This window comes from Curcuma longa, chromosome 2 (genome assembly GCF_044706935.1).
Source record: "Curcuma longa cultivar G26 ecotype Majalengka, Jawa Barat chromosome 2, ITB_CL_G26_1.1, whole genome shotgun sequence".
In the NCBI taxonomy this organism is placed as follows: Eukaryota; Viridiplantae; Streptophyta; class Magnoliopsida; order Zingiberales; family Zingiberaceae; genus Curcuma; species Curcuma longa.
In genome coordinates this window covers 13,264,080-13,336,168 of record NC_133862.1, presented here as the reverse complement: position 1 = coordinate 13,336,168, position 72,089 = coordinate 13,264,080, and the positions used below count along the sequence as shown (strand labels likewise).

Below are 72,089 nucleotides of genomic sequence, written 5' to 3'. Positions count from 1 at the left end.
CTTAGCTATGCTTACATATTCTAGTTGATAGTCTTGTTATCAAAAATACATTTTGATAAAGAATGTCATTCACCAAAGACCAAGATCCATATAATTAACAAGCTCTCAAATTACTTTATGAACATACCTAGCATATGTTTGGTCCTGTATGTGCATGATATGATTTAGATATAAAACCACACATAGATATGAGAATCAAAATGTAAAAGAATCTTTGCAATTTGATTATTGTATGGTTCTGAAAAATAAGGATAAGTACATCAGAAATTATATTTGACCTATTAAAATTAAAGTGAACACGCTATAAAATGGGGAAAAAAGCATCTTGGAGTCAAGGATGATCTTGACTAAGAAACCTCATCTTATGGGGAATTAAAGTAAGCAACTAAAATGAAATTGGTACTGGACAATGACTCAGAAGAACCAATCGTGCTCATGTCCAAAATATTGAGATGAAAGAAATTTTTTCATGTTGAGATCATCTTCCTCTTCATCTTTTTATGTATTCTTTCTTCTGTCTTCTGAATATATACTTTTGTATCCCCAAAGAATTGTTAGGGGATCAAGCCCAAAGGTGTAGGAGGATCTATATAGTCGATCCCACTTAGTGAGATAAAGACTTGGTTATTGTTGTATTTCCAAAGAATTGTCTTATGTAACAAACACTTCAACCTATCATGCTTTTGTAACTAAATTAACTATGTTTCTCCTATGATATGTAGGTTTGACATTAACCCATGGCCTGTTCAATAGCTTTGCTGGTGTGAACCATGACATATGATACTTTAGTTGAATGTAGTATCCTATTCCTATCCATTGATATGAATTGGAGATTTCAATGTCCTAGCATGTCATAGTTATCAAAATTGAACTGGACAATGTGCCCATGGAACTTAGGGACATTGGTTAACTTCTGATTAGCAGGTTGGGCACATATCCATTTTAGAGTATTTAAATATATAAGATAAATAATATATGTAAAAAAATATAAGAGGATATCATATGCAAATACATAATGATATAAGGTTTTAGGGCAAATACATAATGATATAAGGTTTTAGGGCAAATACGTAATGATATAGGATATCATATGCAAATACACACGATATATAATGTATACAAAAAAAATACAAAATTGCAAAAAAATCTGAACGATAATTCAAAATGTATGAGTTTTAACCTGGGCCAACTCGGTTCGACTGGCTGGGTTGCCTTAATCAACTAGAGTTTCTTGCGTTTCAATCCAAGAAGTGGGGCAGCATTGGATCAGGTTTTGGTTCTTGGGTTTTCTGGTAGAATCAGCTTGTCTTCTAGTTAATGATTCATTAACTTGTAAATGTTAGAAGACACTTTGATATTGTGTTTACAATTGTCTTTTTGTTCTATCCATTAATTCTAGAATTTACTTCTTTTCGTTGTTGGAAAATTAAACTTGATATGCCTATGTTTATCAAGAGCAATCAGCCACCCCTTGGTCGCTAAATTTACAAATATTTTCGTGGCTTAGTTTCCAGTGATGATGAGATAGACTACTCAATAGAGCCAGAGTTTTATGATCCAAATCTTGATGACAAAGATGAACAATGGGTGCATAACAAAAGAAAAGGTCAGACCTCAGATGCTGTACTAAGCTGCCCTGCATGTTTTACAACTCTTTGCTTAGACTGCCAAAGGTACTCTTTCTTTTTCCATAACAAATTGTAAATGCAACCTATCTTACTTCTAGACATTGAATTTTGTTACCATGCTACATGCTTTCCAATATTCAGGAGTGCATTAAGTTACTGAACAAAATATGCAGATGGTGACTAAAGAGCAAAAAGATTCATAGTGAGAGATTTTGGTTTTGTAGACTGACGTATAAAGTTGCAGTCTCTGTAATACTTTATTGACTTTGTTCTAGAAAAAAAATGTACCTTATCTTCGAAGTTTCTCTTTATCGAGGATTTGAGGAAGATATTCACACATGTTAAAACTCAAGCAACAAATCCAATCCAACTAAAAATGTCAACACATTGAACTGGATCTCCTTGATACTTGAGCATGATCAGCCCACGTAACATGTAACACTAAAGGGATCAAACTTGAGCATCTTCGGTAAGGTAGTGGGTGAAAAGGGTTCTAACTCCTCAGTGACCCTTATTACCTCCTCTACGTAGTTGAGCTACTCTTGACCTTTCTGGGAATTTGGCTATCATAGAAATTCACCATATTTGTCTAGCAATCTCATAAATTTGAAGCGTCCCCAGGCAGATTACTCTGGGGTGACTGTTGTTGACACATGTGAAGGGTTTGAAAGATTCTTCCTTGATCTTAGACTCACCAACAACCTCCTTATGAATAATAGACTTATGCTTTCTCTTGACAGACATTATACAAGTAATAATCCTTTAGCTACGATGGACAATAACTGCTCTTGCCACTCCTTGGCTACTGCTATGGCCTCCATGAAAAGGAATAATCCCCAGCTTTGACCACCTGATAACATAACAGGAGTGAATCAAGGTCACATAAGGAAAGGTATTTATGCTAAGATGATTACTAGCATAAAGTTGGTATAACAACAATCTGACAAAAACACACACCCCAAATCTTTAAAAATTATCAAATCAAACCCACAAAAATTCAAGCTTGAATCTAGCGTTTATACCTATAAAATTGTCACATGCTAAGTGAGCCCTCTTCCTAAGGCTAGGAAATCTCACTTGAACAATGCGACATCCATTGCCATGCCCCTTTGTGTTAGTCAATGAATTGTACCACCAAGCCATCAAACAATGCTTGTAGCACATCCGAACTCAACATTCATGGTGCACAAGGGTATCACAGATATACAAATATAATAGCAAACAAAATGATTTATCAAAATGGAAATAACCAAAGCATTATCCAACAAAATTTAAGGTCTATAGCAGAAAGATAAAGTACAAGTTCCATAGATATAAGAGGAAATGTTGGTAATAAATAATAATAAATTAATGAATCTTCAAAGTAATGCAAAAATGCCAACTTTAGTGACAATGATGTCTTAAAGCAACAAAATTAGTGCACATAACAAGCTAACCCGACACTTCTACCATTGACTGTCTGATTGAATTTCAGTAAAACTGGTAGGGTAGTGTCCCAAGAAGTTGAAGAAAAATTAGAAAGGTAAATATAGATGCTCCAATATGTACACTGAGTCTAATCATCACTATAGCTGTGCAATATATATATTGAGTCTAATCATCACTATAATACAGTAAGAGCACAATTGAGATACATGGTTGGAATCATAAGATTTGCTCCACTATGTTTTAATAAGGCTTATTGCATAGTTGGAATTATAAGATTCTTGCTTCGTGAAACCATAATCGCAAGGAACATCATTAAGACTTGAGACAACCAGTTATCATGAAACCAGCAAGTCTTTCAAGCCTTTGATTTGCACAAGGTTGATGCTCAAATGAATGGTTTTGATGTTCCAGAAATGTTGCAACTGCTGTGTTACTGTACCAAAGCCTTTAATTTTTCTAACCTTTAGTACTAATAATCTCCGTCATGACTGCTCGATATGCCCTTAGGCCATAGATAATCACTTTGGAAGCAGTTAGTGACAATTACTTACAATTACATGATTTGTCCCTTTGAACCATCGTGCTAATAATTTGTGAGTAACCTATTAATGAATTGCATTTGATGCATGATTTGTCAGGATTGCTTTCCATATGATTTACTCAAATTTTTTTTGTTCTTCATAACATTCAAATTCCCATTAGCCCCGTTTAACTAGCTCATGATTATCTGAATTACAGACACGAGATGTATGTGACTCAGTACAGGGCAATGTTTGTTTTTAATTGCAAGATCATAACAGATAAGATACTATCCCAAGCAAAAACCAAACACCAGAGGAAGTCCAAACACGGAATGATTTCTACTGGCTCTGATGAAGGAACCCCAAATGCTGAAATATTGCATCCCGTCTGCTGTTCAGTTTGCTCGACTGAGGTTGGGGTCTTCGATAAGGATGAGGAGGTTTACCATTTCTTCAACGTCATTCCCAGCAATGCCTGAACTGTTATTTCATGGTTCTGCTTTAAATGATATCATCCTTGTATGGTGACGTTTTGATTACCAAAACCTAATATGTGAACTAGGTATGGTTGATCTTGCTGGTGAGTTCATCATAGAGAAATGCATACTGTAGGTTTATGAATCCAATGAGGCTCTGTTTATGTTGGAAAAGGATATGAAAACTCTTCATGCGTTTAGTCGTGACTATAAAAATAGTAATAGCAATCGCATAGATTGCTCGAATACCATTTTATATTGATTGGGATGTATTCTGGTTTTATCTATTGCAAAAGGTGTTTAAACCAGCATCATCTGAAAAGCGTGCATTCTTCGCCTCTTATTATAAATTGATTTTCATTAGTTGAATAAGAACATAGACGAATTATTCACAAGCATTATAGTAAATTATTATTATTATTTTTTGTACGAGACATTGATTTCAACATGAGTATCCACGTAGGTTAACATAAATATTTGGTTAATTTTTTTTAAGGACAAGAGCATCCATAATGGATACTCTAATCGGGTATTATAATACTTTATTAGTGTTAAATATCATTGTGAAATGGTATTATAACACTTTTTTAGTTGAACATGTTCAATTAAAAATGAGGTGGATCAATCAGGAGGTTGGTCCACTTCACATGTATTTTTTTATTTAATAAATATATTTAAAAATTTTTAATATTATTTTTTAAAAATAATAAAATTATTAGTTTAAAGATAAGATTATTATTAAAAATAATAATAATAATTTTAATATTTTAAAATATTTTTAAAATATATTTATTTAATATGATATAATTTTAAGATGATTGAGTGGATGGTGAGAATTATAAATAATAAATGTTAATATTAAAAGAAATGTAGGTAAAAGAGATATATTGTTATAATGAGTATGTGACAATGAATTTCATAATTTTTTAATGAGGTGAAGAGTATTATAATAAGAATAGATTTTAAAAAATAAGCAATCAATTGATAAATTATGCAGAGGCCCTCAACAAAAATCGAACATTGAATTTAGTTAAGAATCAATCTTAATTAAAATTTCAATCAAATAATTAATTGTAGTGTTCGGTTCTCCTTGGTCTTGCAGGAAGGCGAATAAACCTGATCTGATTGGCTGAGTCGATGGGCAACGTGGAATTTTTGATAACAAATTAACAATTGTCTTTGGGTGGCTTGACGTGCTAAAATCCCATTGGAAGCAGAAACGGCTAAGCCTGCAACTCCTCCACCAGCGAAGGCGAGTGCGAGTGAGCCACCCAAATCCAACAGATAAAGCGGGAAGCTGATAGCAGTGCGACCCAAATCTCGCCGGAGTTCACCCCAATGGCGGCCACTGTCTTTGCCCCGTCCAAGTTTATCATCTCTCCGCCGTCCTTCCTCTTCCCGTTCAGAAACAGACCCGCTTTCACCCGCAACTCCGTCTCCGGAACACCGCGCCGAGTCGTCGCCACTTCCGCTGCCGCCACGATCGACTCCAGCAATGGCGCTATCGCCACAACCATAGAGAAGCCCATCGGAGACGTGGATTATGGCAGACAGTACTTCCCCTTGGCCGGAGTAGTTGGGCAGGTAGAGGAGTGAAAACCAGCATCTTAGCACCTGAATGCTGCTCACTGTCTTGTTTCTTTATTTTCCTTTGCTTCCAATAGTCAGACAAATCTTAGATTTAAGTGGTATTACTATTTGAAACTATCCAATTGATGCTGGTAGGTTTCTGCTGCTATGCAGCAAGGACCACAGTTTGTCTGTTGGTTTCAATGACGATTTAGGTTTTGCAATCATGAATTTTGCATTAATGTGGACTATGTGGTTTTCTAGATGTTCAGTTCTTCTCGTTAATCCAACTACTTTATTCTTTCTAGCTTACAGATTGCGCTAATGCAGTGCAGCCTAGATGATTGCTGGAAATTATTATGGTCTGTGAAAAATAAGTAAATGATTATGGCATTCATGATATCATAGCAGATTCTCTTTTTAGAAAATTTTGCAAGGTAATTAATGAAAATTCCGTTTCTTTCTCATGAAGTCGAATTATTTGGTAGTTTGATCTGTTATGCCTTATGTTGAAAATTCATTCCTGGAGAAAATAAATATTGGAAATAAGTAATTTTGTTCTTTGCAAGCTATAGTCATTTGAAAAAGTTGGAAGAAACAGAATGAGCATTTTAATAGTCATCCTAAATTTGTAGCAATCTAACAATTCATATGAAGAAGCTAATCAAAAATATTAATATGGTCCCAACAGGAGTTCTTTTAGAATGTAAGTCCTGGATTTATTCAATCCAATTCAAAGTGCATTAGATGGCTATTGGATAGCAAAGAATGTCCAAACATCACTGAAATATTCTGTTCTTCAGATAATATTTTCAGTCACAAAATATAAATTATCCTTATATTATTCTGTCAAAATTATCCACCATTTGTTTGGTTGTGTTGTTATTGTTCTATTCATCATATGTGTAATACATATTACAAATATTTTGTTTGAACTACTATAGTTTGAGAATCATGTTATCATAAATTTGTACACAACATTGTTGCTTATCTCTTTCTTTTTCAATGCAATAATAGATAGTCATGTGCCTTAATTTACATGCAATTTACTATTAAGTAATGTAGCATCTTTTAATGTAAAAAATATTGTATGATAATTTAGCTATAATTTTGCAACACATCTTTCTTCATTGATGTTCACATAGATGACATGAGTTAAATCATGATAAGTGAGACACAGAAGTTAATATCCAAAATATTTATTTGGTTTTCTTTGACTCCTTCCTCTTTTGAATGTATTCATTGGAGTCTATTTGAGTTATGGTTGCCTATTAAATTTATTTCACCAGCCCCCAGTTGTAAGCATGGTTAATTTTCTCTTGGATTTGATTGCTCAATATAGTGTATATGGATGCAAGTGCCTAAAACTTATGCATGTTAAGTATGAGAAATATTTGCACAAGGGTATGCACACATTCATTTGCAAGTATTATATGCTATAATATATTTTGTTAGTCATGCTCATGAATTGTTAAACCTTAAGTATCTCTTTAGTATTATGTATTCATGTGTGGCAATTTTTTACTCTGTTCTTTTCCTTTTACTCATGGCATCTGGATCTTCATTTGTATCTTGGCAAACAACATCTTTTGTCCTCTATCTCCTTGATTTTTCTAGTGCTAAGAATGACATTTTTTACTTTTTCCTGTAAAGGATGCTATTAAAACTGCCTTGCTTCTCGGTGCTATTGATTGTGAGATAGGAGGTATTGCCATCTCAGGTAAGAGGGGAACAGCAAAGACAGTGATGGCACGTGGATTGCATGCCGTACTTCCACCGATTGAAGTAGTGTCTGGTTCAATATCTAATGCAGACCCCAACTGCCCAGGAGAGTAAGATTTTGTCCATTTGCAATGTTCCACTGATTTAGGCAAATTGCATAGACTCTTCCATCGTGAAATGGGTAGCTGCTAAGTGTACACTATAGAGTAGACATTTCAGGGTGTTTTTTACACAACTTAACGACACTTACACAAATTTAAAAAAATTGTTATTTCATTTTCACTTATAGTTTTTGAACACATGCATTTTCTTATGCAAGTCGCACTTTGTCATGAAGCTTGTCAAAGAAGATACTGATTCTAAGCCTTCTAACACTGTATTATCAATAACCATATAGCACATATTGGTAGTTCTAACCATGAACCTTCTAATAGGTGTATCTATTCATTAAGATAGGACCAAGTTAGTCCAAAGGCTCTTTGTGCTTCATTTTTTGAATACAATTACTAGTATGTTTCAACAAGGTTTATCTGTAGAGGCATCCCTTTAGAGTGCTATACATTGCTAAAATTTTGCTAACTTTTTACAAAGCAACTTATAGATGTAACGTCAAAACTTGTCAATCACTGAATCATTATTTGAACACCTGTTGGGTTGTTTCTACTAATTTTTTGCTTGATCTTTCTGTTTTTGTCACAATATCCAGTTAGTCATTAGTTTATTTTCTAAAGAAGAAATTATCTTAGATGTGGTATCCACACTTTGTTTTCTTATATCTAAATTTAGTTTCTATTTGCTAATGATTAGTTCTTGTTCAGATGGGAAGATGGATTAACTGAACGGGTGGAGTATGACTGTACTGGTAATGTTAAGACTCAAATTGTTAAGACACCTTTTGTTCAGGTGAAAACTCAAATGACACCAATGCTATTAAAAAATTGTTGATAATGATATAATGTTCTTTGTAAATGCTTTATAGATTCCACTTGGAGTTACAGAAGACAGGCTTCTTGGATCTGTTGATGTAGAGGAGTCTATAAAATCAGGAACTACTATATTTCAACCAGGTCTACTTGCACAAGCACACAGAGGAGTCCTCTATGTCGATGAGATAAATCTTTTGGATGAGGGGATCAGCAATTTGCTTCTAAATGTTCTAACTGATGGAATTAATATTGTGGAGAGAGAAGGAATAAGCTTTCAACATCCTTGCAAGCCACTTCTTATTGCTACATACAACCCAGAGGAAGGTTCAGTACGTGAACACTTGCTTGATCGTATAGCAATTAATTTAAGGTATGTATCGTGCAATAAATGATTCACATCCATTTTGTTTATAACTAACTATGCCTCTAACTTAGGACTTGGATATTATGATCATATTATGATCATAGAATTTCGACCCGTGTCGGAATTTCGGTCTTGGACCAGAACAATACAATTTCGGTACTATATCATTCTATGCCAAAACATTTTCAATATTTTTTTAATTTTAAAATATAAGTATGTATTAATTTTATTAATATTTGATTATTACATATGCTCATTATTGATGTTATATTTTGAGGTGTTGAGTTCATATTTCAATATTTTCTCATAAGATAATGCCTATTAAATTTTTTATAAAAAATATTAAAAAAAAGTTATTCTTAGAATTTAAAACTAAATCTAAAATTATAAAATTATTTGAAAGATTCTAAAGATAATTATAAAATTATTTGAAGGCCTTAAATTATTTTTTGAATGTATTTATAAATTTTTAATTTTTTAAAATTTATTCGAAATGTTTAAGAATTATATTTTGGGAAAAATTTAGATTATTTTAAATTCACATTCAATTTTCAATATATATTAAGAATTTTAAATTATTTTATAAAAAATATTTTATTAATTTTTTAAAATTTAAAATGATTCTTAATATTTTATAATAATAATTATTAATATATTATATTTATAACTATTATATATAATTAATAGTTATATAACTATTTAATTTATAATAAAAATACCTATTTAAAAAATAAAAATTAACTTAAAAAAATATCTGTAGCAACCATGAGTGTCGTGACCTCGCAGAGGCCGCTGCAGGGTCGCGACATCATCCATGCTTCGTTGAGGGCCACCGCGGGGTCGCGGCACCCTCTGCGACTTTGCTGTCAGTAAGGTACCGGTGAAAATTCAATGCTAGAACGGTAAATACCGCTTATTTTGAGCAACACTGCTCGACATTTCAAACCATGATTATGTATGCCTAATAAAAATTAGTTTACAAGTACAACTTAACTTTTATGATGTTATTTTTTTTTAAAGGAAAACGAAGCCCAAAGTGGCCCACCCATAGGAAGATGTAATTGAAGCTAACAAATAGGTAGATATGTAAATGAACTTGTAAATATCCAAAACATTTAAACATTAGCTTGTATATAGATATTCCTTCACAACTAAAAGAAATTTCCTCTCTTAGAAAATAATGTAGCCTCCCAGATAATTGATAATAAATTTGCCTAGTTTTTTAATTTCTACTATGCCTCGCACTTGATTTCTTGTTAAACTAATGTTAGCAACTTAAACCACCAAGATTAAAATCTTGGTGGTGCTATAAAGAATAACTAAGTGAACTATTTACTTGCACTTGTTACCAATATGGTCGATTGCTTCAAGAAAATCTTTGAAACCATGCAAAGGATTGTTTGAGACCATGGATTGCCTTTTAGAGGTTGCATATTTTACGTTCCCCTAAAGAATACAACTAAAAAGGTCATTCCGTACACACTTCTTACAAGAGACTATATCAGACAGTGTTTTTGATATCCATATAAAATATCTATGAACTGATTAACTACTAGAAAAAAAAGAACATAGACCAAATTGAGATGAATGATAGGAGAATGTCTCTGAGTAATCCACATGATAACTCTAAATGTATCTTTTGACAATCAATCTTGTCTTGTATCAGACAAGGTGGCGAAAGGTTCAGCGGCAACGACACTGAGTGATGGTCACAAAAAACAAAAAAAGAGAGATATGGAAAATAAGAGAAGGAAAGGGAGAAGCTGACGGAAGAGGTTACGTTGGTGGTGAAGGCTTATAGTGCATGTGGATTTGGTGTGGCGATGATCTCACATGGAAGAGAAGAGAGAAAGAGAGGTGCACAGGTGAGAAGAGGGACGCATGGTGGGGGGAGAGGTTGTATAGCCCCAAACTACTTAAAAAATTCTTCGATTTTTTCCAACATGGCTAAATTAGAATATAACCTCTACTTAGAATTTGGTTCACAATCTCCCTTGGTTCGAACCCATGCGACCCTAATCACCGTCCCAAATCGATGCGTTTCTTCTAGACCCAATTCAACTTCAACTTGATGCCCAAAATCTAATATGCTGTTTCAGTTCAACTTGCTTCATCATCTATTTTTTTTTAAAAAAAATTAATTTAAGGTGCACAAAATTAAATAGATGAAATCTCAATATCTAACATTCAACTAGGCTTGGTTGCTTTGAGAAGGAGGGGAAGGAAGAAGAGGAAGAGGGGAAAGAAAAAGAGTAGGAGGAAGCTTACTCGAAAGTTTCAAGTCGCAAAAGGAGCTCATTGCTTAGAAGCGGGTCATTAAAGATGCTCAAGCTTGGTAGAGAGTTGTAGAAGGAGCTGATAGCTCTACTAGAGCTTGCAACAAAGGGGAAAGATGCTTGTGGAAGGAGCTTGCGATTTTGCTAGAGTTTGCAACAAAGGTGCAAGACACTTATGGAAGGAGTTCGCGATTTGGCAATGCTCACGATGAAGGCTGAAGCTGCTCACAACTTGAGCAAAGCTTGCAATGAAGTCATCACAAAGGTAAAAGGCTTGTGATAAAGGAAGAATTATTGAAGGACTTGTTCACTCGCATAGGGTTTGCGAGTTTCTTGCATGTCAGTCCGTAGGTGGAATGAAAAAATTTGCCATTGCCAACCATAACATCTCAAAATCTGAAACCATGGTAGATAAGTGACCCAAGGAAGGATGAACAACTTGAATGGAGATAAAAAGCACATTTTTTCCCATTCTAATTCATTTATTAAAAATTATAAATAGCCTATATATTATTTAAACAAATGTCAAATTTTTATTATTTTTAATTGATCTAAAAAATAAAAGGCCCGTAGGCTAGGGTCGAGCACCCAGGTTCGGGTCCATAAGTAGTGACAATCGCCCTATGAAGACTCGCTTTCGCTACGGCTCCGGTGGGTTCCCTTAACCAAGACATTGCTTCCAAGCCTAGGCTCGAGCTAGGTGTGACTACCATTTAAATTGGACCACGACACATCCATGACGTGATTTGAGGTGAGCCATGCCCAAATTGATACGATTGTAATTGGGCCAATGAGGGCCTTGGCCTTGTTGAGCCTACGCACACCTTAATGTGGGTTTCAGTCATGCCAACCCGAGCATCACCTTTGACACTGTTAATATTATGTGCAAAGAGAGAACTGTCCATTAGATTTAGGACATATGAATAATAATCTCATCCAACCAACTTTTGAGTTGTATATTAATTACTTGAAGTATGCTTCTTGATGAGAGGTAGATCAATAGCATCTAGCTAGTGGATGATTTCACCACTATAGTGAAGTATCAAGATATTTTTTACCTTTCTTCTGGTTTTGACATAGAGATTGGCATGCTTGTCTATAAAGCATGCTATTGTTAGTGGAGGTGCGATTGAGGTGGAGTGCCACGCAATGGCATTCATAGGCTAATGCCTCGAGTAGTCCAAGTGGTGTTAATGGCCATAATTTGAAATCTCATACCATACCAGAATGCATGGTCGAAACATACTCGATGTTATAGCACAGGTAATCAATCCTATGTTGTTATGCCAATTATATTGATGAGTGTGTACATTCTACACCTCTTGACATGCTATAAAACGCAGCTAGATGAAAATAATAATTTATTATTTTTTTTGTAGCTCTTGTCCATGCAATATAAAGTTAAAACTGTATCATTCCAAATGAAACATAAAGTCTGAAGTTAGGTATATAATTGTATCCCTTCTTCTTCATCTCCTTTGTCCTCCCCTTCCAATGAAACACTGGCATGATACAATACGGCTTGAGATTTTAAACCTTGAGTGTTGTTATTGCTATTACATGATTTTCATTTATTCACTTGAGACTTTGAGCATTGTAGCAAGGCACACATTTTTACTAGTTTTGCTTACTCTATGTTTACATCTTTTCATCACAGTGCAGATCTTCCAATGAACCTTGATGATCGAGTTGCTGCAGTTGGTATTGCAACAAAATTTCAGGACAAAAGCAAAGAGGTTTATACAGTTGTCGAGGAAGAAACTGAATATGCTAGGACTCAGGTTTTGCTAATATATGTTTTGTTTTCTTGGTTTTGATTTTTGTTTATTGTGGTTTGAAATAACAATAGAAAAATTGGTAACGGAACCAAATCACAAATGACTCAATATATGTTCTTTTTTTTGCACCATATTTTTCCAATGATACTGGTGGTGGGTGGTACAGATCAACAACTGGAACAAAATCATAAAGTTTGAATAGTGGTATGAGGTATCATTTGGATTTGACACGTTGAAGCCAGTGTCAGATCATATATGTTTAATTTAGAAATATGACATAGTTGGATCCCATGATCAAATTTACGAAAGTAGAATGTAAGCATTCTTCATATAGTATAGGCATTTTGAAAGTATTTGCATCAACATCTCAATTAATTCACAGGACCAGACTAGTGGGGCCCATTGAATCTGAATTGAACATTAAGTTTTAGTTTATCTGTAATGATGATTTTTTTTTTTAATATAAGCTCAAAGGTTTCTATCTTGGTTTTCCATATCAGAGAATTGATGACATTCCAATTTTCGTAATATTTGTTTGATACAGCAAACAAACAATTATTATAATAATATTTCAAACTTTCAATTACCATAATATAATTGCCATTTAAATTGTGCATTTTCATCACTCTAATATGGATTCTTGGTCTCTTTATCTTCCTATTTTTGACCAGACTGTCAAAACTGAACAACTAAGACACACTTCCTTACTGTTAGCTTTCATATCGGGCATACCTGTTTAAGTTTCATTTCTATAGTGTGGATATGTGTACTGTAAACAGGAAAATCCTAATTGAGTTGCAGCTAAAAAGGTCAGTTCAATTTTTGGACTTGGTATTGTTACACTCAATTCATTTTCTTCTGCTTGCAATCTCATAGGTTTGAGAGTCTTGTGTTTTGATGCTCTCCAGGGCAGTCCCTAGTTAGACATTAGCCACTTTGAGCAAATCAGCAAATAGAAAACTATTGATGTTATTATTTATGACTTGCATGTTTCCTTTGATTTGGTGATTATTCCACTAAAAAAATGAGATGTTTTACAGTAAAGATGCATTTGAAATATTTCTCAAGTTAAAAAATGACAGATCCTGTCTGCTATGCAGATCATTTTGGCAAGAGAGTATCTGAAGGATGTCACCATCACTAGGGATCAGCTGAAATATTTGGTTATGGAATCAATACGAGGAGGCTGTCAGGTTCACATCTTGAAACTAAAAATATAGTCTTCATCTCTCTCTCTGGTCTATAAACACATCCTTGCCTGTTTCCATTCATTGTATATAATTGAGATTTTATCTATCAGGTTTGAAGACCCTAATTTCTTCATGCTTCTTGACTTTTGTTATCCACTTTCTAAATATGCTTTTTTCATGAAGTTGCATAGAAGAGGTCTTAACAGGGTTCACTTCGAGTAACATTTGAGGAATTTGTGCTCCCTTCATGTGAATATTGTATTAACCCATATTATAGATATGATGGTTGAGAGCTTTCTTATCGTTTAACAAAACAAAGCAGTAATGCATGACCAGACATTGGTACATAATCTAAATTTAATTGATAAATCGCATATGAGGATTTGGTATTTCTAGTGCTTGTTTTCCCTGACTAGTTTTGTAGTGAGTTGCACTATAAGAAAATGGACTTCTGATGGAGTTCTGCACCTAAAGTCGCAGAAGTAAAAGCTTAGGTGTTAAAAAATGACCCCACCAAAAGTTATTTTTAATGGGAAGGTTGATTCTCCCCACTAAAAGTTAATGAATAGTGTGGACTTCTATTGTTCCCCCACTAAACAAATTATTTATGAGAACCTTTTAGTTCTCACCAATGATGAAATGACCCATTTGTATATCCTTTAAGAGTAGTAGGACCATGCCTTGCACAACTAGGTCCCAATTGTTTTCATAATATTTATTTATTCTTGAAATTATTAATAAAATAATTACGAGTAAAAAATAAAATTGAATACTGTTAAAAAATAATATTGCTTGATATTAGTAGTAATAGTAGTTTTTTAAAAAAATATTACCAAAAAATTAATTTGACAAATAAAGGTGCTGGTTGGGCTTGACTTGAAGTCTGGCAATGCGCAGATTATTTGGGCACCTAACACAACTCTTATAATAAAGATCACAATAAAATACTCATGATAAAAGTGAATTAGGGAGAGTAATTTTTACTCTCATTAATGATTATAATTAGTGGAAATCTTTAGCGAGGGTTAAGCACATTTCTTACTTGAAAAAAAAGTTAATTAGTGTGAATAATTTTATTGTGTCACTAATACTTGTAGGGGTCAATTACAATTCTCACCAGTCACCATAGAAGAGAATGGTCATTGTGACAACTTTATGGAGGCTAAAAAATGATTCACACAAAATGGGAGCTTTGGCAAATGTCATTACATGGCCTCCACTAAAAGTGGCCACTATTTATTGTATTTCTTGTAGTGGTTATAGGAATGAGTAGCCTAGCCAGCTATCCTTGTTTATCTCAACTTGCAAGTTTTATTTCTTCCATCCTACCCTATATGACTTTTGAATATATGAGGACAGGGAAGGAAAGACTTTAAAATTAGATATGAAGATCAGTATGTGCATCTTTTTGTCACTTTCCCTTATCTCCCTTGTATCTCTCATCCAAGTAATCGGGCCCATAATGTGCATGGAATAGGGCGGAGTGACAATAATTGGCAGGATGGTGTTGAACACTGCCGGCGTCAAAGGTCAATGATCACTTAATGGCGCTGTACAAGGTGCTCTAACACTTGAGGACAATTAAAACTGATTTCCACCATATCTTTCTCAAAAACCTCTTCTTTCTTTCGTTTCTCATGATCTAAGTTACCTAAGGGGTGAATCATGCCCTTGTCACATACCAAAACAAATATGAAAGAAAAATCAATGGGAATAAGGAGTTGTCATGTCCTACTATTGTTGACGTTGAATGAAAGGAGTGGTTGTCCTTTTGATGGTTTCTATCAAGCATCCATGAAATTTGTATCTTCAGCAAAATACTATGAGCCTTCCCCAGAAAAAGATGTTTGGCCATTGATGTTGTGCAAATTGTTGACCTTTTGTCCAACGCAACCACTAAGGACATTATTAACAGCTTGCACTAGATGAGTTGCTTTATAGCATCCAATGTTGATCTCTGGGCTATGGAAAGAGTTAAACTTCCAAGGGCGATCATTGTTTGGCTTGGCCTTTGTGCCTCGTTTCCCTATCTGTTCCTCATTCGAATCAATTCTTGTAGTGATTGTGGAGAGGGATTTAAGCCCACTAAAAAAACAGATGCTACACTTATCATTTTCCCATCCATACCAATACTATTTGGTTGTGTTAAAACATGTTTGCAGTACTTTCCAACAATAATATTTTGTCAGAAGAAGAGAAGATAGAGCAAAGAATATTTTATCCTCAACATATGCTAATATGTTTGACAGTTTAAATCCTCTTCAACTAATCATCAACTACATAGTTCTTAAATATCTTTTTGTAACCAATGTCCAAAAACGTCTCTCTGGATTCACATGTTTCATAAATGATCCAATTTTCACAACAGAAGGATCATGCAAATGCTTATCTATCTGATACTGATAAATTACTTTAAAATATTGTTTTACTATTTCCATAAAACAATTGCACTTGGATATAATCAATTTTCACTAAAATGTTAGCAAGACTTGCTCACATGTGAAGAGATTCATATTATTACAAATTAAAAACAGTTATATAAACACTAAAAAATCATCTGGCATTTTTTTTAAAACAAAAAGGTTGGCCATTCTCTGGTTTCCGATCAAACCAATCTGGTACTTAAAATAGTATGCATGCTGTACATGACCCTACGGTTTTAATGTCACCAAAATAAAAATAATTGGATAGTACAATTCTGAATGTGACACTGTAGCACACTCAGATGTTGGTCCTTACTTAGACTGGTCAAATTATAAATTTAAGTCTTTAGGATAATTTGCCTATTGTGCAGACATTTGCTCATTTCCCTTATTTTCCCTCTTGAATAAATCATTTCTCAGAGTGCTGCTCTTTATGGAACATTGAAGATTTGTAGTTATTAATATTGACTGATGTAGCAGAGAGGATGGACAATTTGTTGATTGGTTTGCATATGCAGATAATCTACCTGTTTGCTATTTACATGCCTACTCTGTTACTTTCTATTAAACAATTAGCCTTTTGATAGGGACATAGAGCTGAATTATTTGCTGCTCGAGTAGCCAAATGTCTAGCTGCTCTGGAGGGGCGTGAAAAAGTCTACGTGGATGATCTGAAGAAAGCTGTAAGCTCCTGCCAAATACTGAGAACTCATTACTACTCAATATTTACAGAAATTTCTCATTGTTGTTTTTCATATAGGACATTCTTATAGAAAGGCAGAAGTTTCTCGTTATCTTTCATATAGGAAATTCTTACAGAAAAGTTTCCAGTTTAATTAATCATTAAGTTTTGATTGGGTTTTTTCTTTGCATGAAAGGGCATTCATGGAAGCCTATACACAGTAGTGTAATGACTAACTTTTCATATTGTTAGAAACTTAGTTTTAAATAGGTTGGTTGTTACAGAAATACATAACTGAGATGGATATATGTAATATGCCAATAAGTCAATATATATTGGAAGATGAATCTGTATAATTTTTCTCATTCAATATTCAAGATGGTATTATAGGCTACACATCTCCCCATTTAGCATTCAATATTTCTCGATTTATCTTGGTTTAACTCCATCTTACAGAGCCACACTACAGACATCAGTAAACCTACCATAATCACTTGGAAGGATCACAAACATGCTACCATGGGTAAGTCCCTGTACTCCAACTGAGATGCAATGTGCTGCTCGAGTTTGGCCCACTGAACGACAATGGCAAACTTCACTCAGTGCGTGGATGTATAGTATTGTTAGAGCAAAAAACTTAACAACATACATCAAATGAGAAATAAGAACCAGAAGTGTAGCCAACAATAAATCACTTGTAGTTGGAGGTCAAAACTAATAGAAAATGAGCACAGATGTGCAAACCAGGGTTTACGGTGGATGTGCATCAATTATCTCTTATAAAGAATCCAAATAACAATAGCAAGTAAAAGCCAACTCCACTTAGCCAAGTTTAAATTACCAATAATAAACCTACTTTATGTTATCATCATCATTAGATTTTAGTTACCTCCAATTATCAACTTTAACTTATTGCGTAGAAGGCTTGGTTAGTGACTTCGACTGACACTATTGGCGAAGTCCTAATACAAACAAAGAACACAACAAACAAATGACTTTGCCCTAGAACAAGGAGAGGGAAGAGGGTTTTGAACGATCTCATGCTCACTGGGAGAGAAGAAGAAGGCATTTGGGTTTCACACAAAATTGGGAGGAGAAGGAACATAGGAGTTGCTAAAATACCCAAAATCCTAACAGAATTGAACCATCAATTGAGCCAATCCAGTTCATTTTTATTTGGTCCAAATCGATTCAATCCTAAAACCTATGATTTAAGTCTGATTCAAGTCCACTTTAAGATAAAAGGAAAAGTAAATCAATCCTCATCTGACCACAGTCTCATTCAGTTAATCTAACCCCCAAAACTGAGTCAAAACCACTAGATCAGCTTTTAAAAGATTTGGTTCGGCTGTAAGGTCCTAATTTGGTTCCTCTAAATATAAATTTAAATTACATTTATTAACTCAAATAATATTCAGAATATAACACTTGGTTCATCCTTGGTTCAGTCCCAACACAATCAAGACTCCACCCAGTCCAAGTTAAACCACATCTGAAACCCTAAATGAGACCCCAATTGAGCCCAAATACAAACCTACTTCAAAACAAAATGATTCAACATTAAATAAAATAAATCACAGATCCAACCAATAGACCTTAATTAACACCTCTAACCTTTGATAAATCAAAATTAAATTCCAGGATATACATCCAGTTTGTCGTGGCACCATTAACTAAATGGCCCACATGACTAATCAAGATGTGTCTCCGCATTACATTACTCCTAGCTTATTTTGATAAACTATTCATTTAATGCATTTATGCTTGTATAACAGATGACTTCAAGTGATCAAATCATAATTCTGCAAATCACAGAATAAAATAAATGCAGATACTCAGAATGTAAAAATGTTAATAAATGATAATTAGATATTCGTAGGCCAAATCTAATTAATGTAAACACATTACGACAACTCATCTATAAAACATCATGTATGTGCAAAGGAAGGTACTCAACATCCAAAAGAAAAGATGAATGAATGCAATCACTAGCAAGCAAAAGGCATGACTATTACGAAGAAAAGACCCTTTTTTACCTCTCTTTCTCCCGTTGATCAGAAATGTCCCTTAGCCTGACACAAATTTCTCCAAAATGGGATACTTGCAAGCATTAATAACTCTACAATCCCTATGGATCAACTCACAGAGGCTCCTACACAATCTTCTTTTTTTTCCTGTTCATTTCTTTCTTTTTCTCCTCACTATAGCTCTTAGTGCTAGTCCAATGACCGTCTACCCCTTCCTCGCTATGATGAATGCTAGCACCTTTGTGCTATGTCAAGAAGATTGTGCTACATTAACAAAGTAGAAGAGGTGTTGCTCAACACATCTCCACAAGGTAAGATTAATTATATCAGTTGTTGCCTTTATATTTTATTTAGTTTGGAATCACAACAAAGTTAGCTCAAAATTTTCAAATGGTAAATTACACTATGCTAGTATGCTACCACCTTCTGTAAATTCCCAATAGTAGTATTAAAGTGCGGTTTGATGATCAAACAAAGAGGCGCACACCCTTTGAAAGAGATTAATTTAGACCTTGGAGATTTGCTGGATTCTGATGAGAGAAAAGGTTTAAAATACTGAGTTGTGCTAAGGTTTTGGTCCTGGACCAGAACGATACAGTTTCGTTACCGTAACCGTATTATGCCGGTATAGTTTTGGTATTTTTAAAATATAAAATATATTAATTAAAAATAAAAAATTTAATCTAAATATTTAAAAATTACAAAAATAAAAAATAAAATATTTTTTTTAAAAAATAATAGGATAATTTTATGAGGTTTTAATTAAGTCTATTTAAATTATCCCAATTATAGTTAGGAGTTGATTAAAATTATTAACCTAAGTTATTATTAAAATCTAATTTTAAAAACCTGATCCATTCACTGTTCCGCGTGACTGGGGCCCACGTAATGCCTTCGGACAACGTCCTGACCCGAACCGTTAGTGTCGGTGCCGATCCGCTAGCAGAACGAGAAATTTTGTCGATATCGAGCGAAACGGTTTGAGATTTCAATCCTTGGTTAGGTCTATCAGTGTCTTGGTCAATAGATACTATTTATTTATGTGATTCTCTCTTGTTCCTCAATGAAGGGGAACTTTGGTGCAACGATAAAGTTGCTGCTGTGTGACCTGGAGGTCATGAGTTCGAGTCTTGGAAATAACCTTTTGCAAAACAAGGTAAGGTTATGTACAATAAACTCTTCTCCAGGACCCCGTAGTTCGTGACAGAGGAAAACATCTAACTCTTCTTCACCATTCTCTCTCTTCCATCTCCTTCTCTCTCTCTTCCTCTCACCCTCTCAACACAATAAACCCTCTGGAATCCCTAATTTTCTATTTATTTTAAATTTTTGATAGTCTAATGGGGCAAATTAAAATTGGGCTCAACCAAGTTCTACTCAGTTTCTCTCAAAGAGGTTTCTGTTCTTTACAATTATGCCCATATACTTTGCAAATACACCCTTGGTACTTAATTTAAGCCCTAAAAATTAAATTAAATCCAAATAAAATCTAAAAATTAAGAAAAAAGTTATTATGATCAATTAATTAGCGAAGATGCTGGACACGAAAGTAGGCAATCTAAAATGTGAATTTATTCAATTCCTCATTTTGTCGGTTATGGAAAGCATTTATTTATTGGTATCATTTTTATTAACGTGATTCCACTTCTATGATTTCATGTTAATATAGAGAGAACTTAAACATGAATAGTGTTATATTGCAGGTAGAGTTAGTTATCATACCTAGGTCCATTATCACTGATAACCAACAAGAGCAGCAGAATCAGCCTCCTCCTCCACCTCCTCCTCCACAAAATCAAGATTCTTCAGAGGATCAAAATCAGGAAGAAGATACAGAGGTTACTAATAGAACTCTTTGAAATATGTATCAATTGCTTAGAACCTTCTCTTCAATCTCTTCAGTTTCTCTAATTATTATCTATATCTGTTGTTTGGCATGAAAACAAAAGGAAATCCTATCAGAGAATGATAAATATTGTCTGAACAGGAAGACAACGAGCAGGAGAATGAACAACAGGAACAACAAATACCGGATGAGTTTATCTTTGATGCTGAAGGTGGGATTATCGATGATAAACTTCTGTTCTTTGCTCAACAAGCACAAAGACGTCGAGGTAAAGCGGGGCGTGCAAAGAATGTTATCTTTTCAGAAGATAGGGGCAGATATATTAAGCCTATGCTTCCAAAGGTTACCTGTCCATTTCTATGTTCTTTTATAATTTATTTATTTTAGGCATAATCTTCTAGTTGATGTATTGTATTAATTCAATCTTTTTTTCCATTTCAAAAGGATTTGCTACTTTGATTTTGTTCCCTGTAGCTTCAACAAAACCAGTGGCCTAAAACTCAAACTTGGTTACCCTCAATGCACAATTATATTCTAGTAATCAAATTCGAGCATAATCTACACCTACTTAGTTTTTGCTAAATCAAATGCATCCATGTCATAATTGAGGTTCCAAAGTATAAAATCTACCGCTTGCAGGGTCCTGTTAAGCGATTGGCTGTTGATGCAACACTGAGAGCTGCTGCACCATATCAAAAGCTTCGTCGGGAGAAAGACACCTGCAAGTCTAGAAAAGTTTATGTAGAAAAAACAGACATGAGAGCAAAAAGAATGGCACGAAAAGCGGGTGCTCTGGTATGGTTTTATTGTTATATCTTACTGTTCCACACAGACACCCATTATGAAACTAACTGCAGAGACCATAGTTTATGCCAGTAAGATATTTTAGGTAATGTTAAGACTAAATTAGGTATCCTTGATTGAGTGTACAGATTTTACCATTTCGTCCAGATTATTTTCTACATAAAATCATATTCAGAACCTCATACAATTTTATATCTGGAACTCTTAGAGAACACTTCTGGATGTGTATTTGCAGGTAATCTTTGTGGTTGATGCTAGTGGAAGCATGGCGTTAAACCGTATGCAAAATGCAAAAGGTGCAGCACTGCAATTACTAGCAGAAAGTTATACATGTAGGGATCAGGTATTGCAGTTTCCTTCTTGATAACAATAAATATCCTCAGAAGAATGAGCTTAAATACTATGCAATTGACTGTTAATAGACATCATAGATTAGGTTTCCATTACTAGGATTCAAACCACTGGTTTGACACTCAATTGGAAAATTAATGCAAATGAGTGATATGTTATAACAGGCGGCAGTTAGCTTAGTTGTATAGAAGTTGTGTGGTCTTCACCTACACAGTTCACCCATTCATCTAAATACTTCATCGATCACTTCTAAATTCTGTTTCTAGGAAAATCATATGAAAATCAAGTGCAACTATTGTTTCAATGAAATAGAAACCACCGATCCATCTAATTGTTGCAATATTAAGTTATATAATTTGATCCACTTAAGTATTCTCTGTGCTTCATGGCTAATCTTATTACAATTGTGTATTTGATTTTCCCCTATACTGAAGTTACATGGCCTGACAAACTCAGAGCATTTTCTTTAGTTTATGTAAATAAGTTTTTTTTTCTCTCCAAATTCTTTCTGAATCTGTTAAGTATTCAAAGGTGTTTGTGTGCTTTAAGGAATCAACAAATCATAGTCAAAGTACACGTCTTGATCCTAGCTAATGCTTACTGAAATTTTCACATTATACATGGTTCACATACACAGTTTTCTAAAGCTCATGCAGTTGATCGATTCTGTAACATATTGTATGTGTGCCTTCCATAATAAAAATTATTTATGCTGATAAATGCTTGACATATATAACAGATCATATCAATCAACACATCTAATCCATAATCACACAAAGTTTTGTATAGAAACCTAACAATCCATTTTGTGTAAAAGACTATTGTTAGGAAAGAGACTAATTTGTGCATTTGTATCTTCAAGTATGATTCCTCTTTCATGTGGGTGGGTATACTTATTTGATTAGTTAAGCACTTATCTCAAAAGTTTGAACTCCTAGGAAATGGACTAATTTATATATCTACATCATTTAATATTACTGTCAATGCAAAAAGTTCCTTAGTTATCACCGCACATTGTTTTCAGAATAGATGACTCCAAACTTTCAAAAAGAGAGTCAAGTGACATTAATCCCAGAGCAACTTATGCCATGGCTCCGTAGTTAAATTCTACACTTGAATGCACAACATATTTTTCTCTTCCATTTCTAATTTTAGGTGTTACTGCAGTACTTAAGATAGATCTACCATGTATCCTAGGATAGTCAACTTAAAAAGGACACAAAAAATAGTACATAATACTGGCTAGAAAGAAAAGGAAAGGAGAGTTCTTTTTTCTAGTTCAGCTAGCTGGGTAGAAGTGCATCATCATAATCAACATAGATAGTCTCATTAGAACAATCTGAATTATAAATTGGTTCTCTTAGTTTAAATTCTGTTGGAAATTGATTTTTGTAATCAATGATTGTTTAAAGACATGGACGATTTCGCAAGTAGATTTTGTATAACTAATTTCTCATTTGAATGAATAATTAATGCCCAAAAGTGAGCTAATCAAGCGATGTAGAGAATTGTGAGTAATATCAGTTGGTCTGTGATTGGACGAGTACACAAGCTTGTAACAAGTGTAGTCTATGTACGTGAATACATGAGTGCTAACTTAAGCATGTATAAACAATAATTTGTGAGGGACTAGTTGATAAGGGAAAAACTAATTGTGCAAATTGATTGGATTGACACCCAATTAATTCAATCCTTTTTGGGCAAACAACCAGCCCAAATTATGGCCCAGTAACTAGCTCAAAATTAGTCCTGGCAGACCAATTTGTCATCACCAAAGAACTACAGCAAACCACAATTTGTCTAGTTAAGTACTTATGAAATAAATGAAGAAAATCGTTCATGAATCAAGAGTCTTTGAATTTTTATGAATCTCCAAGTTCACTCAACTTGCTACTAATTATTGCTTCCCTGTTTCCTTAAACCAATTGTGGCATGCCTCAATGCTATGGTTGTTACCTGGGTCTGACCTGTTGAACACAGTTCAGAGTCATGTGCTGTGGCTGCAGAGTCAAAATAGCATGTATTTTCCTTAGGGAGATTACACAGATCATCACATTACTCTCACAATCATGTTTCTTTTTGTTTTTTCTATTGGTTAGGTTTCAATCATTCCTTTCCGTGGAGATTGTGCAGAAGTTTTGTTGCCTCCATCAAGGTCAATAGCAATGGCTAGGAAACGACTTGAGAGACTTCCATGTGGTGGCGGTTCTCCCTTAGCGCATGGTCTAAGCACGGTATCTTTGTAGTTAACTTAATCATCCATTTTGTTTCTTTTATTTTCAAGGCTAATTGAAATTGCCTATCATTTTTAGGCAGTTAGGGTGGGATTAAATGCTGAAAAAAGTGGTGATGTTGGACGTATTATGATTGTTGCAATTACTGATGGAAGGGCTAACATATCTTTGAAAAGATCCACTGATCCAGAAGCTGCTTCTGCAGATGCTACAACTAGGCCTTCCACACAGGACCTCAAGGTAAGAGTAGGTTGCATTTACTTTGGAGGGATGGATCCTAAATAAGCTGGTGAAGAAAGGGATAAGTAGATGTTTATTTGGGTAAATGGAAAATATTTTTTTGATTTTTTTGAAATATTTTGTGCAATGGAAAATCATAATTAATTGAAAATTTTCTTGTAGTTAAAGAAAATATAATTTTTTTTAGAAAAATGATACCTTTAAATAGAACAAAAATCATTTGAAAATATAGACATTCAAAAATCTAAAAAATATAAAAAATAATTTTTAGGAAACAAATTGAGGAAATTAATCCATTCAAATCGGACAGATTGGAGGAAGAGGGAAAAAAAAAGTGTTAAAAGATCATTTTTACCCAAGACTGCTGGTCGTTTACCATTACTGGCTGCCAATCAAGGACCACAAATTGTTGGTGGTAACTGTAGAATGTAGGTCATTATCGTCTGCCATTGTCCATCAACAGTTGTTGTCACCATAAACTTGGGATAGAGGGGTTGGAAAAGGGTATAGTTAAAAATCTGCATTCCCTATATGCCCCCTTTCTCCTTATCCACGTAAACAACTTTTGATCCATCCCCTTTTTTTGCCCCTTCTCTCTCCTTGTCTTTGTTTTTACCTTTCTTTTTGATCTTATTCCTCCAACTAAACATAGACTTTGGAACACTAGAAAGTCCAAGTTGAATGGATAGCTCTTACACTACGTTTCTTCAAGTTGATCTACCTGCGCTTCTGTGAAACCTTAAAAATTGTTGATCTGCAGTAAAGCCTTGTATTGTTGATCTCAAGGACTTTATGTTAAGCCACAACCACATAAATATCAACAGAAAAATCATATTTCTTTACCAAAAAAGAGAAATATCATATTCATGTTTTGATGTTTGAAACCTGAATTTGATGTTGTTTTAAAGTTCTCTTAATGCTAATTTCTTTGGTCTATTCGATATCATTACCTTCGTGAAACTATACTCAATATTAAATTATAAATGCACTGCTTTGCTGTGTTTTATCAGATTCATCTTTAATTTTTTTCTAGATTTTTTTTTTCAAAAGATCTAGACTACCTTGAAAACCTTTTGCAACTGCCTACTCTTGAAGGATGAGATTCTAGATGTAGCTGGAAAAATATACAAGGCAGGGATGTCGCTTCTAGTCATTGACACAGAAAACAAATTTGTTTCTACGGGATTTGCCAAGGAGATTGCAAGAGTTGCCCAAGGTAAATTTTTGGTATCTATATTTCTTTCTGATGGCTTCATCTAATAAACCTCGTAATCTAACAGGAAAATATTACTACTTACCAAATGCTTCTGATGCTGTCATCTCTGCCACGACAAGGGAGGCATTATCAGTCTTGAAGAGTTCATGACAAATAGGCACACTACTTCTTTCCATATTGACCTTCAGCTTCCTCCTATCTTCAAATTTATGATGCGGTTAGTGAACAAACTGTGATGAATATAGGTGATGGAAACGCACTCTCGTCTTTTATTAGGAAATGATGTGTATATGAGAATAAGTTTCTATGCAAGTAACGTGTTCATTTAAGGGCCATGGTTGACCTGCTGTATTGAGCTTCAGTTTGTCTGCTGAATTTATCTCATCTGGCTTTGTACTGCTTTTTTGTTTGTTTGTTTATGTTTTTGCAAGGTAATGGAAGATAGATCCCCGAGAATTGATGAAGGTGAGATGTTATATGAGAAATTTTTGCAATATCTTGATGGTGGCAAGGTTCACATTAACCTTCTCATCTCCCATGTCTTATGAGAAATTAATGTTAGCGTTCATGTTCTCCCTAGGTTTCATGTTCTCAAGAGTTATAAATGGATTCCTAATCATTACAAATAGATCCTCAATATTGTAACATTTATTTTAGTCCCTAACATTTTCATTTTGGTCTCATAGGCTTTACCCTCAAGTTGCGCGTATAAAATGGTCGAAGTCCTTCGATAACATGTAAGATCTTCACAAAGTGCCCGTTTCACATGTGTATAGATTGGAAACTTTTAAATGTGTATAAATTGTACTCGCGAATTTAAGAGAAGATTACCTACCATCAAAATTAATCGGTGAAGTTAGATGACCTGATTTTTTATTTTTATTTTTTGTAAAATAAAGTGGATCCATGCATGAATTTAATAACTCCTAAAATGAAATATAATAATACCTATAATATAATTTTGTAGAATAATACAAGATCATGTGCATCGTCATTTTCTCTGCTCGCTTGTTCCTTCAATGCAAAATGGAAAATCTGCACCCTCGTAAAGAAAACAAACAAAGGAAAGCTTTCAGTTTCGGTCCCGTAACTAATTATTAATTATTATAAATAAAATAAATTGATTTTGTAGATAATTCAGCCTAAACACGATTTAGCTCATGCCTAAGGTCACAAGATGTGGCTGGTGCATCCCATGGCAACCACGCACACCAACAAATATGCCATGTAGGCTTGACCGATGCCTAGCCCAATTGATCGAATTTGAATGGCACTTTTAATATTTAAAATATATTATATTTGTTAAACAAATAAAATAATCTTTATTTTTTTTAAATAAATTTTATATATCTTAACATTATTTATCCTACTTTTATCCTTTATTAAACTTGTAAAAAATTATTCAATTTATATTGATAATGTCCTTTTTGTTTGCTCGGGCTCCTCTCCTAAACGCTTTTCGGGCCAAGATTATGGTGAGTTGTTGGTTGGCTAAACTTCGATGGTCTACGAAGAATGTGTGTCAGGGTTAGGTGGCTCCAATGCTCAAATCAGAAATGAGGTGTAGTGAAGACAAGCTCGCACAAGTGTGCAAGAGAGAATACAATTATAGTTTCTCGATTTACCTCTCAACAGATGGTTGTGAGACTCATTGTGTGAGACTGCTGGGGTGGCAGATTTCATCTTTTACTAAAGAAGTAAGAGAGAACACAAAGAGAGAGCATAACAAAGAAAAGTTACATCTGCACGCGAGAATAAAATCATACCTTTTGCTTACCTTCGCGGTCTATTATGTAGCCGCTAAAAGAAACCTCCACGTGGATATCCTGGGAGAGATGGTTAGGGAACAAAGGAACGACAACCTCTGAGCCGCACCTTCGAGGATGCCCCTGTGGATAATGCACGTTCGTCCGTCGACTCTTCTTCCAAAAGGCGATTGAGGGATAATTATTAGGGGGAATATCCACGTCGACTGCCACACACTCGATCACTATCCCTTTATAAGGAGTTAAGGGATTAGGAGTGACAACTGTTGAAGATAATCTCCATGTAGACGATGCCTGTCTGCTTGATCACCTAAAGCAGAAACCGAGTACTAATTTGACCAACCACTTAAAATGCATTCCCAAGCCCATATTGGTTGTTCTTGCAAGAGCACTAAGTATTCGGAGAACAGATTCAAATGACTTCCTCGAGCCCGAGAGGGCCGTAGCTGCGTACACGTTAGCGTTCAAAGGTGTTGTTCCATTTAGTGCTCGACCATGTTAATACATTTAGTACTTAGGGATATTCGGAGCTTAGCCTAACCGATACTCTTCTGCAAAAAAGGTAGATCCGCCACCTTAGGCCCCACACGACCTAACCGATACTCGGGAATATTCCAAACTAAGCCTGGCCGAAGATAATCTGAGTACCATCACATATAAAAAGTATAAATCATTTACTTAATTAATGGTTCAACTAATCAAGCCGTTAACCTATCTTCAGAAGGTTGCCTAGCTTAAACATTTAGGTACTTATAAAATCAGTTCATCATGCAAGACAAGCCTGGCTGCTTTGTGCAATACCATAGATTTCTAATTATCATATATTAATGCACATGTTGTTAATCTCTTCCTTTAATCACTTGAGTGGTAAGATCAATTGTTCGTTCCGTCAAACAATTTAAAATTAAATTATAATTTTATCAATCTATTTAAAAATAGATCTAAACATACCAATTCATGATGGGTTTGGATTGATCCACAGTTTGAGAAGAAAAATATAATTTAAAACTCAAAACTAAATAGGAAAATTTAATGTGTTTATGGGTTGATCTGTCTAATCCGTAATCTAAATTTTAAAATTTCAACCTTATATATTTTTTAATTTTTGATAGATTCGTGAGCTAGCCGTCTAATCTACAATCCATTTTAGATTAAATTGGATTGAGAATTTTTTAACTTATCAACATGATGGATTAATCCACTCTGTTATGTTAGATAATAAATTTTTGACGAATCAACACCGTTTTATTTATCACTAAATCTTGAACAACAACCTTATTATCCATTGTCGCATGATGATAATTTTTATTATACATATAATTTTATTATTAAATTAAATTAAATTTTATTTAAAATTTAAAAAATAAAAATAATTCCACATTAAAAAATTCAATATAAATAGATAAAATATGAGAATAATTTTATATTAAAGAATTCAGGATAAATAGATTCACTTTAATAAAAAAATAATTCCTCATTGCAAAAATTTAAAACAAAAACAATAATTTATATTGAACAGCTCTGATGATAATATTAAAATATTACAAATATTATTAAATAAAAAGTTTTAATTAAAAAAATTAAAAAGTTATTATTATTTAAATAAATAAGTGTGAAACAGTTGTTGGCCCGTGGGGAAGATCAGGCTCTATTATTGGAGCGGGGTAAGGGTGACAATGGGGCGGGGCGGGGCGGGTTTGTCATTCTCATCCCCACCCCCGAATTACATCTCCGCCCCCATCCCCGACCCCATCCCCGAACCCGTGGGTTCGGGGAATCCCATCCCCGAACTCGCGGGGATTAAATCCCCATCCCCGCCCCCATCCCCGACCAGTCAACGGAATAGTCCAGATCTATTTTTGATGCTCATTCTCTCTCATTCACACAGCTACAGCCTACAGTCCCTTCTCTCTTGTGAATTGGGGATCGGCTTCGTGAAACAAAGGTTCTGTTCTTCTTTCTTCTCAAAAATATTTCCAATGGAGAGTGCAGCATTAACAGTCGGAGGATGGCTAGCGCAGCCTGTGATCAGGATGCTTATCGACAGGGTGTGCACAAGCACATCGTCGCTGAGAGGAAAGCTGCACGGCCTTCAGGACGATGACTTGCAGAAGCTACATAGATCTCTGCTTAACATCCACACGATCGTCGACAAAGCAGGGATGAGATGGAGCAGGGACGCAAGGCTAGTCGAGATGATGAAGCAACTCCAAGATGCCGCTTACGACGCCGAAGACTTCCTCGATGAGCTGACGTTCCATGGCATGAAGCAAAAGATTAAAGAAGAGGCAAGTCACTGGGCTGGTAACCCCTTTTCTAGAGCTATTAGGAAAGCCAAAACTAAATTGTTCAGTGATTCTGTCAAAAGACTGAACGAGATTCAGAAAAAGTTGGATGATATTTATGCTGATATGGAGAAAATGTGCCGATCATTACAAGTGGATGCATCTGATGGGCAGTATCAATCTGATTTGGCGTCGGCCACACGAGAAACAAGCTCTTTCTTGATCAGCAAAGTGCTTGGCAGAGAGGAAGAACAAAAGAGAATAATAGAGCTATTACTAAGATCAACAGACGAGTCAGCATCAGCAAGTGACAACGGCAGTAGCTTCTCGGTCATACCTCTTGTCGGAATAGGAGGTGTTGGGAAGACTACGCTGGCTCAGCTTGTTTACAAAGATGAAGATATTCAGAACCATTTCGCCCTCAAGATTTGGATTTGTGTGTCCGATAATTTTAATGTGCAAACACTCACCAAGAAGATGATCGAGTCTGTAACCAAGACTGCACATTCTTCGCAAATGACGTTAGATGTTCTCCAAAACAAGCTAAAAGAGGAAATTGCATCTAAGAAGATTCTGTTAGTCCTCGACGATGTATGGAATGAAGACGAGGAGGAGTGGAGAAAGTTGTGTGCGCCATTCATGCATGCTGCTGCAGGAAGCAAGGTCATAGTGACAACTCGGAGCAGGAGCATTGCCATCAAAATTGGTACAGTGGAGGCGATTGCTCTTGACGGTTTAGATGAAATTTCTTTTTGGGAGCTGTTCAAGCAATGCGCATTTGGCTCTTCCAAACCTGAGGAGCACCCAGAGCTTGCGGGCATCGCGAGAAGTATAGCTTGCAAGTTGAAGGGCTTGCCACTAGCAGCAAGAACAGTGGGAAACCTGTTAGGATCCAACATGAACCCACACCACTGGAGAAGTATAATGAAGAGCGAGGTATGGGAATTGCAACAGAATAAGAATGATATTATTCCAGTCCTACAACTGAGCTATCAATATCTTAGTGCACCTCTCAAGCGGTGTTTTGCTTTTTGTTCTCTCTTTGAAAAGGATCACATGTTTTCTGAAATTGAGTTAATAAGAATGTGGATGGCCGAAGGGTTCGTCGTAGCTCAAGGAAATCAGAGGATGGAAGATGTAGCAAGTAAGTACTTGCATCAGTTGGTCAACATGTCTTTGTTTCAACAAGAAACATCATCATTCTCGGAGGATTATTATGTGATGCATGACCTCATACATGATCTAACACAGTCGGTTTCTGGGGACGAAACAAGCAGGATGGATTGCAGGTCCAATAAGATATCAACCACCCTTCGTCATCTAGCAGTTGAAACAGATCAGTTGGTAGAGACAAAAGAATTGAGGTCTAGATTCAAGAAATTGCATTCTCTATTCTGCCGAGATCTAGAGTCAGCACCCCTTGGCTTGATTGAAAAATTAAGAAGCATTCGTGTATTGGTTTTGTCTGATTGTGGTTTGCAGACGCTGCCGACGAGTGTTGGTGAATTGGTACATCTCCGGTACCTTGACATTTCTGACAATGAAATAAAAAAATTGCCTGAATCACTTTGTGAACTCTACAATTTGCAAATACTGAAAGCAGACTTCAACCCACTAATCTCTCTTCCAGAAGATATAAGTCAGCTGGTTAACTTGAGGCATCTTGACGTTGATGATGAAATAGTTGGAACGATAAAAATGATAGGGAGGCTAATCTCTCTTCAAGAATTGTCTGGATTCCAAGTGCGAAAGAAAGTTGGATTCAAGATCACAGAGCTAAGTGGTTTGAAGCAGCTTCATGGAAAACTCAAAATTACTAATCTGGAGAATGTTGAAAGTAAAGAAGAGGCTGAAAAGGCTCAAATGAAGAACAAAGAGTACCTTGATGCTCTAGAGTTGGAATGGGGATCTGATCCCAAGTTGGAGAACAAGTTAGTTTCCGCGGAGGAGGTACTTGAAGGACTCCAACCACATGAGTCACTAAAACGATTAGAGATCAGGAGGTATTGTGGTGCCAGATCACCCAGCTGGATGAAAAAGGAGGAGTTATCCAACTTGGAAAGACTTGAGTTGAGTTACTTTGAGGTACGTGGTTCTAGAGAGAGCAAATTATTTCCTATGCTTGAAGAGCTACAGCTGAGGGACATGAATGCATTAGAAGAATTGCCCAATCTTGGGCGATTTCCTTGTCTGAGGGTTGTTCGTTTGACAAGAATGGAGTCATTGAAACACATTGATTTTGCAGCATCCGGTGCCATAGAAAATTCCTTGTTTCCTATGCTAGAAGAGTTGGAGTTGAGAGACATGCATGCCTTGGAGGAGTTCTCCAATCTAGGACATTTTCCACGTCTCAGGGTTCTTCGCATGATAGGAATGAGGTTATTGAAACACATTGATTTTGCAGCATCCAGTGCCATAGAAAATTCCTTGTTTCCTATGCTAGAAGAGTTGGAGTTGAGGGGCATGCATGCCTTGGAGGAGTTCTCCAATCTAGGACATTTTCCATGTCTCAGGGTTCTTCGCATGATAGGAATGAGGTTATTGAAACACATTGATTTTGCAACATCCGGTGCCATAGAAAATTCCTTGTTTCCTATGCTTGGAGAGCTAGAGCTGAGGGACATGAATGCATTAGAAGAATTGCCCAATCTTGGACGATTTCCTTGTCTGAGGGTTGTTCGTTTGACAGGAATGGAGTCATTGAAACACATTGATTTTGTAGCATCCGGTGCCATAGAAAATTCCTTGTTTCCTATGCTAGAAGAGTTGGGGTTGAGGGACATGCATGCCTTGGAGGAGTTCTCCAATCTAGGACATTTTCCACGTCTCAGGATTCTTCGCATGAAAGGAATGCGGTTATTGAAACACATTGATTTTGTAGCATCTGGTGCCATAGAAAATTCCTTGTTTCCTATGCTAAAAAAGCTACTGTTGATGGACTTGCCAGTTTTAGAGGAGCTCTCTGATCTTGGTTCACTTCCATGTCTCCAGTATCTTGAGGTGCAAAGGATGTCTATGTTAAAAAAAGTTGATTTTGCTTTCTATGGTGTTACAGAATTAGTACTACTTCCAAGGGTAGAGAGGCTAGTATTGCGTGACCTTAAGGCACTCGAGGAGATTCCTAGTAATCTTGGACGACTTCCATGTCTTCAGTTTCTTGAAATTGCAGATATATCAGCAGTGAAGCAGATAGGCCATGGGTTCTTTAGCACTAAAGTTATATCCAAGTGTTTTCTTAGCTTGAAATGTATCTGGATCAGCAACATGCCGGCATGTGAAGGGTGGTGTTGGATTGACGGCAGCGAGCTATTTCCAAGCTTACGAAGGCTTTGTATCAATGGATGCCCTAAGCTCGAGAGGTTACCTCCTCTCCCTCCTTCGCTTGAAGCTTTATCACTACATAAAGTTGGGTTAACAGAGCTACCAAGCCTACAGGAACCAGAAACAAATGGAAGCGGAGTCAATCAAACGATATCATCTCTCTCAGACTTACACATCAGTGAGTGCAACAATTTGACAAGCTTAGAAGAAGGGTTGCTGTCGCAGAATCTATCAAATATTAAAGACATTCATGTAGAACGATGCAATGAACTCATCCGGATGCCTCTCGAGAGATTTGAAACTTTCACTTCGCTCAAGGAATTACGGATAAGAGCTTGTCCCAAGCTTAGCCTGACACAAGAAGAGGAAGCCACTCTCCTTCCTCTCTCTCAATCGAAACTTCCGTGAGACTGGGTCGGTCACCTCCAGAAATAGTCAATAGGACTAATTGGGATTTATCATTTTTTAAAATTGGACGACTGTAGTGATCTCGACAAATTGTTGCCTGGCAACTCTACAACTTGAGCTCACTCACTAAATAAAAATTTGTCAACTGCCCCCACATACAATCTCTTCCAAGAGAATTTTTTCTCCACTTGAGCCGGCTTGAGCGTTTGACCATTACCAATTGCCATGGGTTGAGACTAGTAGAGGGGTTGGAGGCTTCAAGGTCCCTCAGGGTGTTGAAGATCAGAGGATGTCCCAATCTTTCATCTAATCCAGTTGCGCAAGGAGGGAAAGCCTTTTTGCACCAACTAGATTATTATCTTATTGATTGATTACAATTTTATTTCCATGAGTTATACTTCTAGCATTTTTTTTTGGCATTTTCTTGATCCTATAATGTAAGGTAATGTAATGTAAGATACCAGGATTTATTTATTTATTTTTATTATTTTGTGAATTTATTTTGAACTAAATAGAACTAAATTGGTTTGGTTCACGATGGAAGAGAATTGTGATAAAACGGAATATATTAAAAATTTCATTTTGAGAAGACGAAACGAACAAAATAAATTTGGATCAAATCAAAGATCGTTTGGTTAATAAATCAAACAAAATCAATTATTATAAAAAATCTTAAATTTGAACCGGTTTTGTCCAAATCCAACAACACTCCACTTTAAAGGTTACTGTTATTACCAATCTTAGTAACAATACCATGTACCTTCAAAATCTTGTTTAACTGGAAGTATGAAGAGTTTTATCAAGATATTTTAATTGTAATTCATGTCATGTAATCATTGCCTCAATTTATCTTCAACCCACATATAAATAAATGCCTGCATGCTTAACTCACAATGGAGGACTTGCTTAACTCACAATGTATCTCAATTTTTTTTAAGTCCTGAAAAAGCAGAGAGTATTAAGGTTTGTTTATGATTATTGGAATGCGGCTCATGGTGATCGGGTGTTATGGATTCAGTTAGGTTTAATTGATTTCGGTTGGGTCTGGTTGCGAGTAAATAGGGCATGAGTTCCAATGGGTTTAATTAGGTTAAGTAGGCTGAGTTGTATTAATTAGATTTGGTTAGGTTAAATTCGATTGAGATGTGAAATTCAGTTGGGGGTTTACGTTGGCGTAAAATTTAATATAATATTGTATTAAGAAGGTGTTGCATTTTATGTAAATTGCATGATCTTGATTTATAGATCCTGCTATACGGAGAGGTTCTGAATTTGACGTACGTCACACCAGGTGGGTAATCCCTGTATTTGATCAATACAGATTCAATTCTTTTTTAGTGCATGTTATTTTTCTGTTATTATTAGTTTGATACCTTGATCGTATTCCTATTTTTTATTGATACCTTAATTATACTCGTTGTTTCTTGCTTGTCCTTAATTCGGTTGACTTGATGAACATCTATACCTTAATTATACCGTTGCTCACATGAACCTTTGGTCATCTAGCAAATTTGTCTATGCATTGTGATATTGGTTATTGTTACTAGATCATAACATTATGACGATTGTTATCTAGCAATTAAGACCTATTATTTTGTAACCAGACTACTTTGTTGTAGGGCTGGAATTATGGCAGTGTGATGTCAGACACTCCCAGCGTCATTTATACGTGACTGGGACGAGTGTGACAGTTGCATCATGCATAACTACCTATTATTTTGTCACCAGACTACTTTGTTGTAGGGCTGGAATTATGGTAGTGTGATGTCGGACACCCCCAGCGTCATATATACATGACTGGGACGAGTGTGGCAGTTGCATTCATGCATACGCTTGCATTATGTGCATTATAAAGGTAATGAATCGTATATAGATGCTGTATTTGGATGTATAATTGGTTGATCCTTGGTTGATGCATTTGTGTGCTATTATTACTCATGTCATGCATGTGGACTATGATGATTATTTACTATTCGTGCTGATCACTAACTGATTTTTGTTATTCACTTGTTTATCTTGAATATCTTATATGTTGATCATGTACTGTCTATTCTGCTTATCCACTGAGTATTTTGTACTCACTACCCGGACCCTGGGGTTTGTCTTGTTTTTTTCCCAAGTAGCAGATAGGTTTTTCTTGGAGTTTGGAGATTGACCGGTTGCTTCCATCTCACACCAGAAGATTTAGTATGTTGTGGTTTATTCGTTTTCAGTACTAGTTCGATATGGTTGTCATAAAATTTGGTCATATTCGATATGGTTGTATATATATTTATACACTTGTCGTGTTTTTCCGCTACGTGGATTTTACCTTTCGTACGGAATTTCATATACATGATTTTGGTTTTCTCGTGGTAAATTAATATAGCAGGCATATGTTAATTGGTGAGTTTTTGGCCGTGTAGGCCATTATAGGTTATCTTTGGTGTGTATGTGTGTGTTTAAAGGACGTGTAGTCCTTATTCCGGCCACATGTGGCCGTGTATCTCTGTTTGTATTCAGGAAATTGTCATGGTTACTGGGAAGATACTGTCAAAATTTTTCGGATGGCCTCCCGGGTTGTGACACAATGACCTTTCTTGAATACACACAGAAATACACGGCCACATGCGGTCGGAATAAGGACTATACGTCCTTTAAACACAAACATACACACCACAGATAACCTATAATGGCCTACATGGCCAAAAACTAACCAATTAACATATGTCTGCTATATTACTTTACCATGAGAAAATCAAAATCAGGTATATGAAATTCTGTACGAAAGGTAAAATCCACGCAGCGAAAAAACACGACAAGTGTATAAAATATGTATACAACCATATCGAATATAACCAAATTTTATTACAACCATATCGAACTACTACTGAAAACGAATAAACCACAACATACTAAATCTTCTGAGATGGAAGCACCAATCTCCAAGTTCCAAGAAAACTTATCTGCTACCTGGGGAGAAAACAAAGTAACCCCAAGGTTTGGGTAGTGAGCAACAAATACTCAGTGGGTACGAGAAAGAAGTGCATGTAAAACTTAAACAGCAGGAATAACAGAAGTGTAAGGTCTTGAACTAATAGGTAGATGTAGAACAAGTAATAATACTCCACAGGTATCAGCAATTAGCCTAAATCATAGTAACAAGGGTCATGTAAATGTGATTATGTATGTCATGACACGCAAGACAACAATCATAGCAAACAAATGCAACAATCATGGCAGATAAGTGCAACAATCGCAAACATATGAATAAAGTAAACTATATAATAACCTACCAACAAATGCATGTAAAACGCAGCAAACAACGCAATCAAATGTAAGTCACTGTCCGCACTCTACACTCCCCAGTCGCTCCTCGGAAATGAACTGAGGGGCCAAACAGGACATAATCAAATGCAAGTCACTGTCCGCACTCTACACTCCCCAGTCACCCCCCCCCCCCTCGAGGCAGTGAATTGAGGGGTCAAACAGGACATACTGCACAAACTCCAACAACTGATCACTAATAATAAGTGGGGAGTGACAATGTAGCAGGAGGGCAATATAGTCAGTCCTGGTCGCACCCAACTATAATGCAACTTCTTACCCATGTGTCACCTCAACACTGTGTCAGGTAAGAGCCAACAACAACAACATCTACAACTAGTGAATGGATGTATGATGATCATCCCAACATATAATAGCTACAAGCCACCTTGATTGCATGATTAGATGAAGCTAATTGAGCCATAATATCTCAAGGAAACCACTCAAGTAAACACCCAAATCCAGTGGGTGCTAGATCAAGCAATATAATAATTAATCAAAGCACCTACCTGTCAGAATGAAATATAAAACTATGCCTCGGGACATAGCTGAGTTGATTACAATGGAACAGAGTTGTAGAAGAGGACAAGGGTTTGAATCTTGGCGAGGTCAAGACAATATCCTCCTTCGTCGTGGTCAATTGCAATTTTTCGATTTACCTTCTCACAGATGGTCATGGGATCGATCACGTAACATCATTGGATGATGATGAATTTCATTTTTTGCCGAATAAGAAATATAAAATTATAAACTTACTTTTCAAACCATAGAACAGTAAGAGCAGTACAGTCTGTACTGACAGGAAACCCTCTCCTTCTCCCATGTACTGCACAAAGTAACCCTAGTAACTGACTGAACGCATGCATAAATGATAAGGATAGAGAAACTTTCTCACCGATGCTTGGTCCCTTTGCTATGTCATATGTTCTCTTTTCTTTCTTTTTCATTCAAGGGGAAGTTTGTTGTTGATTTGTTCATCTCCTTGTATTGGTCTTTTGCTTGAAGGGGGCATTTTGGTGTTGTTTATTTTATTTTATTTTATTTTGATTTTAAAAAAAAAAGTTTTTGGTGACGTTGAGTTTATAATGGGAAGAGTCAATAGTAGGGAATGAATGAGAAAGTGAGAAAGATTTTTCTTTTCTTTTCTTTTCTTTTAGTTGTTTTGTAATAGTTATGTACTGAAATTATTAGATGAGAAAGTATATCAATTAAGAGAGACTTTCTAAGAGTTCTTTTTTTGAAAAAAAAATAATTAGACGAGGTAAATTAAGAATGCATAGGCACACTTAAAATTAGATTGTTAGTTTGCTAATGATAATTTAAAATTTATTTTGTTGTATTCAGTTTAGTTTGTTGATTGAGAGAATTTGAATCATGATAATTTTTTTTAAAAAAAAAAACTGAATTTTCTTTGGGGTGTTCCACGTTTTATATTTATTTGAAAGAATTAAAGGACTATGTTGAATCCAGGAACCAAATTAAGTACCCTTTTGACGGGCGACGGAGGGAGGACCGGAAATCGAAGAGCTCCTTCTGGACAACGTCAAGCAACGTACCAACAGAAAAGAGCTCCTTCTGGAAGAGCAAGCTTAATCTGATAGAAAAGATGCATGAAAATCTGGAAGAAATTATTACAAACATGAATGTATAAGAAGAATATGGTCAAGACTATTTGAGTTCATAAATAAACCTGATTGAAATCTGGTCGAGGCTTCCCTCTACAAAAATTAGAAAGAGTCCATGTGGCTGGCATTTTTTAACATGGAGAGTTTTGCATGTTCGTTCAGCTATTGCAACAGTGGAAATAATGCTGCATTGGCGAGGATCAGATCTGTGTATCTAGGAGAATCACCAGCTACATTCCCCAAGGCTCATACTACTAAGAAAAGATGCAATGCGTTAACGAAAAGTATTCGCAACAAGAGCACCAATGAAAACTCCAATCCGCAAATATACATACTTGCTCACGGACTCTCGGGGAACTGAGAACTTTAACGAATCTCGGAACTGCCCTGCGATCGATCACAACCTTTGTGAAACACCGAAGTTCCAGAGGCAATATTGGTCAGAGCCCAAGCAGCTTCAAACTACAGAACAAGAACAACAAAACCAATCATACAAGTTAGTTTAATATGACAGTGACAGGGAAACCCACTGCATGACCTGAAGTTGAGGATAGTCTTCCCTTACAAGGAACTCAACAAATCGAGGAACTACCCTAGATCTAGATTGCACCACCTCTTCGATCGGAGGGCGGGCTTCTTTCTGATGAAACAAAAACCAGGTGAAAACAAAAATTCAACTATTCAGAATTATCAATTTCTCGAATTGAAGAGGAAAGCAATACGAGAGAATTCGGTGACTCGGGAATCACAATGTAAAAGAAGCCCAACGCGCTGAGCCTTCGAGGTAGCCTACACTCCCTTAAAAAGTGTCCAAGGAAAGGACACTGCAGATCTGTGAGGAGAATTTGAGTCCTCCGACGTTAATGGGTTGTCCAGTCTCTATTGCTCTTTCCATCAAGACTACAACCACTCTACTCTACTAGAGACTGCCAAAAGCTTGACATGAAACTCGAGTGTAGTATCAGCGCTAACTTCTGATTAGGCCAGGGGCCAAATTGATAGGAACCTGTGTCCATCTCGTGGAAAATAAAAGAAAAAAAAAATAGAAAGGGGATAAATGATCATTTCGAGGGGATCGACCTCCAATAATCAATAGAATTGATTAATCAAAATAATTTGCATTATTACTTTATTGCTTATTCCCAAAAGATTACATAATGACTCTATATATAATCCTACGACAATACCAAGTTAATATAAAAATATTAATAAATCTAATAAAAGATAATTAATAAATCTGACCTTATCTAAATTAATAATAAAAAGCATATTTTAAAAGATAATATTTTGAAGGGGTTATTTGAATAAATCGGGAAGTGCACGGCGGCCAGCCCAGACGTTCAGCATCATTTGATTGTGCTCCCCATTTGAAGAAAAATTCTTGCAAATACGCCGTAGCTGGGGGATCAAACCGCAGGTGCTTGGTAACAACCTGGATGTCCTACCGCGGCACCATTGCCCCGGGGACAGGTAAGGCCTTCCTAGCCTCTGAAGGAGGCATGCCAAGGATAAGACGGGGCTGCACGGCCCAAGGCCCTCGTTCAAAATAAAAATGTACCTAATATGATAAGATGATGAAGTACTAGAATATTCAATTGACTAAAATATATAAAAAATTTTATAATAATATTAGTTATAATAATTTAGAATAAATATATTTTTATTTAGATGTATTTTTATAGTATTCTCATTATGAAAAATTATACTATTATATTTGTAATGATTACACAGATAATATAACTTGTTACTCTATATATATAGTTTGGATGATGCTTAACAAAATTTATAAATGTCAACTTTATCAAAATATTTATCAATGATAAATTAATTTTTTAAGATATTATAGATTCAAATTTTATTCATAGACCACAATGTAACCTAAAGATAATTATAATATTATTAAAAATGTAAAAATAAACATGCATATAATTATATTAAATCATTACAATTTAATATTATCAATAAATAATTATTATTGTAGATATATCTAAAATCGGTGAAAAAAAGACGAATGTCTTCAAATATTTTAAGAGCAGCATGCAACGCAGCTGGCGTTAATCGTAGCGTTAATGTGCATGGTCGGGTCCACTGCCACGTGGTTGGCAGTGGTGGTCGACCAGTGGTCGACCACTATATGGTGATCGACCACCACTCAGGTTTGACGTTTGACGATTGGCGTTAACATTAAAAAAATAAAAAAAAATTATGGCCCACCGATTAACGCGTTCAAACTCTGAACGCGTTAAATACACTCCTCCCTCGCTCTTATTCCCTCACTCCTCCACGTGTTTTCCTCTCTCCTCCACGTTCGCTGTTAACGCGCGATTAACAGTGTGTTGCGGATGCTCTAAGAACACAACATTTTGAAAAGATATTTGCACGAACGATGCACAAACAAATGTTTTTGATAAACTAAATAAATATCAGAAAAAATAAAGGTTTCAAAGAGTGTTCGCCACCCGACCAAGACTGCATATGGCCCAACCACCCGAATAGGGTTGAGCTCGCAGTCGATCAAGCTCATGGCCAGCCCGAGCTCGCAACTAGTCTAGCTGGTGGCCAAGGATGAGCGAGCTAGCGACCGAGGAGATTGAGGTCATGTCTAGAGTTGAGGCCGATTGTGCCCAGCCTCACGACCAAGCTGAGGTGACGACCGAGGTCGCACTTGTGCTTGCAGCCATGGTTGATCAGGTGGTGATTGCGCTAGGTCGTCGCACCTCACTGCGACTAGATCAGGCCGGAGAAGGGAGCGGAAAGGAGAGGGGAGAGGAGAGGATCTTACGATTGAGAGTTGTGTGCCAAAGAGAAGATCGAAGATCAACTGGGGTTGGAGATCAGAAGGGATCAGGATCTTAAGAATTGGGCACGTGGGAAGAAAAAATTAGAGATAAGAAAATCTATATTTAATATTTTTAGCAACTGAAATATATTTCGATCATAAACTACCAATGGAAAATGATCTGTCGTTATTTTAGTAATAGGATATTATTCATGTCAGTAAATTTCGATCGGTATTTTACCGATAAAAAATAAATTCTATCACTAATTAAATAGAATAAATATAAATTCTGATTATTTTTATCATTAATTAGCAATGAAATTAAATTCTATTATTAATTTTGTCACTATTTCAGTTGTCTTGTAGTGGTATATCTTACCGATACGAACGGATAGAAATATATGAGTCCCATTTTCTATAGCGTTCCAATTTTTACATATTTTTGGACGATCAGAAAAATATCTTCTAGATTACACAACTTTGTCGCAACTAATTAAATTGAGTAAAACATTTGAAAATTTGAGCATGATAATTATGACATTGTCGACCAATTATTATAACGTGGATGTGTTGGTAGGATAAGGTTTCCGTACGAATTAGTGAATATATATCGATAAAGTGCGTGCCTCAATATATAATTTAAACGATGAACACTATGTCTTAAGATAATAAAAAAAAAATCCTCATCGGCCCCATTTCATTTTAAATGGGTTTTCTTTTTGTTTTTCCATGACCTCGACCTATTCAACAACAACAAATAATTGAATTAAATAGTGAAAATAGTAGTGCTAGTAATATAGTTCATGCTTAAACTAAACGATGAAATGACCATTAATTATTAATTATTTTTTAAAAGTTTAGAATTTAAAATTTATGATCAATTTTTTTTTAAAAAATATTGAATTAATTATCACATCAATATGTATTAAATTTTTATTTAAAATTTAAAATTTAAGATCTAATTTTTTAAAAAATATTAAATGAATTTACCATATCAATAAGAGTTCATGGGTTGCCCATAGATAAGGAGTTAGACTGCCAAATGACTATGATAAAGCTAGCTAACCTTGATTGGAGTAATATGTTTTGTCGTATGATTAATTCGAGTGAAATTGAATTTTGATTATTGACGGCACAAATAACCACTCCCACTCAATATGAATTTTATTTAATGAAGGAGACTTTTCCAATAATTAATTTCAAATCAAGTCTCATTTAGAATGCTTTAATTTTAATTAATAAATTAAAGGAAATAAGTCTGATACTTATACGATGATTGAATCAAGACGATATATATATATAGTGACTTTTAAACACTGTTTTTGAGTTTTAGGTCCCATAAATTTACCTTCTCCTCATTTTTTAAAAAAATATTTAGTATCTCTCACATAACTTTAATAAAACCATTTTAACTATACCATACATTATTTTATATAAATCATCTTTAATTTAACTATAATCTTAAAATACTCTGAACGTCCAATTTAACAAATAATTAAACCTTTCAACCGTATTGGGAGCAAATCTTATAGGTAAATCTTCTAGGATAAGGAAAGTATTGGAGAATGATGTGAGTGTAAATTATTTTAATTAAGTTCGTTCGGTGTGGTGCTTAGTAAGAGCATAAATCCAAAATTTTATGTGGTGGTCCAACTCTTTAATTAAAAAATGAACGATAAATTTAACTTTTTTATTTGCTTCCGATCTTTTAATTATCGATCTACTGTCGTTGGAGTTTATTGTAATCTTGAATTGATTAAAATATTGTTCAATTTAAATGAACTACAATAAATTGTCAGCCCCTATTAAAATTTAATAAAAAATCTAGAAATTAAATTTTGAATATATATATATATAGAGAGAGAGAGATCAAAGAATACTCTTCTAACTCCTATGAGAACAGCAGTGGTGGCATAGAAAATGTTATAGATTATGATAAAATAAAGAAATTAAGCTATAAATTAATATTTTGCTAGAGTGTTTAGGAGGTTGTTAGAGTGATTGGGGGTTTGCTACAATAATGATTGGGGGTTGTTATAGTATTTAGAGTTTCTGCTAGAGTACATAAGAACAGTGACAATCGAATATTATTGTAACAAATAGAAAGTTTAAATCTTGATTCATCAACTCAATTGATGTGGTATTCTACTACAGTAATAGTCGATTGATGAATAATAATAGTTAATTATTATTGTAGCAAACAAAAAGTTAGGGAATCGATCGAGTAATCGATTAAGCAAACAAAAAATTTAGAACTCGACTAGGAACTCAATAAATTATATATTCATTAGTCAATTGATAAGTTTGAGCAATTGATTGATGATACTATGTAAGTAGTGAATAAAAGATTTTTTAACTCGACTATTTAGACATCTATCGATTGATGAAATAATAAAAAGCAATTAAAATAAGTTTCTTATAAAGTAATTTACTTTTATTATATTTATCTTAATTTATATATTTGTATGCTTGTTGTATTATTTGTAAGAACAAAGGATTATAAGAGATTTCTTCTCTATGCTGCAAAGGTTGGAATCCGTCAACCTAGCGGCCCCACACGATCGGCCTCCCGACCATCTGTGGAAGAGATTTCTTCTCTAGAAAATATTCGAGAAGGAGTAGATTTAATTATCAACGGTAGAGTGTTATGACTAGGTGTCAGAATAGTAGCTTTGGGATGCTATGACCAAGTAAAATCTTAATGTTATGTTTGTGCATGCTGTGATTTTATTTCAAATATCCACTGTACAATCTAATTAAAAACAAATCAAAATTGTTCACCGCTCTAGCATCGCATTGGTCCCAACAAATTGTAAATTAACATATATAAGACTAGCTTCGACATAGAAATAGACTCAGACTTGCTTAGTTGTAAATCATCCATACTTGATAAATGGTACAAGTTAGAGATATTCTCGAACTTTACTTGGTTTTGCAATCAGGATCCTCTTTTTTTATGCATGCATCCATTTATTTGATATTCTTTAGTGTCAATATATATAGCACGATTGATTTTCATCCACCGTTAATATTAGATATGTTCTCCTCCAATTCATTAATTAATTACTACATAAATCACAATCATCAATTTTGAATTATTTTTTTTGTCTTTTGTTAATCATTAAGCTAGATTTTTGTATATATCTTAATTATCGATATGAACGGTTAGAAATACATGAGTCCCATTTCCAATAGAACCTAGCTACCTAGCTAGCTAAACTATGGAGGGGCATTTAATTTATTGGCTAGTTTTGTCATATATACTCTACAAATCAATGATAAATTATTTATTTATTTATTTACTTTGCTTATCGACGTACAGTTGATAAAATTTACCTTCTCGATCGGCATCTATAAATAGATAGGTCTTGCACGATCAATACTAATCAAGCAATAATCACTTAGCTTGAGTGATATCCGTAGTACTACGTAGCTTAACCATGGCTGCCCCTGTCATGCATGTGCTCTCTGCTGCTGTCCTCCTCGGCCTCTTCTTCCTGCCTTCCTCCATGGCTGCTCACAACATTCTCTACGGCGGCGAAAAGCTGTACGCCGACGGATACCTCGTCAATGGGGACTATTACTTCGGCATGCAATTCGACTGCGCCTTGGTGTTGTACCACCATGTTGAGGAGGAGGACCAAGTACTGTGGTCCTCCCCAACCAACGGCGTGGCCAAAGACTGCTTCGCCCAGTTCCAGGACAACGGCAACCTCGTCATCATCAACAGCGAGAACCAGGACGTTATTTGGGCGAGCAACACCAACGCCCTCGAGGGCCAGAGCATCCTCGTCCTGCAGCGCGACGGCAAGGTCGTCATCTACGGCGACCGTCTATGGACCCGCCCCCAGCTTAAGACCGCCGATTCCAAAGGCGCCGTCGTGATCGCCGACAAGGGCCACAACGATGCGCCGACGAACAGGAAGATCGCCATGGCAGTGACTAATAATTAGTCGATCGGCTTCACCACGAACGTACCATGCATGAATCAATAAAATGAAGCGAGCGAGGCATAAATAACTAGCTATATATACATGCATGGTACTACGTACGTAGCCTCGTTTGTTATGTTGTACCTACTGTTAAGCGTGAGTCTATCACCTTAATTATCTACTTGCGATCTGCTCTTTTCCTTTTTTTTTTTTTAAGTTGAATTGCATGCGTTGAAAAAAAGAAAAACAATTCATTAAAGAAATCTAATTAATAGCACATATAAATTGGGAAAAATAAAATCAATACAATGTTAATTTGAGATTTTGGAGGAGAAGGTTTTTAAAACTTTTAGAGCTAGAGCATCTTATTACTAGCATATATCCGAGTTCCATATTGGAATAAGATTGATACATCTAACTCCAAATAATCAGCAATCATCCTTGAATTAATGCTGTGTTTTTTAGATTCTGTATTTCAATTACTGAAACTTGCTCTTTTTATTTCTTTTTTTTATTTTTGATAATCAAGTATTTAATTCTTGAAGTTGATTAATCTCGAGATGGATTTTATATTTCGTCTATCAAATAATTCAAGAAGTGTTCTTGATTATTTGTCTGGCCGGCCGCTGCAGAGTCTCAGGTTGATGTTGTGGTTGTTTCTGATTCTTTCTTGGCGTGCGTCCCATCCCAAGCATCCATACCAACATCCACCACCGAAACCACGAGACGTGGCGTTTTACTGTTGGCTAATCCCGATACGGACCCATTACGTATTGCATGATAAGTTGTTTCGTGTTTGAAGAGAAGCAGCCGAACGGGAAGATAATATCAAGACGGTTAGTGCTGAAACGAGCACTCCCGGTTCCGGGGCATCCCTGAAACCGTACTGAGCTGGCGACTCGAGAGAGGGATAAAGCGGGGAAGCGTCCACTTCAAAATGAGGCCGAGGACCACCGCCCGATCGGAGCTCCTGGCAATGCTGGCGTTTTTGCTGAGAGGGGCGGCAATGAACCGCTCCCTCCACTTCGCCTTCCTCCTCCTCGCCGTCGTCGCTGCCGTGTTCAGCTATCGCTCGATCGCCCGCCGCGGCCTCACGCTCGATCCCATCCAGCGCCTTTACGACGAGGAGAATGAAGCGCTTGACGCCGAGGCGATGAATGAGACCCTGTTCCTCCTCGCCGCTCAAGAACCTGGCGCAAAGGAGCTGCAACGGGATGTGGCGGACCTTCTCTCGGCGGACCTCGAGTCGATTGATTTGCCTGATGGGCGGCACCGGCAAATCTCTATCTGGCGGCGCGCAGTGAAGCCGAGATATCGATCTATCTGGCGGCGCGGAGTGAAGCCGAGAAATCGATTTATGTTTTTGGCCCGCATCACGTTCCTGGCCCGGCCGGAGCACCCCCAGCACGACCAGGTTTTACCGGATTTCCAGCGGCTGCTCAGCGATTGGTTCCACAACCGCCGCGAGTTCCGACCAGAGGTGATGTCGGATCTGGTCGACCAGATCAAGCGCCCCATCGATCTCAACAACCACTACACCGACTCGGGTCAGCGGTACCCTACCTGTGCCGTCGTGGGCAACAGCGGCATCCTCCTCAAAGCAGACCACGGTGACCTAATCGACTCACACCACCTCGTCATCCGTCTCAACAACGCCCGCATATCCGGCTACCGGAGGCACGTCGGCGCCAAGACCTCCCTCTCCTTTATCAACAGCAACGTGCTCCACGATTGCGCTCTGCTCGACGGCTGTTTCTGCCACCCCTACGGCGACTTCGTCCCCGTTGTGTTCTACATCTGCCAGCCGGCGCATTTCATCGAATACATGATATGCAATTCCACGCACAAGTCGCCGCTTCTGGTGACGGACGGACGGTTCGACGCCCTCTGCGCCCGCATCGTGAAGTACTACTCTCTGAAGTTGTTCGTGGAGGAGACCGGGGAGTCGCCGTCGACGTGGGGAATGTACCGTGACGAGCGGTGGTTCCACTACTCGTCGGGGATGCAGGCCGTAGTGCTCGCGGTCGGCATCTGCGACAAGGTGAGCATCTTCGGTTTCGGTAAGTCGCCCCAAGTGAGTCACCATTACCACACGAACCAGACGAAGGAACTGAGCCTCCACGATTACCCGGCTGAGTACGAATTCTATCGGGACCTCATAGAGCGGCCGCAGTCCATACCCTTCCTCAAAGACGCCGGAGTTAAGGTACCCACTGTTGTCCTCTACCATTGAATGGCTCATACATAAACACAAAACATCTTTTTCCAAACATTTTCCCCCACAGAATCTGGATACTTGTTTTTGCTATTGGCTAGTGAAATTTTGGGCACTTAGTCTATGAATTTTAAATAATCAATGGAGATAGTATTCTGAGAGAGTTGGAGGATTCTTCTATGGTTGAAACATGGAAAATAGTTCGCATTGTGTCAGACATTTCGCCATGAATTTTTCTGGAACTCAGTTCCCTTTTCTAAAACACAGTTTCAGGCAAGATAGCTTCAGTCCATATAGTATAATTAATGTTTTGAAAATCAGATATTCCAAACATCATTATCACTCTAGCCTAACCTTCAATCTTAATCTGTTGGTGTACGTCGAACCTGACAAAGCTACATGGAAATTCCTCTTCCTCTCCATGGCATGAGTATTTAAGCTGCTAAGTACATTGTGTAAAAGTATGTCTCATAATTAAATATATCACTGGCACTTGATCCACTGTCTTTTTCCTCTATCCTTTCACAACTTAACTGTCTTCATTTCATAATCTTCTTCATTGCTACTTTTCTCTAATTGGCTAATCATATCCTCTAAACCTCCAAAAACACTGTTAACTGCCATCTGTGTGGAATCATCAAATCCAGGTTAAGACACTGATAGAAGGGAACTTAGAATTAATTAGATTGTTGTGCAGTTTCACTTGGTCCTGCAGTGCCACTTGAAGTTTGAAGCAAATCTGGAGAACCTTCCTCCTCATGGTTCTTTTGGACCTCACTGACTTCTTACAATTCAAATTTGGTTTAATTAAAAAAATATGTGGAAATCTAGGCAAATAATTATTTTACCATCTCTACTAACCATCCATGAGATAAGTAAATAAATTAGATGTGGATGCGAGTGTGGCATCTTCCTTAATTTACAGTCGTCCACATGGACGGTTGGTTTTCTAAGCATGCAATAGACAAGGACAAGGGCTTTGGAGTTTTGTGGAGTCACTCTTGATGACACACCGTCCTTCTCGTCGAAGAGCACGGGTAGGTTACAAACGAATTAAATTTTCTTAAGCAAGGTTTAGCTGACTTAACTTGATTATTTTATCCAGCACAAACTGTACAAACCTTGAAAAGAGGAGAGCAAGAGAATTGAAGCGTTGCATATTGAGTACGCAAGTCACTCAGCGGTATAAAATAAACAAACACCAGACTTGCCTATTCATTCTCACTAACCATCACAATAACACTCACTTGATGCTTCATCTCCCTGATCAGAACAATCTCAAACTTGTTACATGGAGTAATTCACCATAGCAGCAGCAGCTGCTGCTGCAAGAACCACGAGAAGAGAAAAGTAATTGCAAAATGTCGATGGAAATGGTTGGCACAGCCTGCATTAACACGACGAGCACGTCGTGCTGCAGCAACACTACCGGCGCCCCTCGCAGATGACTGACCCAAACCCCCACCTTGGCCTCGTGCTGGAGACGATCGTCCAGCAGGAATACTCCGACCGCCACTGCCGCTGCCTCTTCGCACCAGCTTCCTTTCAGCTACCACCGTTCGACGCCTTCCCTCATTAATGTGGCCCGACGAGACAGACGACAACGCCGCTGCCGCGAAGCAATGCATCAGACACAACGACTGGTCACCAGAGTAAATTGACGAGGCACGCGAGAAGGAGACGATCGATCGATCGTGTATACCTGAGGCAGTGGCGTTGGAGTCTGAGTCAGCTATGCAAGAGAAGAGAAGAAACAGTAGCAGCAGGAGAAGACCTCGCGCTGCTCTACTTGCCATCATCTCCGACAATCAAAAAGCCCACTCTGCTACCTTCTGCATATATAAATTAAGTGTGAATTTTGCTGATTTTTGTAGATCATGTGATCGAGTGGCCAGAGGAAGAGACGAGAGGCATGAGATTGAGTGGCCAGCGGTGGCAAAAAAGGACTTGACGAATCCCTTTTTTTAATAAAAAATTATGATGGCCACATATTTAAACAACTAAACATGCCAAACATGCAGTGGGTTTTTTTTTGTGTGTAAATTCTTATGAATAACGTGTCTTCTATTTGGTGAAAACATTAAGAAGGATTATCCCAAATTAAGCTTAATTAGGTAACCGTGCCCGTGATCCCAAATAAATGCCATACTTTTATGTGAAGAATGTAAGAGGCCTGGTGGTTCTTTATTGCGAACTTGTTAGAAAAAGATCACTAGTGGAGGATGTATTTGTACATACATTTGAAATACATTAAGTTCATTGGCTAAGAAACTAAATAAATGACTTCACATTCAATTTTACTCTTGTGCAAGACACTTTTCAAGCTTCATAATGTTCCATATTATAATTGAACTTCCCGATTTACCTCCTCATAGATGGTCGTAGAGCCAACCATGTGCGACCATTGGAATAGTGAATTTTACTTACTTTTTACTGAAGTATTCACTAGCATTATATTGTGGCAATGAAAACTTTTGATAGACTTAGAAATTACATTTTGATCATTGTTGAAAATTCATTTCATATCAAGTTATCTCAATTCATTTTCATATTTGCCAAGTCAACAATTCACTTGCAAAAAGGGTTCAAAATTCATGGAATCATTTGCCAAGTTAACAAGGAATATGAATCAAAAGTTTCTCCAAATTTGCACTAGATTTTTAATTCTTTAAATTTAAAATTTAGACTTTTGATTGTGAAATCGATCTACATTAATATTTAAAATTTTCAAAAATTTTAATTTATATATTTTAAATATTTTTTAATTAATTAAATTTGTCCTTCCTAATTTAAAATCCTGACTACCCACTGCATCTCTCCAAGGCAGCTTAAACATTCTTGGTCCTAAAAGGCCCAAACTTTAATGTGCCAACCTTCAAATGTTGACCATTCATCCCTGTGATTATTTTGCAGCAAGTCAAATAAAGCATTCAAGTGACATCAAACAAGCCACTGTTTACTGCATTAATAGCGCAGCAGAGGAATTAGAAGCTCTCACAAGCTCTTCCTTCCTAGGCAATATAGTACCAGCCATCTCATCATCTGTAATGTCAAATAAATAAATATATATATATATATATATGCTCTTCATATTCCTTTTTAACTTTATTGAAATGGTAAATAAAAATAAAAATAGAATCACTGTTTCAAATATCTAACTCTCTGGGAGGCCAATTCTGAAGAACACTTGTTTGTTGCCCAATTAATTCATGAGAAAAGAAGTGTATATATATGCACACATATCTTATCTGCAATCAATTAATGTGCTTCAACATATAATTTTAGTCTCCTACAATTAATTCTACCACATCTACAATTAAGTCCTTGCGTCTTCCAATGAACTTGAAATAAAGGATCTTCACATGGACCTCGCCCCTAATTGTTCAAGATGAATAAGTTCTTGCATCCACAATTAAAGCCAGAAGATAGATCAATCTGCTGCTTGATCTTCTAATCTCAAAGTTAGTTTATATAAATTAAGGTGCTAAAAATCATCACAATTCATTGAATCTCACGAAACAGAGGCAAATGCATGATCGTTGCATTAGATTGGCAGTAAAGGCGCATTAGCTGCATTCCATATTTTAAGACGCATTAATGGCCGATGCCATTTAATTATCTCTCTCATTTACTTTTTCCTTTTTGTCATTCCTTCAGAAGAACTAAGCTAAAAACTTTTAACTTTTCCTTGGTTTTCCTGTTCGAATTCTTGTGTGTGTGTGTGTGTGTTTGTTTAATGTTTTCTTTACATGTGCTCGCTCAGGCTCAATGCGTAGGAAAGTCAAGAAGAAGATGAAGAGAGGTAGAGAGAATTAAATAGCAGTTTGTCCCTTTGTAATGAAGGAAATTCATTGTCGACTGCCTATTTTTTCTCTTATATAACTGCATCGCAGAGCCCCTTCTGTTTCCCCACCAGCATAGTGAAGCCAAGCCAAGCCAAGCCCTACCATTGCTAAAGGTAAGTGTCTCTCCATGCACAGCACAGACGCAGCAGCCTCAACCTTCCTTTAATTTGGGTTGTTAATTTCAGTACTGCATACAGATTAAGATGAAGCATCACGTCCGGAGGAGCCAGAAGGTGGACCTGAACTTGAAGCTCGCGCTGCCGGCGAGAGGGGACGCGCCGGGGATCGCCGTGGATGACTACGGATCGCCGGAGCAGTTGTCGTCGCCGAGCTCGTGCCTGTCTTTGGAGGCTGAGCGTGACAGCCCGAAGGAAGCGGCGCCGATGGTGCTCGCGGCCTGCCCCCAGTGCTTCATGTACGTGATGCTCTGCAGCGCGGATAGCAAGTGCCCCAGGTGCAAGAGCGATGTCCTCCTGGACTTCCTCCACGGCAACAACGCCGCCGAGATGAGCAGGAAAATGTAAACTGCTCGATCGATCGATCGAGTCTCCTCCTTCACCCTTTAGTTTCGTTTCAGTGTGATGATGCATGGCGATACATGATATACGAGTGCCTTAGTTTCCATGGTTAACCAAAACTACACTCGGATTGGATGTCAAAGTGAATTAAAGAAATTAAAAATAAGCGAACGAAGAAGAAGAAGAAGTAGCCAATACAACAAATTGATTGATTGATTGATTGAGGCAGTTGAGAAGAACGGGGAGAGTTACGTCAGATTATAAATAACAAATTTATTTCCACCACCACTCGATCGTCCACCACTTTCTCTTTAATTCCCTCTTGGATCTTCACTTCCATACCTCGGAATACATACAGTAAGAAATAATTGCATCACTAAATGCAAGGTCATGCTGTAGCTGGCCATATTCAAGTGCAGTTACACCGCAACGCTCGTTAATTGTTCTCACCGTCGACAGATACAAGGGAAGGGAGGGGGCCAAGGCAGGCAGCCCTCCAGCAGTACAAAATAACAAATGAGAAATGATCTACTTCATAAAATTAAGAAATAATATATTACATGAAAATGTAATATGAAAATACAACATTATACACTACACTACATGGATGTGGAACCCAGATCTATAATATATTATGCTATATATTTATACTACATTTTCATATAGTGTATCATTTTTCATAACAAATAGTTGTTCTTAATCTACACGAACACTGCGTGATTGATCACCTGTTTGCGCTGGTAAAGTAGTAGAAATGTCTGTCATCATCTTCTCTCTCACTCAGTATCTATCCGTGTGTGTTGACTGATCAGAGCTTGAATTCCCTCTTGGTGTATGGTGAATTTTCATGATCGAAGAGGCCATCAGACCTACCTGGTATGCTCATAAATTAGTGTACAATCTACATGTGAGAATGGTGGACAGTAGTCCTGAAACATGATTAAGTTGGTTATTACATGACAGATTTATTGCAATAGATAAGGATTGAATCTTGATAAAATCGAAATAAATAAAGTCAAGATAATGCCCTCTCTATAACTTTTCGATTTACCTTCTCACAATTGATTATGCAGCCGACTATGTAGAACTGTTGGGATGAGAGATTCCATCTTTTATGGTGAATAGAAAAATGGATGATGATGTTTAGAACAGGGACCAAAAATCAGAGTTGAAAGTTGTTTACCATTATTAATGACCTATTTGGGAGACCTCAGAATCACCTCTATCCCTTGGAATGGTTTGGGCTAAAATAACAAACAAACTTAATTAAACAAACAAAATGAGATTTTATTATGGCTAAAATAAGTAAATAACAAACAATAATTTATGAATACATTTATTAATTAATTTATTTATTTAAATTTTAATTAAAAATCTATTTCATTATTTTTATTTTAATATATAAAATTATAATAATGTATAAAATTTTATAGTCTTAAATTGTCTATAATAAATTAAAAGTAAAATAATGTTAATTTCATATATTAGATGAAAGTTTTACTTAAATTTTAATTTATAAAAATAATAATGTCATTAGTTGAGTTTGATAAAACTAAAGTTTTTAACAAAGAAGTTTGAATAAGGTCAATTATAAAATAAACAAACTTAAATGCAACTGTTTTATACTGATAAATTTTCATGATATTTACATTAAATTTTCCAAATAGCTCCCTTATAATACCATTGTGCATAGAAAATGCATTTTTTTTTACTTTGAAATTATGAGTTCCAGAATCCTTTATTATAATCATCCACGTCTTAAATATATTTTGATGCCTAAAAGTTGGATAGGTTGACCCCTACGTAAGGACTACATTATCCTCAATTCCTATGAAATACAAGATGCTCATTAAATGATAAGAATAATTAAGAAATTAATATTTAGTTATATGACTATGATACGATTTCATATTTCATTTAAGCAAAGGAAGATTTTTATGCCTCGTTCTAGATGAAAGAAAGTAATTGGTCTTTAATTCATATTATAAATAACCTAAAAAAAACTTTATTTATATTCAAAAGTTAGGAAAAGTTATATTCATTTCATATGAACAGAAACAATATAGAATAAATCAAAAGAGTTCTGCACTATGAACTTTGTACCGCGCACATAACTTAATTACTTAGATGGACCTCAAAAAGTCAAAGTAACGTAAGCAAGAGTAAAGAAATGGAATAAATGTAAAAAAAAATATGAAATTAAGAAATGAAAAAAAATACTGTATGATGAAACAAGAAAGAAAAAGGATACGACACTATAATCTCACTTTGCTTTACCATAACCATACATATATTTTTTACTAATCCCCTCCAAGAGGAAATATATGGAGGGAAATATATATATATATATATATATATATATATATATATCTATATTAGTAACTATATGCTTTATACTATTAATGAAAATGTATCCCGATCTATCTTGATTACGATGAATTTGTATGAATATCTATCTGATACATTATTTACATGTCAAGAACCAGATTTGAACTGGTGACACAAGGATTTTCAGTCCGCTCTACCAACTAAGCTATCTCGATCATTTCTCATGCATTATCCTGGTGCAGTGTTTGTGTTTATGTCAATTAAAGGGACTAACAAAAATTTAACTAGTAAGCATAAGGATAATGATATGGACTGTGAATGATTTAATAATAGAGACTATTTGTCCATATATGTTTATTTGTAGAGGTATTGAATCTATCAAAATTGGGATAAAATCCAAGGATTTTAGCTCAGATATATTTGTGTTGTGAAAGAGTATTGGATTGAATAAGAAAGATAGTGAATTTTGTTTGAACTAAATTGTTGATGAAAAATAAGAGGATAAATATTTAGGAAGTAAAATTACCTTTATATTGGGGATAGAGGGACTTTGACTATCTTATACATTACAATAACTCTTTCCCTTCTTTGGATAATTCCTTTTGAAGTCTTGCAATTATAGGATTAAGGGGGTGTTTGGTTGAGAGTTACCGTTGATAACTTTAGTTATCTGTCCAAGGTTATCGTTAACTTTGTTTGATTTAGATTATGATCGATTCTCAAGTAAAGCAGTATCACCGCCATATCAACAAATAGGCTATAATTCGAGAATGTGACTACCTTGGCAGCCTAAGGTTTTCTATGATTTCGAAAGTTAATGAAATTTTTTTTGTGATTATCCTCTGATTTTAAAATTAAGTTAATTGAAATATATCGTAAAACCTAATTGAAATCAAGTTAATCAATTCAATAAATTTTAATTTAAATACTTATAAATTTAAAAGAGATAATTTATTTTAAATTTAAAAAATAAAATTAATGAATTATATTTATTAATTTAATAAATTATTTTATTAAAATTATTATTTTAATGAATTATTTTATTAAAAAATATAAATTCATTTTAAATTTTAAAAAATGATAAATAAATTATATTTATTTTTTTATATATTATCAATTTATTATCATCATTAATATTATTAATATTAATATTATTAATTTATTCTAAAAATAAATTAAATCAAGGGTAATATAGTAAATGTTAAATTGATTATGATTTATTCTCTCTAAATAAATAAATTAAATTAACAATATTAGATTATATTTTATACTTCATAATCTTAGTTATGTGATTAATTAGTAATCATATAATCAAAATTATGTATGATAACTTAAATCAAACGCACCCTAAAAGTCATTTGAAGATCTAGGTTTGGATGTACTCTTACATTGTCATGCACACTCAAATATGAAATAACTTTAGCTAACTTAAGGCTCTATCAAGTTTCCATCATCTTTCATACAAAGCTTAATTATGAAATAACTTTAGCTAAGTCAAGGCTCCATCAAACACTAATTTTGAGCGGTTAAAAATATATATACATAGAGCATTTTTATCTAAGAAATTCTTTATTAATTTAATTAAAATTATTTAAATTTAATTAAAATTACTTCATACTCTCAAAACAATTATAATATTATTGTTAAAACATCGTGTAAATGTTAATTAAATGGCTTCTACACATTGTAGTAATTATTAAACGACTGCTATAATAATATTACGATAATTTAAACTATGTTGAAATGATTTTAGAGTCCATGACAAAAGAGGGACTAAAGTTGCACAAGGGCAAGGATGGGAAGAAGAAAAATGAAGCGTTGAATGCGATTTTCAAAGGGCTTTGCAAGGTCATAATGAAGTGCTTATAATGAGGTCAAAAAAAAAACATAGCCGTCCTTATCACTTTATCGGCTCTACTTTTTGTGCACAGACGGGCAAGTAACTTGAGAGAATAATGAAAGTCGATCACGATTCGAAATTAATTATTCTATGGTTTGAAATCGATTCGATAATTTTTGACATGTTCGATCTTTAATTCATCCAAGACAATTATGATTCACAATTCAATATCTTAATATCTTCTATTCATGATTCAATTCCCAATTCACCATAGTTTAAGATTATTAATATTTTAAAATTATAAATTTATAAAAATATATAAAAAGGATTCGTACTTATTTAACTTAGCCTACAAATCTCTTATAATTTTGAAAGAGTAACTTGAACTTTAGAAATATTGTCATCAGTATTTCTTTGTATTTTGGATGTTGAAACTTAATTAAAATTATCATCGATAAATTAAATATCATGATCTTATTGGAATTGATTATTTCCTTGTCCATTTGATCTTTTCATTATAATTGAAAAATTAAAATAAAAAATGATCGAGATTTTAAAATTAAAAATTAATATAAATTCATTCTCTTCTAATAATCAAAATTATTTTTTACTTCTTCCTCCGTCTGACATCAATAAATTATTACAAAATTGAAAAAATTTATTTACTCTCTTATTTTTCTATTCTTCTAACTATTAAAATAATAATATAATAAAAATAAATTATTAATTAATTATTAAATAATTAATTAATACATAAGGATGTCAATAGTTTAATATATTTGGTTAGGCTACGAAGCTCTCATCAAGGAGATCAAGTTTCAGGTTCGGCAATGAAATTATTTTAACAAATTTTCACTATAAACAAAAACAAAAAAATCTTTGACAGTTAATTAAGCCCATGACCCGTCCATAACCAACCCGACAAGGGACGAATCGATTATGGGTCAGGTCAAACAACTCGAGTCAATGAGTAACCAACCTATTGACCCTGTTACGGACCCTAACCGGGTCCGATTAGGATCCGACCAATGGGCAATATACTTTGACCTGTCTCCGTGTAAGTGGTGATTGTATAATATTGCCGTCATAATAATTAATTAGTTTGATTTAAATGGTGGCATGACAATTGGCTTTTTTTTTTTATAATAGATGGATCGATCTTCTCTTTTAATTTATCTATTAGATAAAATTAGAATATACTTTATATACATTCAAAAGTCGACTTTTAATAGTTTATCATTATACCTTGAATAGATAAAATTACTCCAATATGACTATGATATTGCATTGTGGCTCAATAATTTGTTAATAAAAAAAAATATATTTTTCATTCTTCTATCTGCCCCCATTGAAGAGTTATCATTGTCGTGTACAACTATATAACGCTTCGTACTAAAGATCGAACAATCTAAAAAAAACTCAAATAAATAAATAAATAATTTCAAACCATATCCCTTAATTGATACACACACGTTTTCAAACTGATCGATCTCAACTGGCAGATAAGAAGGCCAGTCCTACTCAGAGAGTAAAATTAATAGACAAATGAGAAAAACATGCGCATCGAATCATGGGGGGCCTTCTATCCTTTCCTGTTCACACAAACCATTCGAAGCCCTGTATCTTCACAGCCACGACAAAGCCCACATGAGCATTCTGTCACTGTTGGCCCAATTCCAGTGCTTCGCTTATTCGCTCTCCCACCATTTGTGCAATTATTATTGTCAGTCAGTCTTCCTAATGCTGAATTTGATCGACTGATTCGATCGAAAAAACTATACAAAGGCTTTTGAAGACTTGTTTATACTGAAAAAATTGGTTGTAAACTCGAATGGAATCAAATTGTCTCGCCTCTCTTTTGATTTCCAAAAAGAACAAAATCGGTTTTAAGAAAAAATTGCTGTTTATTTACAAAAATGTTTTTTTATAAAAAAAATGGGGGAAAAAAAGTTAAGAAAACCTGATCGCATCCGAACTTTCTGATGGCGGCGCCGGTGAGGAGAGCCGTGGCTACCGCGAGCGGCGGAACAGGCGGCGGAGGAAAGTGATGCAGGCATCGAGTGGCTCCACGGCGAGGCCGCAGGTTAGGATGGCCAGCGCCCGCCGCAGCGTGCCGCCGCTGCGCCTCCGGCAATGGTATTCAGCTCCCGACGGCGTCGGATGAAGGTACGCGTGCGCCGCCTGCTTCACGAGGCGGTTCCTGATCCGGATCTCGCCTCCGGAGCCGGCGCCTGGGGTGGAGGCCGAGCGGGCCCCGGCGGGCGATCCCGGCGGCAAGCGGATGAGGTCGCGGAGGCTGATGTACCCCGAGTCGCCATCCTCCCGAAGGGGGCGATCCGAACCGGCGCCGGGGTCGCCGTTGGGGGAGGAGAGACCGACATCGAGCGCCGCGGGGCGGGCCGGCGCACGGAAGCGCCTGCGCGAGTGGTCCACAGCGGCGGGGGCGCTCGATCGCCAGTGGCGGATGACGAAATCGCCTCCCGCCGAAGCCCCCGCCGCTGTCTGGGCGGCGGATTCCCCCACCATCGCGGGGCGAGAGACGAAGAGATACCGAGCGGCGAGCGAGAAAGAGAGAGAGAGAGAGAGAGAACAAAAAGAGGCGATTTCTAACAATTCGATTTTAACATTAAATTAGCATTCCCCACCTAATAATTTGCCTTAATCCATTCCCCACACTTTCTTTTACGTCAATCACAAATCAAATTTCTCCAAATATGTCATTTTTAAAAATAAATAAATAAATAAATAATATATAAATAATTATGTAAATGTGACTTGGTCAGTTGGTGGAGGGCATAAAACATGGAAAATGAATAATTTAATTTTATGCGTGATGTCTAGTGTGGGTACCCAAAGACTTTGACTCATAACTTAATGATATGGTGGTGGGCGATGATTAATTAATTTTCACTTTTGCACTTATGTAGAAACATTTATTTGTTATTGTCCAGCAATCGCATGTGGCTCTACGTTTGACAGTGTTGTCTAATTTAACGATCAAAATTTAGAAGCGATCTGGAGCGCTCAATTAATTTCGCTCCGAAGAAGTGGACGTCTCGCCTTCGAGATGCAAGTTGCAGTATCTCAATTATTGGATCCGGGTCGCAGTCCGTTGACTAAGACTCCGTCCGAGGGTCACTGTACTGGTTAATTTGTTATTTATTTATTATTATTATTATTTGAGATTTAAAAAACTATTTTAAATTAATTTATTTACCATTGAATTAAATTGACACAGTCCGAGTAAATCCAGCCGGATCATCGTCCTATCTAAGTCCGGTATATCTAAGTCCGGTATGTCGATCTAAGTCCGGTATGTCGATCGATGTCCTCCATAACAATAGGACCCTATTGGGTAACAATCTCTCTTGTCTTTGGTACCGACCTCTCTTGTCTGCACAGCAACAAGCAACAGTGGTTTCTAGACGATGAGGAATCCTAGCTAAGTGGACTCTCTCTAACTTTAATCTCTGATAGTCTCTGACATGAAATCGACCCCAGTGAAGTTGTCTATCTCGAAAGCGACATCGGACTAATGATCAGACAATGTTAGAAGTATGGCTTAATGGTTGTCACCCTTAATGCAAAGTCCTACTCGTGCAGCTAGGCAGCAGGCGGCACTTCGCTTGCGCGATCCTTCATGAGGCCCGCCTAGGATTTATGTGGACCTTTTACCTTCACGACTATATAAGATTCCGCGTAGATAAGTGAAGATATGATTATTTTTTACTCTCACATAAAGACTAATCTTCATCGCCTTCTTATAGCTCTTTTGCTCTCCCATGCACACACGTGAGCTTCACACACGTGAGCTTCACACTTCAACCCATCACTGACTTAACCGTCAGAGAGGTCACATCGACAACGTCGACCGCCGATTGATGAGCTTTGATCCATAGGACACTAGGTGCAGACGCACCGACAAATCGACATCCACCATAGTTCCACATGAAGAAGGAGATGAGGATCTTGAGCAAGTGAAGAAGGATATTATCAAGAACTACAGCTACATTCTTACTTTAGCTAACTTACAAGTACATGGCTTTGGTTCTCTATTATGATTACTATCAAGAACTTAGTACAATCTTCACTAATAGTCGGGGTGGGAATTGATTGGGAGGGAGTCTTATTTTTGGTACTTCACGGAAACCGTTTCGTTGATTTCCCTTGTACAAAAATTTTTCGTACAAAGGACGAAACTTTCAATGTTGACAAGAAAACCGTTTCGTTGATTTCCCTTGTAAAAAAATTTTTCGCGGATCGTTGGCTTCTTGTGTTTGTTTTCAGGTTCCATGCAAAGGTAAAAATAACTAAATTATAGCGGAAATAAAACTTAGTTATACCTTTCACCTTTGGATTCTTTAGAGGTTGGTTTTTAGGAAAAACCTCTTGGTCTTCTGCCGTATCCCTCTAGCCTTCTTGGACGTCGTGTGGGCGACGATCTTCCAAGAACAAATCCACCCAATGATTCTCTTCTTTTCCTCTTCCTCTTCCTTTTCTTCCTTCTCTTCTTCTTCCTTTCTTCTTGGCCGCCGGCCCTAGGAAGGGGATCCAAAGGTGGCGCCGGCCCTAGCTCAAGGAGGAGAAGAAGTGGTGGCCGGCCCTAATCCAAGGAGGATGGGGATGGTGGCCGGCCCTAGCAAGGAGGAGAAAGAAAGGAGGAGGCCGGCCCTATAAAACCAAGGAGGAGAGGCTAAGATCAATAATAATAAATCCTCTTGTAAACCCCTTCTTTTATAGCCAAGCCGTCTCAGAAATTTTAAAAATTTTCCAACAAATTCCTTAAATAGATTTTGATAGAATCAAATCTAATCAAATCTTTTAAGAATATTTGTTAAAAAAAATATCTGACAAACTTATCTTTATCCAGATTTAAAATTAAAATCTCTAGATAAGATTTTGTCAGTTTTTAATAAAATTTCTTTTCCTTATTTGCGGAAGAAAAAACCGAACCAAGTTCTTATTCTTTGTGGCCGGCCCCTTAAGAATAAAACCGAACCAAATCTTTTTATTCTTAAGTTGTAGTGGGCCCTAGCAAGAGAATAAAACCGAACCATAGTTCCAAGTTCTAATTAAACCAAGTTCTAATTAAACCAAGTTCTTATTAAACCAAGTGGGTGGATATTATGGCTTCATTTAGAGGCTACAACAGGGACCACGAGGAGGAATTGGTTTTGGCCTTCCGATGAGCTAAGGCTTCCCATGTTCGTCCTGAACACACAACCTTAGTCCATCAATAATAACTCATACCACTAAAGAGTTATTATCGAACTACCGCACCAATCCCATATTACAATATGGGCTCCTTCTTACCATGAGTGCATTAGTCTCCCTGTGTTTAAGATATCGAATGTCCGTTAATTAATCGAATTACTGACAATTCAATTAATTAACTTCTGAGTCCGAGAGTAGTACCACTCAACCTTATTATCATGCGGAACTAAGTCCACCTGCAGGGTTTACATGATAATCTTTATGAGCTCCTCAAGGGGACATCATCAACCTATTTAATAGGACACAGTTTCCTTCTATAATTAACAACACACCATATACATAACATTATATCCTAACTCATCGGGCCTTTTGATCTAACGAGATAAATCTCACCCTTTGATGAATCAAAGAAATATATGCTAAGTATATGTGCTTGTTATTATATCCGGATTAAGAGTATGCACTTCCATGATAACTGAGGTTTAGTTCGATTATATAGTCAGTATAAATCGAACGCCCTCAATCGGTCCTGCTCAATACACACAAAGTGTACTAGTGTAATTTTATAGTTAAGATAAACTAATACCAAATTACACTACAATCGTTTCAATGGTTTGTCCCTATCCATCACGATTGTGAGCACCTTTATAACTTATAAGGAACTGATAACATGATCTTCTGTGTGACACCACACACCATGTTATCTACAGTATAAATTAAATGGACAACTGTACACAGACATTTGACTACAATATGATTCTCATTTCAGAATGTTTATTTACATAGCTAGGATTTTGGTATATATCCCAACACTTATAGGGTAAAGCAAATGAAGATCAAGAAGGTCGACGACCAAATACTTGATCAAGCGAGGAAAGAACTCGGTCAGATCTCATTTCAGCCACTATATTCTGAAGACAGTCGACTGATTTGGTAAGATCAGTCGACTGGCACGCCTGGTACACTGTGTTAGCCGACTAAAACACATGACAGTCGAGTCGGATTCCTTGATCAGTCGACTGACGTTAGAGATCAGTCGACTGAGGTTGTCTCAGAAGCAGGCAGAAGAGAATCGACTCGATTGAGGTTTTGCTTGAGTCGACTGTCAGTGAACAGAAGCTTAAACGACTCGACTGATCATCCACATCAGTCGACTGAGATTAGATCAGTCGACTAATAGGAAAAGTTAGCCGATTGAAGTTTAAATTCCGACAAAAATTAGACGTGACTTCAGCAGTTCAGTAGCCGTTTTCTAGGTTTGACTAAATCAGTCGACTGACATGGTAAAATCAGTCGACTGATGACATAAAAACTGAACCTGTTTAAATGGTGAAGAGCTACTCGTGGAGGAAAAAAAATACTATTTATGCTCCAAGTGCTTGTGCTCTAGTGATCAAGAAACTTGCTGGTGTTCATCTACAAAGCTTGGAGGAACCTCTTGAAGAAGAAGAAGCATTCTCATCACTTTTATGTAATATCTTTACTCTTCTTCTTCTTTGTATTAATTGTTTGGTTGTTTGTATACAACTTGTAACCTGTTGTAAGAAGGTTTCTCCACTTTCGGGGTTTGTCTGAGAAGGAGAAGATATAGTGGAAGAGTGAACTGAGTGAAGATCCTTGGATTAGTCGCCTCAAGGAGGCGGATACCAAGTAAATCCTTCGCGTTAGTATTGTTGAGTTGAGAAGGTGTGTAGCGAGGATTCTTCATCGACGAAAGTTCAAGCTCAAGTTTCGATCTAGATGAGATTTGTTCTATCTTTGGTACAATCCTCACGACTAAGGGATCGAACTTCTCTCCCCGATCGAGGATAGGATTTGCTCTATACTGGTGCAATCTTCACAACCTAAAGATCGAGCTTCTCTCCCTAGTCGAGACGAGATTCACCCTATTAAAACTTGGCATTATTATTATTATCTTCATGGTCGTGGGATTGAGCTCCTCTCCTCGATCAAAACGGAATAAATATTCTGGTATTCTGGACATTTTTATCATTGTTCTCGCAATTGAGGCATTGAGCTCCTCTCCCTGCATGACCACAATGGTTCTCGAATGACGAGGAAATCGAACCGAACGAGCTCTCTCTAACCTCAACTTCTGATAGTCTCTGACTTGAAATCGACCCGAACGAGGTTGCCTATCTTGAAAGTGACATTGAGCTAACCATTAGACAACGTTAGGAGTACGATCCAATGGTTGCCACCACCATTAACAACTTGCTCATGCAACTAGCCAGCCGGCAACGCTTTGCTTGTGCGATCGTCCATGTGGCCCACCTAGGGCTCACGTGATAACTTATGTGGATCTTCCAGCTCCGTGGTTATATAAAGTTTCACGAAGGTAAGTGAATGTGTGTTTTTTTTTCCTCTCACACAATGACTAATCTTCTCCGTTTTCTTCGAACTTTTTCGCTCTCTTGCGTATGCACGTGAGCTTCACACCTCAGTCCATCGCTATCTTGACTATAAGAGGGGTCATGCCGGCAATATTGACTCCCAATTGATGAACTTTGATCCACAAGACACCGAGAATGAGACCAATTATCCATTGTAGTTTTGGAAAAAAAAAAGGAGAGGAGGATCCCAAGTGGTGAAGAAAGACACTATCATATATCTTTTATAGGTAGAAAATTGATGTTATTTTTCTTGTTGGGTTTCTAATCGAAATTAGACTTTCATCTTCATCTTCATCTCCATAAACATGATGTTAGAGTAACGAGTAAAGATTAGATAATAAATAAATAAATAATTTTAGTAAAAAACATGACCTACTTACACTTTGTACTATGCTCGACACCAAAAGTTAAATCGTGTCAAGTCAAATCCAGGATTAAAATGGGTCATCTTTCTGACTTACAGATTGTTCTTGGTACAAAGTCAAATTGAAATCCATAAAAGTCAGCTTGCTTTTTCAGAAAGTCAAAAATAAGTCAACGAAAGTACCATCATCGACTTAGATCTTTTGGGATTCTAGAGAGCCTCAAACATGGGAATCAAATAAAAGACCAAACATTCATGACACAACCTTCGCAGATAATTACATCGATTATTATTTTGATTTAGTTTAATTTTTAAATTATATTGATATGGTTTGATTTGAATTGATAACATGGGGAATAATAGTTCTTTTAATGTTTAATGTGAATCATTCAATATTTATAAATTTTTTATCAAAAAGTTAAAATATGACAATTTAATTTACACGCTATATTTTATAAGATAAACCTTAATTAATAATTAATAAACCTAGAAAAAAAATATAATGCTAAGTGTGCAAAATCAATTTAACATTCAGTTTTGATTTTAATTTCAATTTACTTGGTTATTCAGTGAGCAATGACATACAAACGCCCCTGCCTCGGTCCAAATGAGACATATATGAGTTTAGAATGAAGTTTCAATTTTCTTATGCGGGCAAGACACAACTCATCGTCTCGGTGCTTCATATCATAGAATGGAATGCTTCTGCCCTATTTTGCCTCTACTCCAAAGAATCATTGATCGCTCGTTTTTATAGTATCTATAGGTTTTTTATGTGGATGTCTAAGCAGCCCCGGTGTCTTGAATTGATATGCGCAAGTCAAAAAATGAAGGAGCCTTGGGATTTCTAAATTTGAAAATTTTGAATCTTGTCTTACTAGCTAAGGTACTTTGAAAGATACAATAAAAGGAGCATGTTCTTTAGATCAAGGGGGTACATCACACCTACTTAAGATGTGCTAATGTATGAATATACGAGGTGGTGCACTAAGATGCACTGCTAATGAAGCGGTTACTTTATATCTGAGATCTTATAAGTTCGACATTTGGATGGTTGATGGATGTTATACAGAGGATGACGGAGTGGGTTGAGCAAGATGGAGAGGGTGGCTAGGGTGTATGTCCTTTTTTTAGAATTCTAGCTTCAAGGAACCTTGAGTGTGGACAGTGTGAAATATCCAACCGATGCATGCAGTGACATTCTAGATGCTAGCATAGAGATATATATCTCATGAAGGACATGCAAGACTTCTATGGCAGACATGGAGACACAGGAGCACATATTCTTTAGATGCCCTCGGTTGCGGTTTTATAAAGGAGGATCAGACATTGACTATATATGGAATATGAGATATCTAACTATATAAGCTCAATTAGCCCTGGTTGACCAAATTATCTTCTAACTCATTTTCTTGCACTTGTATCATTTCCTCCCTCCTTCCTATCGTCTTCTCGGTAATGAGACGCCTAAAATTTATTCCAAATAGTTGAAATGTAATAATCATTAATGCCATTTTATCTTCATGTATAGTTTTTTTCCTCTTTTAGGAAATTATTAAATTACTCCTTGAAATTTTAAGATTCATTAAGATTAAAATTACTCTAACATTCGTTTTATTATCCAAATCAAAAGAGAAATAATATTGAGGTCATTTTGACGACAAGGGTATGTTTTAAGTGAATTAAATCTCAGGGGGTAGGTTACAAAATTACCTATTTCTTTTCGTTATATTTATATTTTTCTTTTGCTTTAAAAAAATTGGTTGTCAAGGATAAAATAAATAAATAAATCAATAAATTAAAAAGGGTTCATTGACTTGCCCGCCCCTTAAAGAAATTTTGGTTTGGAAAATATTTTCCATTTTCTGTTTTCCATTTTCTATTTCCAGTTTTCCATTTTCTGATCCAGTTTTTAGAAAACAGAAAATGCGTTTGGTATGATATGTTGTTTTCTATTTTCTGGAAAAGAAAACTGGAAAATGCGTTTGGTTTGATAACTATTTTCTATATTTTTTATTTTTTTATTAAAATAAAAATCTAGAATTTTAATTAATTATCTTAATTAATCCAACGGCCTTTTGTCTCATCCCACGAGTTTTAATTAATTAACTAACCTTAATCCAATTCATCAATTAATTTTTTATTAAATTACCTAATTAAACATATTAATCCTCAATTAATTAACAATCCTCAATTAATTACCTAATAGTTATTAAACTAATTAACTAACTAATGATTTAATTAACTAATTAATCTAATAATTAATTAACTCAATTAATTAAAACTAATCGGTAAAGTTTCCTTTACCGATTTCATCGGCAACTTCTCGCGACCGACGGCAGAGGCGGCGTCGACAGGCGGCGGCGACTCCGGCGTTGGTGGGCGGCGTCTTGAGCGCAGGCAGGCGGCAGGCGACAGGCGGCAGGCGGCTGAAGGGCGGATCGAAGTCGCGAGGGCCGTGCGCGGAAGGCTTCGCCGGGCCTGCGTCTGCTCTTCTGCGCGGACGATACTTGGCGCTTCGTCTCCGACCATGGAAGCAGGCTTTTGGGGAAGGCGCCGCCCTCGTCCCCATCTTCCTCGTCCTCGTCTTCTCCTGGTTTCCTTTGCGGCGTCTTCCGCGGCGGGGGTTGTGGCGGAGGGGCGTCCTCGGCGACGGTTTCCTCTGCGGCCTCTCGTCTTCTCGCGCAGCCGCCGCTCCCATCCCTTCCGACTCGCGCAGCCGCCGCTCGGATCTCAACGCCGATGATAGAAAAGCGATAGGAAGAGGAGAGGAGGAGGTTATGTCGGGAGAGGAAAAATCGGGAGGAGGAGGGGGCGGACAAACGCGGAGGATGGGAGTGGTACTGTAGCCGCGTTTTCCAATTTTCCAATTTTCATTCTCAAACCAGAAAACACCAAAATATCATTCTCCAGTTTTCCAGAAAATGAGAGTTCATTTTCTAAAAAATGAAAATGAAAACAGCAACCATTCAGCGTTTTCCATTTTCCTTGGAAAAGGAAAATGGAAAACGCTGGAAAACAGCCCAACCAAACGCTGCCTAAATATTTCCTGAACTCTCACATTTTCGACAATATTTCCTTTCCGCGTCCCTTCTTAAGGCCTCTTTGTCATCTCCGCCTCAAATCCATGGATCCCTCCGACTTGCAGCCCTCTCCCCGGCGGGAGTTGCAGATACAAGGCCGCCGCCCGTCGCCTCTCAGTGTCAGCAAGGACTCCTACAGGATCAGGAAGCCCCCCATCGCACCGCCGCCCCGCCATCCCACGGCGGAGCACCAGCCGCCGCCGCAGCCGCTGCCGCCTCCCGTCGCGATCCCGTCATCATCTACTCCGTCTCCCCCAAAATCATCCACGCCACGCCGAGCGAGTTCATGACGCTGGTCCAGAGACTGACCGGCCCGGAATCCGCCGACCCTGACCCTCCTTCTCTGCCCTCGCCCGGCGGCGCGCTCTCCCCCGCCGCCCGCATCGCCTCCTTCGAGAGGCCGTCGCCGCGCGCGTCCGCGGCCAGGTCCAGCGCATCGGATCTGGAGATGGACGGCTTGCCAGCGCCGGACCGACAGAGTCTGTTCCCCGGGATCCTGACGCCGATGCCGGCGGCGCTTCCCCGATCTCGCCCAACCTCTTCTCGCCGTCGTTCGACCTCAGCTTCCTGTTTGAATTGAGCCCGGCTTTCGCCAACAAAAACCCTAACAGTTTGAGCAACAGCTTCTTGGCCAGCCCTAGCAACAACCTGCTATCGACGCCCAGTGTTCCATCGCCTGGAGCCTTTTGGGATCTCATGAACCAATTCCCAGACTCGTTGTAGGTCAAGAGAAATCAAATCTCTGTAACTCGCCTCCCTAATTGGATTCCTTCAATGGAAAAGAAGAGATGAAACGCAGAAGGGAGAAGATTGGAAAAGGAATGGCCAGTAATGGATGGAGGAACCATTCAATGGACTTGTCTGTGGGCCATTTGAGAGCTACATCTCTTCCATTTCCAGCTGAATTGTGAGATCTTCATAGTTTCCACGCAGGTAGATCTTCTCAGCCATTTGATTTTCTCTTCCAAGCAGCTTTGGATTTTGACAATTTTTTATTCTTTTTTGTATTGACAAACATATGCTTGAGATTAGAAAGTTATACGTGACAATAAAAAAATTATTGCAAGAGGAAGAACTTGCTTTGTTTCTTCGCTTGTCCTCGTCATTATCTTAGCATCTGTCTTCTCTTCCAATTTCACTTCTTGACTTTTCAACCATCATCTCATTTCTATTTTTTTAAGAAACTAAATGAAATTTAAAAAAAATTGTATTTTTGTTCCCATCTTGTTAAGAAATGCAATTTGAAGAAATGCTTATTTTTCTCATTATTACCTTTTTTTTTTGTATATCTTTATTATACTCTAATTATTAAAAGTATCTTGAAATTTACAAGTTTGACTTAATGATGAAACCGCATGTTTAAATTAATTATTATAAGACAGATTTATTAAAATATATAAGAATCAAATCTCGATAAAAATTAAGATAATATTCTCTTCTATAGTAGTTAATTACAATTTTTTAATTTACTTTTTCATAAATGATCATGGAGCTTAGGCCGACTACGTGAAATTGTTAGGATGATAAATTTCATCTTTACTAAAATTGAAAAATACTTAAAACATGTATCTAATTTGTATTTAACTATTATATTTATGGTGTATTTATTTTTGAAGATACACTTTTTTTTATCAGTAAAAGAATGGAAAAAGTTATAAAAAAAAAGAATTCAAAATTTTTAGACCTGGGGCATTCACGGCGGCCAGCTCACCATGAATCTTGTGGCTGCTGTGAAATCACGGCCTTCAAAGCCAAGCCAAGGCGGTAAACGAGACCAGCCGAATTAAGTTGTATATGGTTCAAGTTTGTTAACCATTCAAATTTGATTTATTTTTTTATAACTTTGAACTTATTTAAATTGATTTTTTTATATGATTAAAATTAATAAAATCAATATATTTTCATAATAAATTATTAATAATTGATTCGAGACTTTGAACTCTCATGATTTTATTTTTAATTTTTATTTAAAAAGTCTAATTTGAAATATTTTTCATCTTATGAATTTATCATTCAATTGAGGTCAATTTGACATTCGATTTTTTGATCCACCAAGCCCTCTTTGTCTCGTTGTCCAATTGATTTATTAAGATTTATCTGACTCAAGAGTTTATCATGAATTTTACTAGCTCCACGAACTATGGCTCATACCAATTAAAAATTAATATCTCTTTGTAATGATATGATATTATCTACTTTGGATCTAAATTTTCATGATTTTATTTATGGACTCTACTTTGGACTCATTCCAATACAGATATCATGATATTCCTTATGTATTATAATATAAAATTTTGATTATATGATGTTATCAAACTCTCAATTTAAATTTATTTAATTATTTAAAATTTTTATATTTTTAAACTTATTCCATTAGTTAGTAAATTTAATTTTAAAATTAAGAAATTATTTATTTATTTACTATATTGATAAAAAATTATTGATAAATATAATTTATAAAATCATTTTATTTATGAATATTTTAAATTGAATGTGTGTATATATATATAGAAAAATGATATACTGCGCGCTGTGCCTACGCGATCCCATCCGCGACTTCTCCCACCCACGTCCACTGCCATCGCGATTTCATCGTGTCCGACCATCTCCGGCCGTCGGACTTGGCCTGATCGACACGCCACTCACCGGCGTGTCGATTGGCATCGATCCTGCGGCCGGAGATGGCCGGACGGCGACGAATTTGGCCGGAATCCGAGACCATAGTGACTAGCCGGTGAGAGTGAGTGAGACATGTGGCTATGGCTGCCCTAGTACATCACATATGGAGGGCCAGGAATACCTTGGTACATGAGGGGAGGCAGCTGGATGAGGAGTGGTTATTTCAGAGCGTTCAGACACATGTGTACAGGACCTTGGGCATATATACGGATAGTGAGCTTCGACAAGGATAGTGGCTTTCATCTGCATATGTCATTTTTATTCCTGTGTATTTGTTCTAGATATAGATGAGATAGGGAGTCATGCATGCATTTACACATCGGTACGTGTATAAATAAGTTCTCATGCATGCATTACATTACAAATGTATATACACATTTCATACATATTCATTCATCATGCAAACCATACATTCCAATCTGTATAAAAAAAAAGTCCACAGCAAACGGTTAGTAGTAAAGATGTTTCAAATCTGTTGATGGCTGAGGTTTTATCCAAAAGCCTATGAGAGTGAGTGAGCCCACTGACTTGACTCACCTAGTCCACAGCAAACGGCTCGTGGTAAAGACGTTTCAAATCCGTTGATGGCTGAGGTTTTGCCCAAAAGCCTATGAGAGTGAGTGAGCTCACTGACTTGGCTCACCTAGTCCACAGCAAACGGCTCGTGATAAAAACAACTTAAATCCGTTGATGGCTGAGGCTTTGCCAAAAAGCCTAAGAGGGTGAATGAGTCCACCGGTTGGCTCATCTAGTCCATAGTGATGACTATGGTAAAGACATGTCAAATCCGTTTATAGCTGGTCACTTGTTAAAAGTGTATAAGGTCTGGTGGAGATGCTTGAGCAGGAATCACTGAGAGGATGCGGATGGAGCCATAGAGAGTTTGAAGGATGATGAAGTGTCTGATGCGGTGATGTGCTTCTGATGTGGACTGATGGCGGTGCGCTACAGAGCTCTTGCTGGGCGTCGAGGCTGTTGGTGGATGTTGAGACACGACTTCTGGTGGATACTGAGACACGGTTTCTGGTGGATGCTAAGCCACCAGGTGGATAGTCTGATGGATGATGAGATGTGGTGCGCAGTTTGATACTGATATGGCTCTTGATGCATAATGGAGCTACCCTCACTGATGGAGCGCATAGTGAGAGATTTTGATAGTGTTGGTATTCATGTAGCACTCCTATGATGCACCATTAACTCTTATTCAGATCTGACACTTCGTCAGACATGATATGAGATGGGGTCAATGGTCATCTTTGTATGTTAGTGCATTTCCCATTGATGATATATATATTTACCATTCATCAAAAAAAAAAGAAGAGAGAAAGATTGGGGTTGGGAATTTTTAGGGAAAGAATAGCGACCGAACCAAGGCTCGATCGCTATTTTAGCGACTGAAACAAGGTTTGATCGCTAAAAATTAGCGATCGAACTTGGTTCGATCGCTATTTTAGTGACCGAACCTCATTTGGTCCTTAAAGGTCGCAAAAATTCCATCTTAGCTCATTTTCAACTCTAAAATTAGCGACCCAATATAAATTCGGTTGCTAATTTAGCGATCGATTTTTAAGTTCCATCGTTAAATAATGATCGATTATAATTACGCTGCTAATTTAGCGATCGATTATAATTCGCTCACTAGTTATCCACGGAACTTAAAAATCAATCGCTAAATTAGCAACTGATTATAATTCGATCGCTAAATCCGTCACTATTTATGGTTATTTTTGTAGTGTTCAATTTCTGGGATCACATTTTATAGATTCATCAATGAAGTCTTTAGTTTGACTACTGGAAATGTCTTCGACGAGAAAGCTGTATATTCGCTATTGGGAGAACTCGGTTTGGCAGGAAGGATGGTGTCTATTATTAGACCAGGTGATGATCCCCCTTCTGTGTTATCATAATATGCTTCTTTATGATAAATCTCAATCAGTCTCATGGACTCAATCCCTAGTGGTGGCCGATCCGGTCCTACGGAAGTTTCCCACCGACCACCAGCGTAAATCAGGAAGCGCATACGGCGGCCAATCCAGATGCCCAACATCCTTTGATTGTGTTCCCCATTTGGAAGAAAATTCTTGCAAATACACCGTAGTTGGGGATCGAACCGTGGGTCCCTAGATCACAACCCGGATGTCCTACCGTTGCACCATTGCCCCGGGGACATAAATCCCAGTCAATCTCATGGACTCAATCTCTGGGGGTGGTCGGCCCGGTCCCACGGAAGTTTTCCACCGACCACCAGGGTAATCAGGAAGCGCATACGGCGGCTAATCGAGATGCCCAACATCCTTTGATTGTGTTCACCATTTGGAAGAAAATTCTTATAAATACGTCGTAGTTGGGGATCGAACCGCAAGTCCCTAGGTCACAATCCGGATGTTCTACCGTTGCACCATTGCCCCGGGGTTGGCACAACAACAAAGGGAAATTGTGCAGGACAGGAGCAGTTATGCAGAGTTCCACCCTCGAGGAGTGTATTCA

At 36.6% G+C, this 72,089-nt stretch overlaps 6 protein-coding genes and 1 pseudogene across 7 annotated transcripts in view; 6 read left to right on the top strand and 1 right to left on the bottom strand.

The window, feature by feature from the left end:
* Window positions 1-4,323, top strand: part of LOC141822147 (uncharacterized) — a 7,151-nt gene extending 2,828 nt beyond the window's left edge. For both annotated transcript variants that reach the window (XM_074709578.1, XM_074709577.1), the window contains exons 2-3: window positions 1,508-1,673; window positions 3,795-4,323. In XM_074709578.1, coding sequence (XP_074565679.1) covers window positions 1,508-1,673; window positions 3,795-4,056 — 428 coding nt within the window. In that variant the 3' untranslated portion in view covers window positions 4,057-4,323. The remainder of the gene's footprint in view (window positions 1-1,507; window positions 1,674-3,794) is intronic.
* Window positions 4,324-5,344: 1,021 nt separating this feature from the next.
* On the top strand, window positions 5,345-26,244 carry LOC141821215 (magnesium-chelatase subunit ChlD, chloroplastic). Its single transcript, XM_074708616.1, has 15 exons — window positions 5,345-5,637; window positions 7,276-7,454; window positions 8,163-8,247; window positions 8,324-8,640; window positions 12,568-12,691; window positions 13,789-13,881; window positions 16,889-16,984; window positions 20,714-20,848; window positions 20,998-21,198; window positions 21,496-21,651; window positions 21,896-22,003; window positions 24,111-24,245; window positions 24,324-24,485; window positions 25,581-25,701; window positions 25,766-26,244. Exons 1-15 carry the CDS (start codon window positions 5,392-5,394, stop codon window positions 25,849-25,851), a joined length of 2,244 nt encoding a protein of 747 aa, XP_074564717.1. The 5' UTR covers window positions 5,345-5,391; the 3' UTR covers window positions 25,852-26,244.
* Window positions 26,245-29,373: 3,129 nt separating this feature from the next.
* On the top strand, window positions 29,374-33,495 carry LOC141821785 (putative disease resistance protein RGA3). The gene has a single exon (XM_074709148.1). It carries the CDS (start codon window positions 29,447-29,449, stop codon window positions 33,479-33,481), a length of 4,035 nt encoding a protein of 1,344 aa, XP_074565249.1. The 5' UTR covers window positions 29,374-29,446; the 3' UTR covers window positions 33,482-33,495.
* An 11,136-nt stretch (window positions 33,496-44,631) lies between these two features.
* On the top strand, window positions 44,632-45,144 carry LOC141821650 (mannose-specific lectin CEA-like). Its single transcript, XM_074709015.1, has one exon. The coding sequence runs from the start codon at window positions 44,632-44,634 to the stop codon at window positions 45,142-45,144; it is 513 nt and encodes a 170-aa protein (XP_074565116.1).
* Window positions 45,145-46,025: 881 nt separating this feature from the next.
* Window positions 46,026-47,446, top strand: LOC141822114 (sialyltransferase-like protein 1). Its single transcript, XM_074709541.1, has one exon. The coding sequence runs from the start codon at window positions 46,061-46,063 to the stop codon at window positions 47,354-47,356; it is 1,296 nt and encodes a 431-aa protein (XP_074565642.1). The 5' UTR covers window positions 46,026-46,060; the 3' UTR covers window positions 47,357-47,446.
* A 9,987-nt stretch (window positions 47,447-57,433) lies between these two features.
* Window positions 57,434-58,408, bottom strand: LOC141815446 (uncharacterized). Its single transcript, XM_074703394.1, has one exon. The coding sequence runs from the start codon at window positions 58,393-58,395 to the stop codon at window positions 57,880-57,882; it is 516 nt and encodes a 171-aa protein (XP_074559495.1). The 5' UTR covers window positions 58,396-58,408; the 3' UTR covers window positions 57,434-57,879.
* An 8,559-nt stretch (window positions 58,409-66,967) lies between these two features.
* LOC141821411 (protein MKS1-like) lies at window positions 66,968-68,011 on the top strand (annotated as a pseudogene).
* The last annotated feature ends 4,078 nt before the right edge of the window (window positions 68,012-72,089 follow it).

Bases quoted from the DNA above. Each gene is read 5' to 3' on its own strand.
- LOC141821785 (XM_074709148.1), top strand. From the start codon at position 29,447: ATGGAGAGTGCAGCATTAACAGTCGGAGGATGGCTAGCGCAGCCTGTG.
- LOC141815446 (XM_074703394.1), bottom strand. From the start codon at position 58,395: ATGGTGGGGGAATCCGCCGCCCAGACAGCGGCGGGGGCTTCGGCGGGA.
- LOC141821215 (XM_074708616.1), top strand. From the start codon at position 5,392: ATGGCGGCCACTGTCTTTGCCCCGTCCAAGTTTATCATCTCTCCGCCG. The intron at 8,248-8,323 runs GTGAAAACTCAA...AATGCTTTATAG, and splicing joins TTAAGACACCTTTTGTTCAG to ATTCCACTTGGAGTTACAGA. The intron at 16,985-20,713 runs GTAAGCTCCTGC...GTTATATTGCAG, and splicing joins TGGATGATCTGAAGAAAGCT to GTAGAGTTAGTTATCATACC.
- LOC141821650 (XM_074709015.1), top strand. From the start codon at position 44,632: ATGGCTGCCCCTGTCATGCATGTGCTCTCTGCTGCTGTCCTCCTCGGC.
- LOC141822114 (XM_074709541.1), top strand. From the start codon at position 46,061: ATGAGGCCGAGGACCACCGCCCGATCGGAGCTCCTGGCAATGCTGGCG.